Here is a 72,089-nt window from a genome sequence, read left to right as displayed (position 1 = left end):
CTACTGTCAGGCTCAGGGACTATGTGGGCACACTTCACCTCGTGGTGAGTGTGTTTGCTTTATTCTGGAAGACTTCGCACCTCCTAAAGCTGAAGAAGACTATCTCCCTTTTTCGTGGTTGGACTCTAAGTGGGCACACTTGATCCACTTCGAAGAAATTTTCGATTCTAAACTTGAGCTCCTTACACCCTTATGGCAAGCCGTACTTGGGTTACACTGCTCGACGATGGTTCACACTACTCGGTGATGACTCACGCTGCTTGGCGATGGTTCACGTTGCTTGGCAACTGCTCACAACTACTCGACAACTCATCACGGTGGTCGAACCATGAGTTTGACTGCTCAACTTTGTTCATACCTGCTCGGACAAGCTCAAGATAGTGTTGCACAATGGTACAAGGCTCCCAGGGACTAGCTGTGGGGGTACAACCCTAGATACCCATGGCAGACCACATGGGCTAGGCCCCCAAGGGTGGCCCAGCCCACCAGACGAAGCCTTGCGGGGCACAACACTGCTCGGTGCCTCCTGCAATACACTAGGAAGATATCCTAAAGATACTACAAGACCTGTTAGGCTACGTATGATCCCATGATTCCTTTAATCTGTTATTACTTTTTGGTTATCTCCTAGATCTAATCGACTTGTAACCTTGCCCCCGGACTATATAAGGCAGGCAGGGACCCCCTCCAAACACACACAATATCATACGATAGCCAATACAATCCAATAGACCACAGGAGTATGGTAATATGTCATACTGACAGCCTAAACCTGTCTAACTCGTGTGTCTCTGTTGCATTCTTGTTCTCGATTACATGCATCTCTGCCCATCTATCTACCTTGGGGGGATACCCCTCGGAGGACTAACGATGATATTCTATCGACAGACATGGGCTGTGCAAAAAGCTAAAAAAATGGGGACATATGAAGGTCCAAATACAAAACAAAAAAATGAGCACATGAAGGCTCATGTATTGAAAGAAAAAGAAAAGTAAAGAAAGCAGAAAGATAGCCACGTTTCAAAATAATAAGTTATAGAGAGATCATATCTACAAAAGGAGTATAGTTTTAGTTTACCTTTTTCCAAACAAATGCACATTTTGATCTAAGAGTATGGCACTTCTCTCCTTGGATCCTTGATTTAACTTTACAACATGTACAATACAAGTATGCTATACAGTTTATCCCTACCTAAAGCTCCACATAGACCTTTTTAGAAGTAGGAGAAAACGATAGAAGGCAAAACTTTGCTATGCCTTGGTAAGGAGTTATACATCATTGAGTGATTTGAGAGTACCAATTGAGGTGTATAAAGTGAACTATGCTTTTTCTTGAGAAAAACTTTCAAAACTTTATTGATATGTGAAATTGGGAAGATAACTTTATTTCGAGAACAGTTCCACTTTTCAACAACCCAAGGAAACATGTTACCTAAAGCCACATATACCACTTGTGTAAGGAATGTATTGGAATAACTTTTATGTGATCCATATATCTTAGGATGTTGTGCTCATGATTACTTTTATCTCTAAACTTTGCTCGAGGATGAGAAAAGGAGTAAGTGAGGGGGAGCTTGTTGGCAATGCTTAACTTATAATCCTGCCACCAATGTTTAAACAAAATAAACAAATGGCACACCAAAACTAAGAATTAGGGATTTTTACTCACACTTTCCATAAGTTTTGGTACAAGCATGTTTTGTAGGTAACAAACATAAAATGCATAGAGAAATTCACCGAAAGGCACTTTGCGACGCTGAATTACGCAAAAGAATGACAAAGGCACCTACCAACTCAATTCAAACGAAGCAAAGCACCACCGGGATGTGATCCAAGACTAGCCCAAAGCCTGCCACGCAAAGGCGGTAGCTAGAGGCGGTTGTCAAGGGGCGGCCAACCCTAGGGGGTGGGTGAGCACCTCTAGGCGCCTTCCTGCCTCTCCTCACTCTGGCGGTGGCATGCCTCCATGCTAAGGTGGCGGAGCTCCTATTTCATGCCAAGAATAGCCTCCATCACTGCCTAGGCTCTTGTATAAATAGAGGGGTACCCCTCCTCTACAACACACACAACACGGAAAGAGCTTCTCCACATTTGAGCAACACTCCAAGGGATTAGGCCCTAGATAGCTAGTAGAGTAGTAAGGGAGAGATGTGAGGGAGAGCTTGGGGAAGCACCGGCTTGTCAGTGTCTCCCCAACTTGTGCCTCGATGAACATCTTTACTTCAATGGGTTCATCCGCTAAGTGAGTGTTCATGGTTCTTTTGGTTATAAAGCCTTTGATTAGTTAAGCTATACTCTCACTTGTTTACAGGTTCATCGTCTATCCTAGTGGCGGATGCTCTAGTAGAAGGGCCCTGATAGAGATGGATAACCCTTGCATGCATGCTAGAGTAATAGTCGATAGTGTAGACATGGTGTCTAGGATAGAAGCTATCTTTGTTTGCCTCATTCCCCACGGTTGAGGGATAGGCAGCAGGTGGTGATAGCCCTGTCCGTCCCTCATATTCCCCCACGTCCGAGTTTAACATAGGCTATAAGCCGGTATCACTTGGCATTCTAGGTGCGCTTCGGTGCCCGAAGTGAGCAAGTAGGAGTAGTGTTTATCTATCCTCAGACCAGTAAAATCATAGGAATCCATTTGAACCTTTGCTAATTCTACCCTTATGTTGTCCTTGGACGAACTAGCTAGAAGAGTACCTCTATTCCCTGTGGAAAATATGATACCCTAAATACTTCTGAGTGAAGTGCTACAGCGGTAATTCCCTACTCTTGCGGATTATTTCTATATGCGTTAAGAAATACCAACAAGGATACTGTCGGATCGAACCCCCCAAGCGAGGAGAACCAAAAGAACGATTGTTATCTAGTAGTAACCACCATTTGTTAGTCACCAGATTGCAGACAACATAGCGAAACCTAACACACCAGCATAGGATGAGCCTACGGCAGCAATCTGAGATCACAACAACCTCAATGGGGAAGGGCAAGAAGATCAAGGAGGGGTATTCACTGTTGATGCTGATGAACTTGTGTTTTCCTTTCTAGCTATGATAGAAGAATCCAGCAACAATCTAGGGCAGCTCCTTACGGTACTCGGAATCGGAGATGAGGCGGTTCCAGGAGCGACAGACACACTTGTAGCTGCACAAGGTGTGGGCGGTGACGTGTTGGAGGATGAGGACGATGACATGGTCTATGAGGACTATAGCACCCAGTTTTCATAGAAGACCGTTAACTATATGTGTGCCCAGGATGTCCACATGACACATATAGCGACAAATATGAAGATTATCAAAGACAATGCTTTATTACATATCTAAACATAGTTACAACAAGACTTATATCTGTTACAAAGCATAGTGGAAACTATTCTTAATTTTCTCTTTGGGTCTCCATACTCCATAGGGACGGTTGACTAGGGGAGCACTTGCCTAGTACTCATGGAACTTCTCTGGTAACTCCTCACTTGAACCACCATCTGGTACCCATCCGGAATTTTTGTTGATTGTAAAGCAAGTGTGAGCGCACCATACTGAACAAGTACAACAATGGAGTTCATGAAGGCTCAAAGGCTTGACACTATTTGACTGCAGTTAGCAATTTTAGTTGGTCATATTTTATTAAACCTGAGTCACTACTTTACTGATAAACCAGCCCAAGTTGAAAGTAATATTAGTCAATATTAACATCATTCTCAAACCATCCAAGTAACCACTAATCAAGAAGGATCCATGCTGCTCATGTATGTGAGCATGGCTGATATATCAGTTCAAAGAATTTTGCAGAATTTGTACAACTTTATCTGTAGAGCCATGATTCCCATATGCCAGGAGCCCGTCGACCCCAAATCTCCTCCTCCAAGGAAGTGCGGCAGGGTTTCACTACGTAACCTTTCACTAGACGCCCTAACAAGTTAGTAGTCGCTAAGGTTTTAGTCATCTGTCATATGGAGCCCTCCTCCAGGACGCACTCATGGTCGCGACATAGCTCACACCCTAGTAGGAAAGAAGACATACCAACTAGTGCCCCCCCTATTGCGCCTTTTGGTAACCACTAACCAGCTAGAGACGTACTAGTTACTTGATTAAGATCAGAGCCGTGTGATACTCGTGGTTATACGATACCTCTTGGGTGGCTGCTTCAGGATTAAGTCCTTAGGGAGAGAAATCTAGAGCACACAAAACCCCGTGCTCTACCCCCCTGGTCCATGTTGTTAAAAAGCACCATTTTATCACATTGCATATATCATTAATCAAGTTAAATTATTAGCTTTGGTTCTACACGGCAGCAACTATCCAACATGCATACCAACCCATAGGAATCAAGGATATGCGGTATAAGAATTATCTAGGTAAAGTCCTTATAGGCATTTCAAATTAGACACATGCATATGTATTAATTAAACATTGTTCATAGGTACAAGGAAGTCTTTGTTACACTTGCCTTCCAAACACTTACCGATGGTTCTGCTTCTCAAAGATATGCTCCTCATGTAGCTCCACTTCTAACGTCAACAGCAATCAATACAAGCATCTTAAACAAACCTAGAAACAATACACCAATCATTACAAAAACAAGACTTAAAGCTTTTAAACATGTAGGGCTTGTAAATACGATCGTAGAGCGCAAAAACTACTAAAAACAAAGCTACGATTTAAAGATATGTACAAGCAAGGGATTGAATGTATAGATGGAAGAGGATTGGATCTGGATTTACATGGCTGAAGTTTGGAAGAATGAAAACACATTCATTAGAATGGGAGGGTTGGATATGTACTATGTTCTAAACATAGGATCGGGTTTGGAGAAGCATGGTATATAGGATGATACTGGTATTTTGGGAGACATTAGAATAGACTATAAAGAAGACAAAGACTAGATATTGATTTACATTAGGTGGCATGCTTGTGGCGATGATGAATACAAGCCATATACTTTTAGAAAATATGTTTGGTGGGATTGTGTGCAGCTACTAAATAGACACTCATGCCAAGGGTTACTGATATGGTCAAATATTTGACAGGGAATGTAGTTGCACACCGGTGCATCATGAACCTACACATCGGCAGACAACAGACATGTCTAACAACCAAAGCATGGTATTTGCTTCACCGAGCAGTGATCTGTTTTGTGGGTTTGTTAGGTACTATGTGGTGTATGATTTGGCAAAAGGGCAAGTCTTTTGGAGCATTGTTGAGTCAGGGAGTGCGATTGCAAAACAGGGTTTGCTGCTGTCTGGACAGCAGGGGTTGCAAACACTACACCATCGATATCTCAACAATCATGGATTGCATAGTCGAACCATCTTGTGAAATCATGTGCAGGGATATCATGAACATGTAGATTTAAGGGCTTGGTTATTTGGACAGCGGATTAGCGGGGAACGCCAATGCCACGCAGAGTGGTACAGCAGGCAGTGCATCAGAGCAGTGAACGCAGAGACGATGGTATCTCCAGCATCTGAACTCCTATGGCCAAGACATTTTACAGAGATGTGTACAAGGATGATATATACATTTTGGTAAAAGGGTTTGATTATTCATATAGTCGATCAGCAGGGAACGCCATTGACACCTGGGTTGCCCAGAGCCCCAGCTGTGGGCCAGCAGAAACAATGATCACGGTTATGTCAATATCTCACAATGTCAAAGCACGTATGGGTAATCCCTTTTGCAGAGACATGTGTAGGTTCATAATGGACTTGTGTGTAAAAGGGAATGACCAATGGAGTGACAAACAGTGGGAACATGCATGCCAACCTACAGCAGCATGGCTGCGAGGCAGCAGGGGCAACAAGCACAAAGCTGATGATATCTCTTTTATCTTGGAGTTTCTGGTCATGAAACTTCGCAGAAACATGTGCAAGTATATGATACACAATTGGTTAAAAAGAACTGGGAAATGGAAGTGTGGATTGCTAGGATCACACATGCCCATCAGTAGTACAGTGGCTGGCCATAAGTAACAGCAAAGCATTCACGATTAAAACTTTGTCGGGGATTGATCAGACTTGAACCATGATTTCCCAAAATGTGATATACATCAACATATAAGATAGAGGGGTTTGTGTGGGTTCTCACGTTAAGAAAAATTCAGTGCCAAAGATGAGGCTGATGGTGGCCTGCAGCGATGACGGGTGGCAACAGGGCCAGCGCAACGAGGCATCACCAATTCCACTTCAGAGATGATCTACGCCACACGAGAGATCAAAGAGATGGATTAGAGAGGAGCATGGACAGCAAGAACAGAGAGGGAAGGGGGAGGGACGACCTTGCTGTTTGGTGAGGGCAGCGGCAGCCAGTAGTGATGACATCGGCGCGAGGGCAAGGGGTCGATGAGGCAGCAGTGATTCTCCTCAGGGGACGATCTGTGATGTGTGAAGGAGTTCAGGAGGTGGATGAGAGGGGCATAGACTGAAGAATTATAGAGGGAAGACGGAGGGCATCCTTACCATGGTTGCTGTGCACGTGCTGTGTATGTACAGACAAGGATGGCAACAACAGTTTTTCTGCCTCGACGTATTCAGGCTTCCGGCAGCGGCAAAACCAAATGTGCAGCAGCGAGGGCTCTTTGTTTTGATGTAATGGAGCAAGAGGGAGGAAGGAAAGAGGAAGGGGCTGCCATGGCAATGGTTTATGTCCTCTTCTTCACATGCAAGAAGGAGGGGCGCCCAAGAGAGATCTTTAGGTAGAGGAGAACAGCAGGAATGCAAAAGGCATTGTAGGGAGCAAGGAAGGGTTCCATTTATAGGAGAGGAAGGAGGGGAGGTGAAGGGGAAATGGTGTCCTGCTTGTGCGTGAGGGAGGGAGGAGGAGATATGGCTGCATGCATGCAATTGAAGAGAAAACAAAACTGATGGAGTAAAGGGTGTTCTTAAGAGAAGATTATAGAGAGGTGTAATCAAAGAAATTCATGGAGGAGGAATTAGATGTTGTTGTTATTTTTGCTTGAGGCAGAGAGGATTGGGCGGCAGCATGAAAAGGAGAGAGGAATGGGCAAGTGATGATGTTGATAGTAGGCCAGCAACAGAGTTTCCATCGTGGTTTAAGTCTCATGTTTGTGATTAGCATATTTTAGTTCTATTAGGCCGATCATTGGTAGAATTATACGATAGCTTAGTGGTGACGGTGGTTTCATGTTTGTGTTGTTGGCGGTTCTTATCAACAAAATCCAACCGCCAACTACAATCCAAAAAGGAAGAAACTACATGTTTTTACACACATATACCTTTACTATTGACATAGTTCCACTTGTATTGGAGGTTCACTATTTTGTAGGAGTCATACTTGAATGCAATGGAATTATAGTCGAAATGCACCTTCAAACATAGCGTAAAGCAGATCCTATGCTAAGGAATGAGAAGACAGCCCATCCAACCGACAAATTTGGGCCAAACCCCACCATGGCTGCACTCCAGGCCCACCAAGAGACCCACTAGGCGAAGGCGATAGTGAGACGGGGTAGGCAAGGTGTGGCCGCACCGCCCCTAGCTCCACTTGGTCCCACCTCGCTCTGGCTGTTCACTAATGCCATGTAGAGGCAGTTCAGCATGGTTTCCTAATTTATCCCCGCCAAACCTACCTCATGCTTGTATAAGTAGAGATGTAGATGCCCCCATTCAACACACACCACACTTGAGCTCTCTCTCCCTCTGCACTTGTACTCTTTTACTATTTTTATTAGTGTTTTGAAGCAAGGCAAGCTTCATTGGAGAGCTTGGACCTCTAGGGGCAAAACTTGGTATGAATAATATGAAGAGTTCCATTATTTTTTGTTCTCATTTTATCAATATAGCAATGTTATGAAATTGGAGCGAAGTTCTTATGTTATTCATTTAGCATATGAAACTTTATGATTAACCTTTCATACAATATACATGTATAGACCAATACCTAAATTGAGGCAGTGAGTTCTACTTTAAGATTAGTTTTGGTCATCATATTCTTGCTAGTTCATCGTTTGTCCCTGAGGCAGATGCTCTAGTAGAGGACTCCTGATAAAGACTGGATGTTCTTGGCCGTAGCATAGACATGGTGTCTAGGCTACAGGCTACATTCGTTTGCCTCATGCCCCACTATTGAGGGGTAGGCGGCAGGTGGTGACAGCCCTGTCCGTCCCTCGTAATGCCCCCACGTTCGGGTTCAAGGTAGAGCCTGTAGGCTGGTATCGCTTGGGCGACCAGGTGTACGCCAGTGCCCAAAGTAAGTTTATAGTGACCAAAGCTATCTTAACTTATAATCTCCAACCTTAGAAACCCATGTATTTGTATGATCATCTGCTCATCTTAACATAGCTATACAAGATAAGCCTACTCCTATTAGGTATATTCTTTTATTCTTTATTCTTTCTTTTATTTTTATCCTTGAGATTGGCTTGAGTGTGTGTCACACTATCCAATATTTATCCTGGCTTGCCCCTGTTATGAACTTTGGTCTATTATACAGTCATGTTATCTTGACCATGTCCCTACTAGAGACTTTTACACCATGCCTTCCTTTGGGAAAATATAAATGAATGATCCCCGAATACTTCCGGGTGAAATGCTACAACGATATATCCGTGAGCTTGTGGAATATTTCTGCATGTGTTCAGAAATATCGACATGGCATTTATGGTGCCATTGCTAGGAAACACAACTCCTAGTAGTGACGCTAAGAAATGCCAACATGTGTGCTGATTGAGGAGCTGCGTAGAGAGAAACCAATAGAGATAAGTGAAGGTTTGTATGCACTAGTCATGTGGTCCTAATACCCAAGACCATGTCTATGCAGCTTGTAGTATTAACAGAGTTAGGTATAGCTTTGTTGACTATGAGAAATCCCTACATACACAGAATAGTGGAGTCATGACTGCCGTCACACATGAAGGCCAATCAGTAGAATTTTATGGTGTCCTTAGAGAAGTTATTCAGTTGATGTATAACTCTAGTGTACAAAGCCATTGGATGGTGATTCTTCTGCGCTGTGACTGGTACAATCTTGCTGGCAATATGAAGTCTGCAAGCATTGACAATGATAGACATTTCAGATCCATCAACATTAAATCATTCTGGTATAAGGAAGACCCTTACATTCTCGCAACATAGGCAAGGAAGATTTTTTATCTGTAGGACACCTCCTTGGGCAAAGATTGGTGGGTCATGTAGAAGTTCGAAACATAGGGATATCTATGACATGAATGAAATAGAGCATCAAGTGCACCAAGATGATCACTATTCTGACAACGAGCATGAAGTCCTACAGGGTGATGGTGATCAGGTTATGCACAAAGCTAGTCATGATGGAGAAGGCACTATCATTGAAGCCAATTTAGAAGACCTTCTAAGAGATAAGATGGAAGCAGTTGGCATAGTTGAAGGCAGGGAGGATGAAGATGAGGATGAAGATGATACTAGAATCCAGTATTAGCAGTGACGAAAGTAACTGTGGCGGTAGAGATCACATGTCTGGAGATGATGATGACTTGTAGGAGATTTCATGTATAATCTTTTGGAAAACATGTATTCTAAAACTATACTTTGCATTGGATTTCTAGCTTTGTATTCTGAACATGTTCGGTATGCTCAGTTGTTATAAACTTGTGCTTGAGTGGACACAGTTTTGTCCATCGGAGATTAGTACTGCACTATGTGAATTGTCTGTTGTGTACATGACTATTCCATTCAACTATAACTAGTACTACTTGTGATAGGCTTCATATACACTACATTAGCCATTCACATAAAACATTCCTTTCACATAGCATGCTTCAACCACTATGGCGAGATCATTAATTGGTTCTACCAGCATGCCAAGTATGTATACTGATATGTTTCTGGTTTGCCAAACGAAGGCACAAAGCAACCCTTGCGCGATCGCCTCAGGTGCCGTCGCACTACCTTAGGAATCACAACCGTATTACGCTAGGGAAGGCATGTGCGACCGGAGATAGAGGAGTAATAGCATACCCAACCATCCTCTACAAAAACAGAGCAGTTTCATCCATTTATGTCGATGAGATGGCACGATGATACCAAATGTATGGCATTGGACTTTCTGTCTAGCTGAGACTTGTTCAGATGAACTCCTCGCGGTATGGTTGTTGCAAGTTCAACAAATTTTGAGATACATGCAAACAAGATGAGTTGGGTTCACTATAGATCAAAGCCACTCATGACTACTGATACAACAAACAAATGCACACTAGATCGCTACGACTCTCAAAACTATGGAAGACACATTTTCTATCTGACATGTTCAAATATATGGTGGAAGGACTTTCTTATGTGCGTAGTAGAATTTCAACACCTATGGCTACTATGTTCTACATTTAGGCCAGGCTTGCTCCTCTTAAAGAAACCATGCGCTAGGTACTAAGAGCAAAGTGATGAGTTCGGTTTAACACAGATCAAAGCCACTCATGACTACTAATACCACTACTAATACGTGTTTTGTTCACCAAACCAAGGCACAAAGAAACCTTTGCATGGTTGGATTGAGATATGTCTGGCCCATTCAGGTTCACAATGCTTGAACCATCACATGTGCATGAAGATAATGGTAAACAATACTTTATGAAATAAAATGTTTGCACAAATGCCCACATTACATGCATAATAAGAGGATATCAGTGCTACTAGATAGAAAGATAATGACAAACCAGATTATATATATATGTGGATTACATCAACAATATGGGTTCAACATACATAAAAATGCCTTCATCTACCATAATAATAAGAGGAGAGCAATGCTATCCCACTACTAAAAGTCATCCAACTACTACCTAAATATACTATTTCTAACTACAGATGATTAACATGACTTCATACTAATTCTAACAGCACCTGATAAGCAAACTAGTCCTAACTACATATGTTGAGATGACTTGATACAACTAATGAGGAATACCATCCCACACCTCTACGCCTAGTCATGCAACAAGGGCGCCAACACGTGCGAACAAAATCCAACACCTACAAAGTAAACCGGCCTTGGTTGAAGCCAGCAAACCTCTCTGCCATGGTGAACCAGCATGGCGGGATGATCCCTTCAGGCCATCCAGCCCTGGTTCCTTGCTAGGGCATGATGGCCAGCAACATTCTTGTCATTTGTGTAGGTGCCATCTAGGGGGGCGTGTGCCCTCGCCAACACATGCGCCCTAGTGTCGGCCTCGATCCAACCATGGGCCTTATGGTTGAGGCAGACGGGGCACACCAGATAGCCATACGAGCTGATGTGCAAGAGCAGATTTAGGCCTGAGAGAATAGACATTGCATAGCTGTGCAGACGATCATCTTTCGAATCCATCATGACAAAGCCTGGAGAGCCGTCGGACTTGAACTCAGCCTCAGCCACGGCCTCGACCTCAGCCAAGATGTCAGCCTCATCGTTGTCCTTGGCCTCAGCCTCATCATTGGCCTTGTCATCGGCCTTAGCATAGGCCTCAGCCTCATCGTCGGCCAAGTTTAAGGAGCTAGTTGATCATCGGCCACGTTTAAGGAGAAGCACAAGTTCCTGGTTTCTCAGGGACCTCTTAAGAAATTCAGTGCTGATTCATTAGTCTTCTATCTTATAGTTGTTAGATCGGTAATCTTCTTTTCTCTAGTCCCAGTGTAAAAATATGTATGAAATTTCTTCTCCAAGGTCAGCCCAATTGGCAATGGAATTGACTGGCAATGATGAAAACCAAGTGAAGGCTGGCCCTGATAAGGATAAGGAGAAGAAACGAACTCAATGGGCATCCTCAATAGATGCTTCGCCCAATTGTGTAAGATACCAATTGACATGTTCTATCGTGCTTGTACTATCTTGGCCAGTAAACTTAGCAAATTCTGGGAGCCTGTAATTTGTGGGAAGGGCAACTAAATCATACCATTTTGGATATGGGCATTTGTATGAAAAGGTCAGCCCTTTTGGCTTCAGACCGAACAGATTTTTCATCATCTCAGTCAGCCCTCAGCAGTAATTCATCAGCTTGCAGATTTGGATTTCTTTGCACCTGCTAACCCATCTGTGGATTGAAATCCCAGTGTGCCTTGGTATCCTAGATTTGGCATCATGTGAAGGGTGTTATAATCTATGCCATAGTGATACCCTTATGGAATCTCAATCTACTAGGCCCTTTGCTGGCTTGCTGCTTCAAGTCTCTGATTGTAGACATAAGGATCTATATCTCTACTGGATCCTTTGAATTGATGGTGCTATTTTTTGAGCCGACAATAGTATGTGGCCTGATGTGCCAAAATTGATCACCTAGTTCTGACTTTGCCCCGCCAGGCTATTGCACATGCTATACTGATGGTCTAGGATTGTACTGTATCTGATTCATAGTAGTTCCTTGAGCCTGTTAGATGAACCCTAAACTATCTAGACATCACCATTACCAGCTGGTGCTTCTTCTTGATGGCTGGTACCAACTTGATTAGTCCCTTGGGTCAATGGATCTGGAATGTTGTAATAAGCCGGTCCGCCTTGACCAACTAGAAATCCATGAATCGCCTCTCTCATGGCATTATGGAATTATGTCAACGAAACCTTTGTTATGGCTTGATATGGCATCACAAATAGATTTGTCTACAACTTACTTAAAGAAACTGCCTATCTTCATCTTCAGTTGTATCTGTCTGCCCAGTGTAGTAGAACTCTTGGTAGTGGAAATTTCTGAACAATTGTGTTGTCATGTGTTTTGGTGTAGGACAACAAACATTTGTTCTGAAAACTCTTCTGTAGCTTTGCTAATGATATCCTTATCCCCATCAGGTAGATCTTCATAATGCAGCATAAGGATGTCATTGTTGTTGTGAACCATCATGATGATTGTGGGGTCCCACCAGGCATGCCAGAACCATGTGTCGACACAGAATTTTCATCCCATACCGAGAACACACAGCAGCAAGCTAGAAGGGTTTGCTCGATGGAGCTGTAGATCCTCCTAGGTTCAGTACAGGGATGGTCGATCCTTACGCACTCCTCCCGAGATGTGCTAGTCAATTTGACCCTGTAATTGACAAGGAGAGAAAACTTATTAGTAATTAAGGGCGGAACGTGCCGGTGTTGCTAGACAGTCCCTGAATGTGCGGCTCTGAGGGCTGATATGAAAGGAGATTGACTAAATAGTCAATTCTAGCATATTCATGAGAATAAATCGGTTAAAGCTCATCGGATTGTATACGAAGAATCGGTTATCATTCAAGATAAATGTCATTATTTGAGCAGATATTAATCAATAGGCAATAAGATATCAACAATGATTGGTTTATATTGAGCCAATGATTACAAGCAATCCGAACCCCTTTTTATATAAAGAAATAATTCAACCCCATTTAATCGTTTAATAAAGATAAATCTAATGACCATGTTAGATCTCATCTATCGCTATGATCAGTGGGGCATGAGGCAGAATCATGCAGGCCGTAGAAATAACAATAGACTCAATGACCCTAACTCATTACTAATATCAGTGGGGCATGAGGTAGAATCATGCAGGCCATAATACAATAATAAGATCATGGGGCTAACACATCTTTCAACCTATCTTTACTTCAATGGTCTCTTGATGAGAACTGCTCAGTGAAAGCACTCGATATCGGCTAAAACAGTCGATTTAGGCATAGCGCACAGTTAAAGTCATGCCTTATCAGGAATAGATCTACCGAATAATGATCCCCACTTCACGGTGCTAATAGTGGGGTGTGAGGTAGAATCACATAGGCCGTGATAACGGGCCATGGAATGGTTTTTGCTAGCCAATAAATCTACTCAAGATGCAACATGCTTTAACCGCACGCTATGTACGATCAAGATTGATGTAAAACAACCAATAAAACGTAACTCATCGTTTAATGTACAGATTAGATCAATTTTTGATTAACAAACGATGGGCTAAATAGGATATAAGGCCGATCTAGATCAATCCCAATCGGGCTAAGTGATATTGCTGTAATTTAGATGAATAATGAAAGCAATAAGCAATATTAGGTAACTTAATTGAATCTACCAAAGACCGCCATCCTAAGGTAGAGCCGATAACTTGACCTTGATCTAGTTCATAGTAGTGGGGGTCGACCAGGATCGATGCAGCCATACTTAAACTAGGCAAGAATCGATAACTAACTTATACCAGAGTCGCAGTGGAGGTCGACCGAATCGATACAACCAGTACTGAACAGATGTATAAGTCATGACGATACTTACAACAAGCTGTGGAGGTCGACCAGAATTGATGCAGCCGTACTTGCTGAAGAACTCACCGAGATCTACTCTACTCCTACTCCTAAGGGGTGGTCCGGAGCTAAAAAAGTAAATGACTTGTATATTGGATTGATTGTTGTTTTTACAATAGCCGGGGTTCGGTATTTATACCCAAGGACCTGTGCATGACTCCTGTCTAAGCACGACTCATCACAATATTTGACCATAGACAAAACATTCCTAATTTAAGATAACTTGGACTCTAATCTTTCCCCCTTTGTAGAGTCCATCATGTTTCGTCCTGGCGCCGATTGTAGCCTTTGTCATTATCTGTCAGCACTATCTGAAGAAAGCCGATTCTAGTGCTCCATTCGAAATCAGTTGATCCCGATCCGCACGCAATTGATTCCCTGCTGACATGATCTTGGGAGCTTTCGAGTCCCTATGACTCTTCTTCCAAATTTTGGTGTAGACACATGGGTATGCTTACTTTGAATATATATCTTGCTTAGTTGAGGTTATCTTCACTTTTGTGTACGGGTTTATAGAGCGCTTAGCCTGCTAGTTTATCGATTGGGCTAAGTAGCCAAGCCTTGTTTAAGCATGGTGCTTATACGACGGCTCTACCTATGAGTACACCCTGTTCTCTAGGTTGTGTGGTAGCAGCAGGAGGTGACAGCCCCATTCGTCCTTTGTAGTCCACACCGAATCATGTAGGTTCTTAAATTGTAGGACCGTAGTGCTCTATAGTCTAAGCGGCATCCTGAAGTGCACAAGAGTAGAGTGAGTCTTAACTATAGTTAGGGTATATATATACTTTGATCCTATAATAAGAATATCATAGGAATCTACCTCACCCTTTGTTCTCCTGAGTCAACTAGTTTACATTGTCCTAATGATCTATCCCCTATGTGCCATTATGCTTAATTCCTATCATTACCTTTACCCCTTGCTCTAGCTATGATGGTATGTTGACTGATAGATACTCCTTTGATATTCAATAATCTTTACTCCATTGTTTTCCTATGGTAAAATATAAATAACGATACCTAGAATACTCCCGGTAAAATGCTACAATGGCTATTCTGTGCGCTTGTGGAATCCTTCATATTCTATTTGCGTTAATAAATACCAACAAGCATTTTTGGCGCCGTTGTCGGAGAAACAATTGGCGTAAAGATTTAGATCATTAACATACTAATAGCTTTAGTAGGATTACCCTTGTTCTGTTGAATTGTGGAATAAGACACGACAACATACGTCGTTTTGACCTTTCGGCAAGCTTCCACAAGAAAAGAAGAAACATTGAAAAACCCCTAGAGTGCCTGAACATTCAAAGATCCATCAACACTAGAACCCTGCCATCTCAATGGTTTGTATAGACATATATATTCTCTAACCATGTGTAGATTGGAGAAAAAGGTCATTGTGACAAGAATTCAAATCACATCTCAAGTGATAGAAATAGACGGTGCACTACTCATAAATTCCATCTTGTGAGTCATGGTAAGTATGATCAAGAAAGGTGAGATAATCATGCTCATGGACTTTAAACTTGATGAGTAGTTATCTTTTAATTTTTGCATACCATTGCATGTTTACTTTAAATGATTCATGCATCCACTCCATTTAGTTTAAATTCTCTCATATCAAATCCACAACATATTTAGTTCCTTGCATACTATCGGGCTATCAGTATTAGGGATACCCAAAGAAGGGATCTGAGGACCACGGATGACAACTCGCCTAGATAATCAAGGCTGTATTTCAGTCTCGACCGACCCGAAGGGATGGTTTCCTGCCTCGCCAGACCCCTTGGCATGGGCCCTGTGTTGCCCGACCCTAAGGGTATGGGAGCCATCTCGCTCCGACCCTAAGGGCATGGGCTCCATCATGCCCGACCCCTTGGGCATAGGCTCCATCTCGCCCGACACCTAGGGCGTAGGCTCTGCCTCACCCGGCGGGGTCCATACTACCCCCAACCACTATGTTTCCAAGCGTGTAGGCCTAGGGTCAAGCCTCTAACACCAGAAGGGCACGGGCACACCTTGACATGACCCATGGCCATGACAGGCCACGCTAGGGGGTTTCGCATCGCCAACAGTGATGGGTGCATGGGCGCTGTGCTGCCTAATCCCTATACGACCACTGATAAGCACATCGGTTCACCACGCCGTCCACCAGGATGAGATGGAACGCCACGACCAGCTAATGACCTTGAGGCATAGCACCAGTGGTGAACTAGGAGCCCAACATGGAGCCATCCCTACCACCATGTACAGCATCGACAGGACCCGCATGAATGAGAAGGACACGGCGGTCCCAGAGGGCTTCTTCTCCTCGATTTTCTCCCTCTTTCTCTCTCTTCCCTTTTTCTGATGTAGCCTGCATCTTCCCTTCTTCTATAAAAGGGGGAACACAATGAAACACAAGACAAGGGGGACATAGGCACGATCACATGGCTGAGTAGCTGAACAAACTCCTAGCACTTTTCAATCTTTCAACCAGAGACCTGGGATCCGCTCGCTCTCTCGCCCATCTATAACCCCTACTACATACAATGCCGGTAACACGAGCAGCAACTAGACTAGATGTAGGGACAATCTACCTAAACCAGTATAATCCTTATATCCTCTGAGCACACCATCCGGGCCAGACTCAAAAACTAGAAATTTACTAGCCAGTGATTCAAAACACCGACACATACATCCATGCCACTTGCATCTTTTATTAAAAAAAATCTCTCACCATGATCATGCTATTTCATCTCTATTTGAATAAATCTCTATAATGCTTTCATGTTACCATTTGTTTACTATAGTATGCTTGGGTTTGGAGTATATTCATACATCTTTTAGATAAAGCATGGTGCTTCATTTAGGAGTGTTGATCTTACTTCCAAAGGCTTTTCAAATTAAGCATGGTGCTTAGGTTAAAAATGCTTAACCAAGAATATGCTGTAGTAGTTATTCTATTGGACTAACCCCTGTAGAAAACTCTTAATTTCAATCTGGGTGAGTCAAGAGATGAATTCACATCGAAGATGAAACAAGGCATATGAACTTCAATAACTTTGCACAAAGAAGACATAGCTCATTCATCATGAATGGAAGAACTGTGGGTATCAAGGTTTGTTCACTTATCTTTGTTGCAAGTTATCTTTGTCTTCAACCATGCTAGAATGCAACAAATGCATAAAATTTGCTATCTATGCTAAAGTAATTCTAAAACCATACTTTCATTAGCATAGAGGAAAAACACAAAAATTATGGACAACAACCTATGTTTCAAATTCATTTTATTCCCTTGGGTATGTGTCCACTAACAGTTTTGCTAAAAAAATGAGTATAAGCTATGCCTGTTCATGGTATGAACCTGCAAATCCAGAAATCACCACTATAGCTGTAGAAGTGGATGAACAAATTGACAGACTATGAGCAACATCAAAGACAACCTAGCATTGAGCCTTCCAAGACTCAAGCTAGAACGCTAATGAGAAGCAGGATGCAACCCATCTCGTATTATTACAAGGATATGCCTTGCTTCCATCACCTACGTAGAAGACAAGCTCGCATGTCGATAGCAAGGACTAGGATGGCAAATTCCACTACATCATGACATGCATCCTCATATCAACAGACAGTCAGAAATTAATGGAGGTCTATCGACTGGTGTCTCATAAGGCCATGACCATGGTCACAAGATAGCATCCCTAGGTCACTAAAGATGAAGCTTCTATGCAACTACCAATGAGGTTCATTCCTTGACAATCAAGATGGCTGACATATCTCTCTCTGCCATGCTACTAGAAGACAAAGATAATCAACTAGGAACTTGAGTTGCATCTCTAGTGAACACCAATTCATCAACCAAGAATCAGCAAAAATCAAGAAGGGTTGACTGAGAGAAGAACAAGTAACTATCTAAATGGTACAAAGAAAAGGAAAGGTCCTGCTCAACTGGACTACAAGACCTCACTCATAAGAAAGAAATAATGAGAGGAGCAGAAGGTCTGAACAAAGTGCCAAGATCCATAAAAGAAAGAATAAAAAGATGGCATGAAGAAAGGATGAGAAAAAAAGGAGTGTGACATAGGGGACTAGATGCTCATGAATAGCTCAAGTAAGGACAGCTTCAAACAGGAAGAAAAGATGACCACACATCATCTACCCTTCATCACATGGTGTCATCATGCTCCAATGATGAAGGTATCAAATTAAGCTAAATGGTCATTAATTAAAAAAGCTTCCCTTTCATCTTGCTATTTACACAAATAAAGAAATAAACATGTTTGAGTTACAACTTTGCATGATTCAACCTGATTAACTCAACATGTCTTGTTCCTTAAGCTTGTTCATAGCACCACTTTCTTGATCTCATAGTCTTAACCAAATGAGCTAAAATATTGCATATCTTATCCTTTGAGAATAGTCATAATCATGTAAGGTTTGATACATTATTGACAGTCTTTCCATAGGTTAAGCAACTGCACTCTTTTTGACAAATGTATTCAAATGCCACATTAATACTCATCCTTCTAATCTTATCACTCATGTTGTAAGAATGAATGCACATAATGTCAACTATAACATGATTCGATGTGCCTAAGGCTAGAGAAAAAAATATAGTTTTGGTTATGTTGGTGTTTTTCCACCAACAAAGCCCATGCACTTGATCTCTATCTTGTCTTCATGAGCAGAACACACTTTGAACAAAGTGTGGGGGAATTGATCCCCCAAATTCTACAAGTGGAAGTTATGAGATGTCACCATCTTCTACTACTAAAATATTGAACAAGGAGGAAGAACAAGTCAAGAAAGATGAACCTATCAAACCAAAATCAAATTCAAAACCAAGATGAGTCTGGTAGAAGAGGGTGGCACCACCATTGGAAGCGCCACTACTGGAGGCACCACCACAAGAATCCTCATCCTCAAGAGCTAACCAAGGTACTCAATCAATGAAACTTTGTAAAGAGGAGTCCCGTTCGAAGGACTTAAAACATCGAACCCTCACCAAAAAGGTAACTTGGTAGTTACCCATATTTATTCATTGCATAAATTTTATTTAGCATTTTCATTCATGTCTTGCATCTAAAAAATAATAAAAATATTAATTGCATAATCATATAAACTACATACATAACTTTTAAACTTTAGCATGTTTAATTATGCATAGCATTTAGAAAACATGTATGCATGGCATATATAAAAAGAAAATAAAAAAGTTATAACTCTGCATAATAGACTTAGTTTAGTTTCATTCTAAGTTTTGCATCAAGAAAATGTTTAAGCCCCATATGAGCAAATTTATGGTGTGTAACAACCCATATGAATGTTCATTGTGGTGGCAATAAAAAATCATAAAACTTATAAAATAAAATAAGTCAAAACCCAGCTTGCGGAGATACATCCCCATGAAGAAGCTTGCTTGGTAGACGCATCTCCAATTATCCAGGTAAGTATCTTTTCACTTTATTTTACTTTTAAGCATTTCTGGCAATAAGATAAAATAAAACAAAAGGTGTGTGTGATAGTTCTCTTTAATGTTTTTGGTTCCAATAAAATAAAATAAACATAGTTGGGAGTATAAGACTTTCTCTTCAAATAAACTTTTGATGGACATGATGAATAGTTGCTCTGTTGTAATTCCTTTCAAGTACCTAGTTTTCAGCCTTGAATTCTTCCCAAGTTTTGGATAGATTGTTTTGATATAAGGATTTACTCTAAACTTGAAACTCGTGGGTAGCATATGCTTGATCTAAGTCTAGGTAATTGATGGATATGATATGAGAAGGTCTGAGCTGCTATTTATCTTATTCCAAGTGATACTAAAGTTCTGTAGATTTATCTTTTGAAAAACACAAAAATATTACATGATGAGTTCCTGTATGACAAAGCTTGAATTCCCACCAGAGTCATACATGTTATATAGGATAGAAAAACTTCCACTTATATGATGCTTGTTTTGCATTGAGTTTTGTCAAGTGTTTTGTTGACCCTTATGAGAGGTTTGTCATGCTCTTAAAATCAAGATCACGTAGACACCGCATATACATGCTGCTCCTACACTCAGAGTAAGCAAAAGCATGCTTTCCATTTAGATCCACCTAAAAATGTTTTACTCTTGCATTGGGAGTGAACACAAAAATATGCTTGATAGTTTTTTACATCCACCAAATAAATGCTCCAAAGTTCTTGTTACTATCTCTCAAAAGTTTTGTTGCAGAGAAGAGGCGTGGGCTATGCAAAAGTTATTCATAAAAAAAAGAAAAAAGTTGAAAAAATGGACAAGTGTTTCGAGATATTAAAAACAATGGGTACTTAGATGCCCGCCTGAAAAAATGAGAGATGAATAAGATAGCCCATGTTCTCTTGCAAAAATGTTTCTAATTTTTAAAAGAGAGATATGTTTTCAAGAAGTAAAATAGAATTAGGTTAGCCACCATATATATCCACCTCACATATCCACACACATGCACATCTTGATTTGATTGTATGACTCAACTATCTTTGGGTCCACTGGTTTGACTTTACAATATATATATTGCAAGTATGCTCTAGTTTTCTCCCTACCTATGAACTCCACAAAAGCCTTAGTTGTAAGAAGAGAAAAAGGGCATAACATCATTACTACCTTTGACGAGGATATACAAATACCACATATATTGAGAGACTTGAGTGTCATACAATGGAATCTCTGAGCTTTGTTTTGAAAACTTACAAAAACTCTAGAATAATGGTGGAACAAAAAACTTGAGACATAGTGCTTGACTTGATTGTTCTGTCTTTCAATTACTCAAGACCCAAGTGAAGGCTAAGAAGCCCCATGGTTGAAGGTAATCTGGGTAAGTTTGAATGTCAGATCAGTTTATTCTAATCCGAAGGAGAATTTTTGATTGAACACCTATGTACTTTTGAGGCATGAAAGCATTGTAGCAACTCCTGATCCATTGCTCAAGTTTAACTTTGCTCTAGGACTAGCAAAGGTTAAGTGTGGGGAAGCGTGTTGACTGTGGTTAACATCAATCATAAAGCATCAACATATCCTGCATATGTACTTAATTCCATCACCAAACATAGGTCTAGGGGTTTAAATTAATCAATTCTATGAGTTTTGGTGCATCTATGTTTGTAGGCAGATTTAATCAGAAAACCATTAAGGTGGACCCAATCGTCAGATTAAATCGTAATTATCCGTGGCAAAAACAACTCTAGAAGACTCCAGAAGGGAAACCACCAAAGCAAAGGGTAGGTGGCTACCACTGGTCCCACCTATAGGCCGGCCAGCCTATGGGCCCCACCTATCAGCCCCTCCTTTGAATGTCGGTTCTCCACCACCTTAGGGTTTGCATCTACGCCATTCTTTTAAGTTGGTTTGATCCAAGAGATCAGAATTAATGCTACCCCCTATATATAGCAGCCCCTACCCCCCCACCCTAGAGCCATCATGGAAACCCTAATTCATACCTCTCATTCCAATCAACATACACCATGAGGATTCAGGTCTAGAACTCTGCAATGTAGTAGATTAGTAGCTTGCGAGTGAGGGTCGAGTTGGGCTCATGCTCAAGTTTCGGATCTAGTCTTGGAGGCTCAGCAAAGCCTTCTATCTTCACTTCTACATCTTGTAAGACTTATTATCAATTTATCATATTCCTATCTACATGGCTATGCTTAGTTTGAATATATATATCTTGCTTAGTTGAGGTTATCTTCACTTTTGTGTGTGGGTTCATGGAGTGCTTAGCCTGCTAGTTTATCAATTGGGCTAAGTAGCCGAGCCTCATGTAAGCATGGTGCTTATATGATGCTCTGCCTGTGAGTACACCCTATTCTCTAGTTGTGTGGTAGCAATGGGAGGTGACAGCCCCGTCTATCCTTTGTAGTCCACACCAAATTGAGCAGGTTCTTAAATTGTAAGACCATAGTCGCGTAAGTAGTGTTATTCTTGCAGTGCTCTACCACCTAAGCGGCGTCCCAAAGTGCACAAGCATAGAGTGAATCTTAACTATAGTTGGGTATATATATACTTTGATCCTATAATAAGAATATCATAGGAATCTACCTCACCCTTTGTTCTTCTGAGTTAACTAGTTTACATTATCTTAATGATCTATCCCCTGAGTGTCATTATGCTTAATTCCTATCATTACCTTTACCCCTTGCTCTAGCTATGATGGTGTGTTGACTGATAGAAACTCCTTTGATATACAATAATCTTTACTCCATTGTTTCCTTGTGGTAAAATATAAATAATGATACCTAGAATACTCTCAGGTAAAATGCTACAATGGTATTTTGTGCGCTTGCGGAATCCTTCATATTCTATTTGCGTTAATAAATACTAGCATTGTATAGTTGATTAAAGCAACCTAGTGAACACATTGCACATCATGTTGATTTTTTGGCCTTGTTGGTTGATGGCCTCACAAAAAGCAGATGATTGCTGGCTCATCTGCTCTTTGAGAAGGACCACACTCTTCGCTTGCTTATCGATACTTGCTTTCAAACACCTCTCTTGTCATTCCATATGCTTTAATTTTTCCTGACCGATAACTAGCCCAACAAGTATCTGTCCAAGCTCTGATGTTTGCTGAATGGACACTAGAGGCGGTCCCTACTTGGCTAACATCAGTCCATCTCTTTGTCGGCCACACCACTAGAGGACGACCCTCCCTCATCATGGTCGTCTGGCATAGGGTCATGGTAGTCGTTGTCATCAGAGTCTGAATCTTGCATTCATACATTCAAGATTCCTCCAATTTCTAGACTGGTGCTCTGCCTGCTCTAGGGCTGCATCAACCATTTCATGTCTTTTCTGTCCAATATGGGTAACAGCTCTTGAATGGACCTAAGGCCATGCTATCCATGACAACGATCATTCGGACATGCTGGCATGTAGGTCATAACCTCATAGGTCGACTCATTGTATAGCAGCCCATTCACTTCAGAGTCAATCGTGCGTAGCACATAGCTGATGATGTGAGGGTACACGTGCTTCCGTCTAGTACTAATAGCGTCAGCTATCACATCCTTGATCTCAGATAGTAGTAGCCACTACTGCAAGCTGGTCAATGACTCCCTATTGCCACCACGAGGAAGGACTGTGTTCCTCAAAGCCATGTGTAGAATGTAAGCCTCTAGACGCAGACTGTCCGGTGTACACAATTAGCCCTCGGCAAAGGGCTCCATGAAGAGCGGCTGAATTTCCTAGTCTACAGGAAAAGTACCTCTAGCCCTGCTACAACACGGAGAAAGAGCATCTTGATAGATTATCTGGTGGAGCTTCCAGTCTAAAGTGTCAACCCCAAGGACTTCTTGCAGGTGGTTATAATATAATCGCTCTAGGTGACTAAGGAGCATAAAATCAATGTAGTCATGCTCTGGATGAATCCACAGTGTTGCATAGAACTGACACACCCAGCTTATCACAATTTGATCAACCTCACAGAAAAGGTGAACGAAACTAGGAACTGCTCAAAGAGGAGCTAGATGGGTATACCGCTGCTCTCTCAAGCTCATCCCAACCAAGTATACTTTGGTCTCCTAGTGCCATCCCTCTAGCATGGTAGCTCCTAAAGAAACTCTCCTGAGTCATAGTCCAGAACTATGATTTTGTGCTAGGCTCTTTGACTAGTGAAAACCAGAACTCAATATCATAGAACCTGATGCTCCATATCTTCTTTGAGCTATAATACCAAAAGTCATAGAACTGAACCACCTCTTTCTTTCTCTCAATATTACTGCTCCTCATAGCACCATTGGCAGACATCAAACCTTCTCAACTACTCCTCGTACCACCAATTGTGGCACACATCGAACCTCCATGAGTGCGAGCATGCACGCACCCATGAGTAACTATAGATTGGACTCAGGAAGGTGCAATGCGACTGGTCTAGTTTTTGGAGTGGAACTCGGTCATGAGCTATAGTTGTTCCTCAGTGAGCTCCTCCTCCCTGAGTTCCATTTTAGCACTCTCCTCAAGCTGCTACTGTCGGTGGGCCGTTCGAGTCCGCCTACAAGAATTCCCGAACTCTAGGGCTAGCATAGCTTTGGTTGCTTCTTCCTCTACTTCTCGGATACAATCTGCCTTCTTCTGCCTCTTCCTAGGCTATGGTGGTGCTTGTTCCTCTACTTCTAGGAGACTACGAGCCTTCCTCTAGCTCTTTCTGGGCTATGGTGGTGCCTATTCCTCTACTTCTCGAAGAATGTTTGCCTGCCTCTGGCTCTTTCTACGATGTGGTAGTTCTGACCGCTTTACTTTAATTCTCGCCATCTCCAACAATTAGAAAAAATTACACATGCATTTCAACAAACACCTTACATTTATGAAGGTGATCTCCAAAGCTTGCTCGCTGGAGGAGTGGCATGCTAACAGATGGTGGCGCGGTAGATCGCCATGGCGTAGTAGATCCCTGCGGCGTGGAAGGATTTGGGCAAGACGTTTTGGTGTGCGGGGGGAAGGGGGTGGGGAATTTTGGAGGGAGAGGGGAGGTGGCATAGGGTGGGTGGCACTAGAGGGGTGAACAGCAATGCAAACAGCGTGCAAAAGAGGATAAGATGGGTACAGGAGAGAATGCCTTTAGCTGGCAGATTATCCCATGTGCCGTGTAATTGCATCACCGACACAAATGCTGTCAAGAGTCAGTCGTCCACTGAAACTTGGGGGATCCACCCAAACTTGGGGGATTAATATTTGGTGATCCAATGGTTAATACACATTAGGCCTTGTTTGGATGCGCATGAATCCATCTCAATCCACATATGTTGAAGTGGATTGGAGTGGAATTGAACTAAATTCCATTCCATTCTACTCCAACACATGTGGATTAAGGTGGATACACATGCATCCAAACAAGGCTTTAGTGTATTACTCAGTAATATATCATTCATCATTGATCATATAAAATTCAGTCTCTACTCACCAGATGCCAGACTGGGGCAGTAATCTAGCCCACCCAAAAATTTGATTTCGGGTGAAAACTGAAATCCCCGCACCCAGCTGTGCCGCCTACATGAAACAAAAATTAGACCTCTCTCTTTTGCCCTCCTTATGGAAAATTTGTTTACCATGCCATTGATTTTAGACAAGGGTATTTGTGGTATTGTGAAGGCCACATAAAAGCCCAAGGAGTCATCGTCTCCGCCTCCATGTCTATTCTCTAGCCAGACCAACCACACTATCTCTCCTGGTGGTGTGGCCCATGTCCATTTCTATGGGTACCTAGGGTTATACCCCCCACAGCTAGTCCCTGAGAGCTTTGTATCTGCTGAGCAATGCCCTCTTGAGCAAGTCCGAGCAGTTTAACTTGGAGTCAGCCAGCAAATCTGGCAGTCTGACCAGTTTAACTAGTAATCCAATCAACAAAACAAAGTGCCGACCATTTTAATTGGTAATTTGACCAGTTTAACTTGTAATCCAATCAACAGAATGAAGTGCCAACCAGTTTAACTGGTGATTGGAGTGGTAAAAGTTGAAGCCAACCAATTTAACTGGTGATCCAATCTCGAACTTAGCCAAGTAAGGCTTGCTAGAAGGATGTAAGGGACTCAAGATAAAAATTTGAAAATTCTCCTCCTTAAGCGAAGTGTAGCCACATAGACTCTGTTTGTGAGGAATCATCCATGACTTAGTCAAATAAGGAGGGTAAATCAAGAAAAGAGCACTACATTCACCGCTAGGTGAAGTGTAGCCACTTAGTCCCCGAGCCTGCTGGAGGATGAAGAATGAATCTTGTAGTAGGGTCAAAGAGAATAAATCTAAAAGCATCCTACATCATCTGATATGTGAGTTTCAAGACTCGGCCACCAAGGGAATCCCTGGCTTAGCTAGTGAAGAAGCAACGAACAATCCGACCAATTGGTTGGCGAAGAAACGAACACCGATCAACCCAACCAACTGGTCGGCGGTGAAGTGAGTGCCAAGTAGAAGTGAGTGCAGAACAGTTTGACCAGCAGGTTGGCGATGAAGGTCATGAAACTAGCGGTCTGACTAGTTGATCAATGGAGAAAGTAGCAGTGGAGCTCGCTAGAGACATCAACCTTAGGTGAAGTGTACACACTTAGGCTTCGTTGGTGAAGTCAGATGATCACCATCTGGTGTCAGGATCAAAGAATTACAACAATCACTAAATCAGGATAATCAATTCCTAGTGTAGCCGAGCACACAGCTAGCCCCCAGCTTAGCTAAAAACCAGTAAGAATGAATAACAGTACATTCATCGCAAGGTGAAGTATACACACTTAGTCCCTGAGCCTACTGTAAGATAGAGAAACATCTTGTAGCAGGATCAGAGAATTAAGTGTGAAGGATGAAGTCCCCATGCATAGCACTGGGTAGTAAAATTCGATCGCTCAGGGAGTCTCTAGCTTAGCTCATGACGCTTGTACGAAGAAATCAAACACCGAAAAGTCCCCAGCCTAGTAGGTGGGGCCCCAGCATCACTGATGATAAAGGGACGGACAATCTGACCATTTGGTTGGTGAAGAATCCAGCGCTGAGCGGCCCAAACAATTGGTCGGCGGTGAAGTGACGTCGAGTAGATGTGAACACCAAATAGTCGGACCAACTAGTAGACGACAAAGGTCATGAAGCTAGCGGTCCGACCAGTTGATCGGTGGAGAAATACGAAGGCCAGGTGGTGCGACCATCTACATGATAATCCTACAATACAAATATGTAGGACGGATAACAGAATATATGAACACAGTGATGAAGAAAGCAGGGCAGAGTTTATCAGGAGCGATATATCAGTGAATTTTATATCCTAGAAATCAGTTTATGTTTATTTGGAGTTTGTTCATATTTGTAAAAAGAATGAAATCCCCATGCTTAGCACTAGGCATTGGAGTAAAATTTGGAGAGTGTTTAGCACTATACTATGGTGAACATGGAGAACATTGGAGAACAATGGCAAAATATGGAGACCGTGGCAAAATATGGAGACCTGTGGCAAAATTTGGAGACCGTGGTGAAATATGCGGACCGTGGTCAAATTTGGAGACCGTGGCGAAATTTGGAGACCGTGGCGAAATATGGAGACTGTGGAGAGTGCTTAGCACTATATAGTAGCAAAATTTGGAGATCATGGAGAGTGCTTACGACTAAGGCGGCTCGCTTAGTAGCTTGCTTGGTGGCTCAGGCGGCTTGGCGGCTCGAGCGGCTCGGCGTCAAGGTGGCTTGGCAACTTGGTGGCTCGAGAGGCTCGATGGCTCGACGACATGGTGGCATGGCGGCTCGATGGCTCAGCGGCATGATGGCTTGGTAGCTAGGTGGCTCAAGCGGCTCAATGGCTCGATGGCCTGATGGCTTGGTGGCACGACGGCACGGCAGCTTGGTGGCTCAAGCGGCTCAGCGGCACGGTGGCACAGCAGCTCGGTGGCATGGCGGCTCAAGTAGCACGGCGGCTATGCTGAGTCGTAGGCAAATGGGCATAATCAGAGCCTGGCGGAGTTAATTCACATGGGGTGGTGAAGCCCTTGAGTGTGTCTGACTGAGGCGAGGGCAGTCTGATTTGAATGGCGATAGTATACGTCATCTTAAAGATATTTAGGATGGAGAAGTAAGTAATTTGAGAAAAATTATGGAAAACATATGGAGAAAGCATAGGGCCGCCACTGCTATTGACAGTTATCAAGGTAAACAAAGTTATATATATGTTAGAATATTCAATGGAAAAAACCATGGCTTAGCTTGTTTGGATTGATGATGTTGGAGTCATGTTTCATGAGTGTAGATCGGTAGCAAGGGAATTTATTTCCTGCATGCATGCTCGAGGCTGTATGTAGATGCAGTCAAAACACTATGATGGTTTGTTTACTTATCTTGGATGGTATTGTAGATAATACGCCATACTTTGCTTGTTGACGTTGACCTTAGTGAAAATCACAATGCATCGCCGTGAGTTGCCTTGTAATGTTAAGTCGATAGCGAGGACCACGCGAGCCGTCAATGAGGGCTGACGAGTGCCACCGAAGGATGATGACGAGTTGATGTTGGGTGATGCAGTCGAATTCTTGAAGTTGACCTGCATGATGCTGGCTTGCCGCATGTAGCCGTCTCCTTGATTGCTGCCAACGAAGCGCAGCGTTGCACCTCTGGAGAACTCTGGCATCTGAATCGTAGAAACATGACTTCACGCTACATGGCGGCACCATCAAGGCTGCTTCTCTTGCTCGATCGAGTACATGCACCTCAATGGCTGGTACAGATCGTCCTACGTACTCCACACAAGAAGCAAGGCTTTTTGGATAAAAGTAAGAGATCAGATCAAACCTTACGAAGAGCGATGCGCCTTGGAGCCTTGGGTTGAAATTGGTGTTTCATGGAGTCGAGTCATCGCCACATATGGTGGTGATGATGAAAACTTCCCATCTGGTTCTCCCTAAGCGTAGCTGATGATGAAGCGATAGATAATCCGACCAGTTGGTTGGCGAAGTGAGCACCGAGTAGAAGTGAGCGCCGAACAGTCCGATGAACTAGTCGGATATTACATTATGGAACATCTTAAACATGGAGATATTAAACATGGAGACATTAAATTATGGAAAATAATCGGAGAAATAATAATTGGAGGAGCATGGCAAAAACTCAGAGAAAATAATTGAAGAAAGTTGTATTAAATGTGAATATAGTAGAGGTACTTAGCTTTAGTCAGAATGTCTGATCAGCGGTGTATGATGTTATCTGGTCGGCGTCGATGAAATTACCTGACCCTTGAGCTTTCTAGCCTATCGTTAGGGCAGCAATCACGATCATCATAGCGCCATTCTACACGGCGATCATTATTGCAACGCGACAGGCAATCGGACCGAAAAGTCCAAGTGTCATTGTCCTTATGTCGCTGGTCAGCCTTATGCAGATTAGATTCGGGGAGATCATAGCCGTGTTCGATTTGACGACTGAGTGGAGTAGTTGGCGTGTCGTAGAGACGTAGTTGGTCGAGAGCTTGGAGATGTAGCCAAACATGTGTTGTGGCTTGATAGTAGCCAAACATGAGTTGCCACGAACAACGTAGCTAGATCTTGAGATAAGCCATCTGGTTCATCAGAGGATCAACACCCACACCCCCTACCTGGCGTGCCACTATCGACAAAATTTGGTCGGCAGTCTACCGAGGGGTATGCCCATGGTAGTAGATGATCGGTGGAGGCGCGCGTAATAGGAACTGGATGGTGACACAATGTATAGAGACAATGATTTAGACAGGTTCGGGCCGTCTGATGGATGTAATACCCTACGTCGTGTGTCCTTATTGGATTGTATTGAATATGACATGAATTTGAGGGGGATCCCTACCTGCCTTATATAGTCTAGGGTAGGGTTACAAGTTGGTTATAGGCCTAGATCTATTCGGTTATATGTTAAGTATTTACAAGGAATACGATATTTATCATATCCAAAAAGATCTTCCTTCATCGCCAAGATGTCTTCTGATTGCCATGCGGTGCACGCCGACCAGAACTGGCCACCATAGGCCTTGATCTAATAGGCTAGACCCCCCTGGTGGTGCAACCCATGTCCATTGCCATGGGTACCTAGGGTTATACCTCCCACACATACCTTTTTGAACCCTAGCCAGAGCCAGATCTGGATCGGATCCCCTTCGTCAACAGTAGGATCTGGATCCCCTATGTCGGCACCTATGATGACCGAGCCCCAGCGTCATCATTGATGACTGCCACACTAGATCTGCTACCCCTTCATCGATGCTAGTAGCACCACTTCCGTGACCAGGATGACAAGAGGGCGATGCCGATGATGTAGCATAGACAGGAATAGGAAGAGGTACCCAAATTCCTTTGAGGCCTTGTTTGGATGCATGTGTATATCCACTTCAATCCACATGTGTTGGAGTGGATTGGAATGGAATTTAGTTTAATTCCACTCCAATGCACTTCAACACATGTGAAACAAGATGAATACATGCGCATCCAAACAAGGCCTTATGATGCGTGTTGTACTCTAGTGGTTAGACCTGGGACATGTAGATATATAGTGATGGGGTTACATGTTTCTTTGTTGATTGTAGTTCACATGTGCTTTATTCAAGTAGCTTTCATATAACCTGTAGTTAACATGTGCTTTATACAAGTAATGGCTTCCGTATAAGCTATAGTTTAGGAGCCTAATTTGCATGCTCCTGCTCTGTTTTGTTGACATTCGGTACATGGTTAACTCAATAAATGCCTTTGTAATCTACATGTTGACATCCAGAATATCTCCCGGAAGCAGGGGAACATGTTCTAGGATATGGTGATAAAGATACGGATTTAGAAGAGCCAATACCCCTTGTAATTGAGGTGCTTGTTCTATCTTGTCATGTTGGGATGGGAGGAGGGTTGGTTTAGGTAGCAGTTCAATTCAATTCTTTGTTGTGTGGATAGCAATGCAATTTTTATATGCTTGCCAAGTTTGTTTCTCCAATTTTAGGCTGTGGGTTGAACAAGCCGTAGAGAAGTCCCTGCCAGCAAGGCAAAAGGCAGCACCGATATGGGTCCTAGGGGATGGCAATTCAAGAGAGTGAAGCCAATTAGTCTAGCAGAGTTGCAGCATCTTGTAGTTCCAACTAGGTCCAAAAGTCAGCACGCACAAGGTGAACAAAGCCTATGAGGGACTAGTCATTTGAATATGACCTTAGCCTTGCCGAAGAGGAGACTCCACCTCCCATCTGCAAAATGATCAAACTTGCCAAGGTTGGTACTACCTTAGACATGTATATAAATCAAGTCACGCTGTTTGATATCCATGTTACTTTTCTAACAATCTAAATGTATGAAAACTATGTATTACCATTGCAAAGAAGAGCGAGGAAGTCGAGGCAAGCAACTAAGGGGGTTGGGCTTCACAAAACCACCCAATTAATGGGAACAAGGATGCCCATCTTAGTTGTTAAGAGGAACAAAAGGCCACATGATCCATTGCAAGCTGCCAAGTTTGCTTCAGAGGTAGGTGTAGTAGTCAGGTCTCAATTACTAATTTTTCCGCACTAGAAATATTACAAGCAACGGATCAAACATCTCAATGAATTTGTGGCCAAGCTGTCTATAAGTATGTATATCCTCTGTTGACATTCAACTCTGCCTTGAGCAACTTAGTAATGAATTTAATTTGCATTCACACTTCTATAGTTGAGGTTGACCATTGATGACAATGATGAATCAACAAAAGAAGCATGCATGAGTGTATTCTAGTTTGTTATATGGCAGACACGTACAGGTTCAAGCGATCCTACTTTAGAAAGACCTCTCCTATGTCTTACTTGAATGATGCATAGTGGTGTGCACTTGTCCACAAGTGGTTATGTTCCAAGAACAAGGTGTGTGTGTGTGTGAACTCATTTATTTCTTGTCTAGTCTTTATGTGGTCTACTTGTGCTGCAGTATAACACCATTGTGGTTATAGGCAGTCTCAGAGTAGAACAAGCGAAATCATGCAAAAGTCAAGTACCACTAGGTTACAGGATCTCGTTCCCATGTTGCCCACCTGCAAGCATATGTGAGTGATGGTTGTGTTACTCTTTTTATATCAAATATGCAACGCCTTTTGTATCAATAGAAAGGCATGTGCAATTTTAACAGAAGGACAAAAACAGGAAGGATGCAGGACACGATCAAGAAGTGCTCATTGAAGAACATGATCGACCTCATGAAGATGTTGATGCAGTGGGAATCTTCAACAACTTCCATACCAGTAGCAACACGGGACTGAGTGATGCTGCAAGAGAAGTAGTGGTAAGTACCTTTATTTGCTTTCCTTAAAATCTATTGAAGCCATTGGCATAAAAGAAGGAAAAGTAGGAGGAGCCTAAAGTAGCACCATCATTTTGAAGTTGTAATGTTACAACAGTTAATATGTTACCTATGCATTGTGCTTATGAATCTCCATCATTTTGAAGTTGCAATGTTACAATAGTTAATATGTTACCTTTGCATTGTGCTTATGAATCTTTGTCGATAGTAGGCTAAGGAAGACCTATGCATTACTTGTAATGAAATAATCTCTTGGTTCTACAATTTAAGTTCTCTTCCTAATGTTTACTCCTTGGTTTGAGCAGGAAGCTATGGAAACTATATGGGCAGAACCTGTTGCTGATGTTGTTTTCAAGGTCCTCTCCTAGACCACCTGCAACACCTTTTCTTTGAAGAATGCTAGTATCAGGACAAGCTGCTCTAGACTTTGGGAACAGCTTGCTGCTCAACAGGAAAGTTCAGCTATCCTCACCAAATAAGTGGACCAACTGAAGAGGAAGGCAGAAAACACTAATAGGGAGTTTGAGTTCAAGAAACAGCAATAGGAAGAGTACAATAAGCTCCGTGAGCATACCATGCTCTTAAGCACTGGTAACTCTTAGTCTTGTTGATGCAGTGAACCTATGGTTTGTTTGCTGTTTTGATGTGAACTTTTGGCGCTTGATATGTGAACTCTGTCAGTGGTTTGCTGCTAAGCTGAACCACCATTATTTGATTCAGGTTCAATATAATTATGCATGTAATCATTATGTGCGGAAGTGTAGATCTAAAATCATTTTTTCTGATGTAATGATTGGTGTGCACATGGTAGATCTGGCACATGCACATTGTTAAATAAGAATCTAAAACATGGACGAACCAATGAATGACACATGTAAGAGCCAGGATAGGACACGTGGGCTAATACAAACCAAATACATGGTACAAATCCGTCCTACCATGTGGTCAAATCAGAAAAGGACCCATGGATAGCTCAGAGCGCGACACATGGCCCAACAAAATACTGACACGTGGACATACAACATCGAGACACGTGGTCGAGTAAAAGAAAGACATGCGGGGTATTGTGGTCACGCCATGTGGACCAATAAAAATACGACACATGGTCTAATGAAGAAGTGACACATGACCCAACCGCAACATGACACGTGTGCCACTAGAAAACTGACATGTGGAATAATAGGGGCCCAACACGTGGTCCAGTAAGAACCTGAAACATTCAAGAACCAGAGATGGCCATGTTGTGTAATAAGAAAGTGACAGGTACCTAAACCATCTCCAATGCAACCGGCTATAGCATGTACACGTGGAAAAGCATCTCCAATGGAAGCAACGGCCAGCGTGGCTATCCCTTACCATGCATGCCAACATAGTTCTATGACGGTCAGTTTTCATCATAGATATATCCACTTGTATGATGATTTTCTAGATTCGTCATAGAAGTTCAAAAATGACGTGACTTCTATGATGGACCATTTTTCGTCATAAATTCGTCATAAAACTAAACTTATAACGAATTTGGCCTTTCAATGACGAAAGTTGTTCGTCATAGAAGTAGATATTCCTAGTAGTGCAGGTAAGTCGGTTGTTTGGGTAGGAGGTTAGTTTGGACGTCGGTTGGAGGCCTCCAAGTCTATGGCGGTAGACCCATGGATCCAAGGCCACTCCATCTTGACCTTTGAAGCAAACCGACATTGAATCGATGGTGGAGAAACCTTGGAGAGCCTCTCCCATGGACCAGTGATGTGGCAGGGCCACTTGTGGGGTCAGGCGGTGCCTAGGTGGTGCGTGGCAAGGTGGGCACAAGGCCCCCTGCCACATCCACTTGCCTCTTTTGTTCATATTTTGCACTATTTTGGCCAAAATTCTTGCATACAAATAATTCTACAAGTACAAGTGGAACAAGGTTAATTGTAAAGCAAATTCAACACATGTGATGATGTTTTGCCTCACTTTACTTAGCTTTTGGGTGAAATGTTTATGGTCAAAATGGATGTTAGTGACCATCAACAGATACCAAACCTACAGTTGACCTAGAGAGCTAAGCATTGTCCATATAAAGCAAAAGCACACTACAAAGAGTGCTAGTAAGAAGAGGTGGAAGAAAATGTCAATCATATGGGAGCTACCTTACTTGAAAGACTTAGCGGTCTGCCACAACATCGATCTCATGCACGTGAAAAAGAATGTCTGTGGGAGTTTGCTTGGGACACTCATGAATGACAAATGGAAAACCAAGGACCATGCAAAAGCAAGAGCCGACCTTGAGGAATTGGACATAAGGTCCGAGCTCGGTGCTGACGGTACTATTGTCCAGCCACCTTTATCAGCCATAAACCTAACCCGACAAGAGAAGCAGGAATTGTGTGACTTCTTTTGTAATTCCAAAGTTGCCTCTGGATACGAAGCCAACAACTGAAAACTTGTGCCAGCAAGAGAAAACAAAATGCCACCCATGAAGGCTCATGATTGTGATACATGCTCACAACAATACTTCCAATTGGTATTGGAACATAATGCCAGAAAAACCTCGAACGGCAATCATGAGCCTCTACTTCTTCTTTAATGCAATCTCTCAAAAGGTCCATGATGAACGATCACCAGACAACACTACTACACAAATGATTATGCGCAGCGTTGCATTTTTGCACTCCGTGGCGGTCACCTATTTTTGCCCGCTGCGATAGATGCCACGATTTACCACGGCGGGCATTTTTTATTTACCGTGGCGGGCACTTTAGCCCGCCACGGTAAATCGATTTACCATGGTGGGCGTCTTAAGATGCCCGCTACGGTAAATAGGGCATTTACCGTGACGGACGTCGTAAGATGCTCGCCACGGTAAATCGATTTACCGTGGCGGGCGTCCTATAAGGCCCGTCACATAAAATGCTAGCCCAATTTTGAGCCCAAATCAGCCGATCTACTAGGCTTCATATAAAAGGGAGGTGTTAGGGTTTCACCTAGCTTCAGCCACCGCACCCCTCTCCCTCCCACTCGCCGCGAGACGGCCACGAAGCCGAAGGACTCTCACGCGGTGGTGGAGCTCGCCCTCCCCTCACTCCTCTCCCTCCCATCTCACCGCACCCCTCTCCTTCCACTCCCGTCTCCCCTCCTCCTCACCTCTCACTCTCTCTTCCCTCCCTCACTCCTCTTGGCAGGGTGGTGGAGCTCGCCGTGGTGGCCTCTTGGCGCGAAGGTGCGGTGGCTCAGCCTCGTCAGCCGGAGGCGCGGCATTCCAGAGAGGAGGCGCAGCCTCGCGAGCATGGCCGGCCTCTCAGCGTGGCCCAGAGGCGTGGAGGCCCAAGGCGGAGAGCGGCGCGGGCGTGGGCAGCTCACCAGTGGTGGGGGAAGGCCAGATTCGGTGCCCCTCCACCTTCTTCCCTACCACCAAGCATGGATCGGGTCGCAGCGACCCCTTGGCGGCGTATCCATTCATGGGGGGGGGGACAGATCGAGCCGCGGTGGCGGTGGATCTAGTCGCGGCGGGGTCAGATCTAGTCGTGTGGATCGAGCGGCGCGCGACCGGGCGGCGCACGATGGCCATCCGGGCGACAGCCTCCTCCATGGCCTCATGGCAGATCTAGCGTCCTCATCGTCCACGATGTGGGTCCGGCCTCCTCTTCGTCCATGGCCGCGGATCCGGTCGATCTGCGCTCCCTGGCCGTAGATCCAGCGAGGTCATCCTCCCTGGCCACGGATCCGGCGAGGATGACCTCTCCGGCGGCGAATACGGCGAGGAGGAGACCCCGGCGGCTGATCCAGCGAGGTGTGGTGGCGCTGGTATTGGGCTAGGAACGGGCTCATCGGTGGGCTCAAGAATGGGCTCACCGATGGGCTCCTAGGTTTTTTTTTGTTTTTTTAACTATTAACCGCGGCGGGCATCCTAAACAGCCCGCCGCGGGAAATCGGTTAACCGTGACGGGCAAAGCCGCCCGCCGCGGTTAAGCCACGATTTACCGTGGCCTCTAGGCCGCGGCGGACGGCTTTGCCCGCCGCGGGAAACCGAAAACGCCCGCCTCCAGTAAAGTTTGTGTAGTAGTGCAATCTTCAAAAGAACATGTGTGAGACGATGTGTCTTTTTGAGGCTTACCTCCCACCGACTTTCTTTGACATATCCATCTCATTGTACGTTTGGTCAAGGAGATCAGGTATCTTGAACCAATGTTCCTCAACCACATGTATCCGTATGAGAGATTTATGATTACTCTGAATAGGTATGCCACACCCTAAGGAAAACATGGAGCAGTGCTATTCTATCGAGGAGGTGGTCTGCTGGGGCCTCGGTTACATTGACCCCACTAATCCAATCGGCATCTCCAAGTCTTGCCATGAGGGAAGGCTAGCGGGAAGAGGGTGTGTTGGGGAGAAGCAAATTACTCCAGATCTAGATGCCTTTGAACGAGCCCACTTTGTTACAACACACAACAGAAGAGGAACCTTACATCGAAGAGCATATGGAGATGTTGAGGCAACAAAATTCGCTCTGGGGCAAAGCTTCTTTAGCGGGGGCACATATGAGTGGGTACAACATCTGGTTTAAAGATCGACTTTGCAGTTCAAGCTCTTGCACAGATGAAAGGCTTCGACAGCTGGCAAAGGGCCCTTTCTTCACAGTCACAACTTATGAAGGCTATGACATAAATGGCTACAACTTTTACACCATTGATCAAGACAAGAAAAACATGTACCAAAACTGTGTTGTTCGTGTAGATGCATTTGACAACAATATGCAGAAGGCAGCGTACTATGGTCAGATTCTGAGAAGATATTGGAACTCTCGTATCCTGGCTTCAAGGTGCCCATTTTTTGGTGTCGATGGGTTCAGGGAAGATAGGGTGTCATGAAAGACAAGTATGGCTTCACTACTGCTAACATTGAATAAGTTGCGTACAGGGAAGAGGCATTTGCACTCACAAGTCAGGTTTCCCAAGTCTTCTATGTGCGCGACACTAGAAACAAGAAACGACAAGTGGTTCTCCCTAGGAAAAAGTAGGTTGTCGGAATAGAAAATTTAGTGGACGAAGAGGAGTTGAATCAATCCAATGAAGTCCCTTCTTTTGATACGTTCATCCTCCCTATGATTTTGGCAAGCACGCTAACTCCATACCTAAGATATGGCCATAAAGAGGATGCCCCTGTGGCAAAAAGACACCAAAAACAGTAAGTACACAAAAAATGATGCTCATGTGAGTTTTTGAACAATGTGCAATCTCATTTTTTATTTAACATTATATTTTTTTCATCGCTCTTACTTACAATGTGATGCTTCAAATATATTTCAGAGAACCTGATGGATACTCCATGTTGTACTATGGCTATGCAGTGCTAGTTTCTGCAAGAGTGACTCCATGTTCATTTCAGGTGGCCCACAGCCCCTAAAGCTACAGCTGTCAGGACTTTACATTTTCTTGTTCATCTTGCCTAAGACTTTACATTTTTCAGTCAAATTGGAGAAGGAGCAATTGATCCTATGATCACCCCACCTAGGCCAAAGCAGTCTCCAGTGAAGACATAGCTGTCATGAAGCTGCTGACTCCAAAGAAGGGGAAAAAGAGTGCTACATGAGACAATAGACACCTGAATGTAACTGATACCTATGTGAGATGTGGACCTCTTAAATTCCTAGGAAAACATTGTAATGTGTATGGCACCATCTGTCTTGCATTATAAGTGAATGATATGTTGAATTTGATGCAAGTTCAACCTTTGCTGGAATGTATGTGGTTTTCAAATTGAAGAAGCACTTAGTGATTTATTTTCAGAATCTGAAAACAAGCTAGTACTTGGTGAAATTATATATTCAGACCACCAGTAACACACTTATGAGCACCACATAGAAAAGTGCTACCATGAAAGTTACTATTATTACATATTAAACTCAGTACAAACAGGAACCCTATGCAAACAAAAACATCATCCACTACGGTAAGAGCCTGACATCTGGTCACTCAAAGAGTATATCAAATATTGCCGGTTGTTATCCATAGGCTGCTGAAGTTTGTTTCCTTCATGTGCCAATCCAAAATTTTGTAGAACATAATATTAGAAGTTTTCTTGCTTGTAGTTTATCTGTTTCAATTAAGGTATATTGACATACTCTCTCCATTCCAAATTATAAGACGTTTTTGGCTTTTTTAGATACATGGTTTTCACTATGTATCATTTTGGCTTTTTAGGTACATAGGTTTTACTATGCACTTAAACCTGTGTAGATACATAGTAAAAACAATGTATCTAAAAAAGGACACAACGACTTATAATTTGGAAAGGAAGAAGTATTTCCCAACATTGAGTGCACGTGGCCACTCTGACTAAAATCTTTTTTTCCTGGATTGTGATGATTATTTGATAATCATGTGTAATATTGTGGAAAAGTGGGCTATTAGCAGTAAAACAGGACAGCAACAACTTGTTACCTAAAATTTGAATAATTAAGGGCATGGTATCGTAAAGTCATGTGCCCCCGCCTCTTTTTTTTAATTATATATAACGTTTACAACAAGATAATCAGTTCTAACTAATTATTTTGAACTATCACGTATTAAAATGGTCAGAGTAATATACAACATAGTTGCATGAAGCTTTTAAAATATGATATGTTATTATTAAATGAAAGGTTTAAAAGAGCCCTTGCTCACCATGTATATGACATATGTGAAGTACACGTATATACAAAGAACATACTCCGTACATTATTATGATGTATATATCTGCCAAAGGAGACTACATTTCATGGTCGAGATCACATCTGGACACCAGCTTTCGAAAAGAGCCATTTGAAACCGTTCTTTTCCACATGGAGCCCGAATTTTAATAAGCCACTTTAGTAGCTACTAGCTACTTTATTTTGCCTCAAATAATCACGATGAGGAGTCAAACACACGGTTTTATGTCGTCCATCAGAGGCCGTTTTATTTCATAAAACTGAAGTGTTTTGAAGCTGAGCAGTGGAAATAAATTTCCATGAAAAATTGTTTCAGAAAAGTGAAGCATGCATAATAAGGTTGTAAACGCATTTTACGGTGGCCTAAATTTAGAACAGGAGGAAGATTATAATTTCATACAATAGTAATTAGTTTGTCATGTGTATCAGATGGTAATATGGAGCACAAGTAATCCTTAATATGTCTATGTATATTAATACCTGAGTTGTTTGTTGGAAACCAAGCAGCATGCATAGAAAAAGAAGGGGGGGGGGGGGGGGGGGGGGGGTGGGGGGTGGGGGGGGGGGGGGGGGGTTTGGGGGCTTGCTGTAGCTGAATTACAGTAAACAAGTGCAACCACACGTATTTTACCACTTTATGCTTTTTATTCAGTATATAATATAACTTAAAAGAGCAATACTATTTTAATTAATGTCATATAGAAGAGTTGGTATAGATATATAACGACCAACGGTAGGTCATTAAAACGGCTTATAACGACACATGGGAAGACGATAAAGATGGGCTGTGGTATAGCGTGTATAATATTTTCCCCAAACCATGAATAAATTTTACTGTTAAATTACAAGATATTACTTGGTATTAAACTGACAATGGAATGAAGTAAATCTGCCTTTAGAGATGAAAGTTGTGAAGAACTGAAGATCAATTTTGCTGTTCTATGGCAGCTTGCTCCTACTCGATCCTAATTAGTTAATGATGTATGAGAAGCAGGTTGGAGAGTTCCACGGGCAGTGCACAACAATTCGGAGTGTACTACCCTAGCACTAGCCCATATATTATACTCATAAAGCTTGCACAAAGCTAACTCTTTATGCAACGACCATGATTATCTCTATTAGTATAGATCAATTTATTAAAAACATTTATTCATCATGTCCAGAAATATATCATTGAAAAATATCTTTGAATTACATTCCATGCTTAATCGTTTGGGGTTTAGCTGTGATTGGAGAGCCTAGTGCAGGCTGCAGATGCGTACACAATGTCACAACTCACATGTATACCAAGGCATGCGTGCCACCTCCTATATAAAGCCCCCCACAGCCTGCATATCACTGCCAGAGTTTCTGACAACAACACAGAGAACTCTCCTCAGAGCTCTTCGTTCCCCTTCTGCAAGGGCCAAAGGGAAAGAGAGGAAGAGAAGTAGTTCCAGAGCCTAACAACAGAACTGTTAGTTCAGTTGTATAGCTGCCTTGCAACCATATTATTTGTAGCACCCTTTTCGAGTCGCAATGGCCGGCCTATCTCTGCAGCACCCCTGGGCATTCGCTTTCGGCCTTCTAGGTACATATATATATATATTATATTTTCACTGATGAAGAGCTGCAAAGGCCATGAATTTTGCAAATATTTATATTTTCTGCTAGGTTCCATACATTAGCATGTACTTTACATTTTGTTATAATGGTGTATTCAGAAATATCTTATCAATCGTTAGCTGTTAGTGCCTGGTACTACAGAAGCCACTTAGTGAGATTTGCCCTAAGTTGATCGTTAACCAATAGTACGTAGAGGAGCCTGTGCTGCCTTCCAAGCGTTTCCCAAAATAAGACGTTTCTTGTGGTCATAATCACTAACTTAGTTCAGTTAGTTGCACTAGAAGCATGCATCACTAGATTTTATCACCGCTGTCATATTTGATTAATCCTTTTGTTGGCCTATACATTTATCGTAATAGACTACGTGTCGAGCTAGCAACCGGTCTTTTGAGACGACATTTAGGGTTATCTTAGCACATGATGGGTCTGCTGACGTCATAGTGCACTACTGCAATATACCACAAAAACCTTGTCTTGGAAATTAACAATAAAGCCTCGCCAATCTTTGCTCACAACAAAAGGCAAATTAGACCGGCTGGAGATGTAAAGTGTGAGCTTATCACAACTTATCCCAGCTTTGTTTGGGCTCTCTTTCGCAACTTTTTCAAATGGCTGATCTTGGCCCCATTTTTTGGCTTTGCAGGCAACGTCATCTCCTTCATGACCTTCCTGGCCCCGATGTAAGTGGCTTGTTTGCTAAATTATCACTACTTGAGATGTGCATCATTGAATTGAAACATTTCTGTCCATTTTTATTCGTTACAACTGTTTAGAAATTGATGACATGCATGCTCGTGTCTGACGATCCTTGCGCCCATGGTGCATACAGACCGACGTTCTACCGCATCTACAAGAGCAAGTCGACGGAGGGCTTCCAGTCGGTTCCCTACGTGGTTGCCCTGTTCAGCGCCATGCTGTGGATCTTCTATGCACTGATCAAGTCCAACGAGACCTTCCTCATCACCATCAACGCTGCCGGCTGCGTGATCGAGACCATCTACATCGTCATGTACTTCGTCTACGCGCCCAAGAAAGCCAAGTTGTTCACGGCCAAGATCATGCTCCTCCTCAATGTCGGCGTATTTGGGGTCATCCTCCTCCTGACCCTTCTCCTCTTCAAGGGTGGTAAGCGCGTTGTTATGCTCGGATGGATCTGCGTCGGCTTCTCCATCAGCGTCTTTGTGGCTCCGTTGAGCATCATGGTGAGCATGGACAGATGAATCCAATCACCGTAGCATCAACAGTTTTGTGTGTCGTTACTAATGGATTGCATGCGTGTTGGTGCCTACGTGCAGAGGCGCGTGATCCAGACGAAGAGCGTGGAGTACATGCCCTTCTCGCTCTCCCTCTCGCTCACCCTCAGCGCCGTTGCCTGGTTCCTCTACGGCCTCCTCATCAAGGACAAATATGTCGCGGTAACTATTTAATTTAATTTATTCCAACCACCATGTGTCTCGTGATGATGATTCTTAGATAGTAAACTATGGTCATATCTCTGCAGCTTCCAAACGTCCTTGGGTTCATCTTTGGCGTGGTCCAGATGGTGCTCTACGTGTTGTACATGAACAAGACGCCGGTGGCGGTTGCCGAGGGCAAGAATGCCGGCGGCAAGCTTCCCTCAGCTACAGACGAGCACGTCGTCGTCAACATCGCCAAGCTCAGCCCCGTCCTCCCCGAGAGGAGCTCTGGGGTGCACCGAGCCACCCAGATGGCGGTGGCGGCGGTTCCCACCAGGAGCTGCGAAGCTGAAGCAGCCGCGCCGGCGATGCTGCCCAGCAGGGACGTGGTCGACGTCTTCGTGAGCCGCCAGGGCCCCGCCGTTCACGTGGCCTAGGCTCTCGATCGCAAGCATGCATGCGTCGAGTCGAGTCCGAACGCACAAGCAGCTAATCGGACCCCTTTTCAACATTTATATATGTGTGCCAGCAAGTGCGCCATATACCGGTTTATCCAACCCTTAGCTTTATTTAATTCTCAAATATGCAATTCTGGTAATGTGCTTTCATGTAACCAGGAACTTCATTCCCCTCCAAAATAATCATAAGAGTTTTCTATGGCGCGTTAATGTATTGTACCTTATCTATTTTTTCCTTCTACAGTATTGGTCAACATACATGTGCTCAAACACTTTCCTCTGGATACATCATAGAACAAAGCTGAATTTGGAGTTAAACTTGGTTAGGAGTATCCACCACAAGACTGTGTAGTACTTATAAATCAATGTTGTGGAAGCTAAGTGCCGATAGAATATCGTCGGCAGTCCTCCGAGGGGTATCCCACGAAGGTAGATTGATCGACAGAGGAGCGTGAGACAAGAACAAGAAGGCAACAGAGACACACGAGTTAGACAGGTTCAGGCCGTCAGTATGACGTAATACCCTACCCCCCGTGGTCTGTTGGTTTATATTAGCTATCGTATGATATTGCGTGAGTTTGGAGGGGGTCCCTGCCCGCCTTATATAGTCCGGGGAGAAGGGTTACAAGTCGGTTAGATCTGAGAGATAACCGGAAAGTAATAACTGATTACAGGAATCTTGAGATCATACATATCCTAACAGATCTCGTAGTATCTTCAGGATATCTTCCCGATGTCTTGTGGGAGGCGCCGAGCAGAAGTCGTGCCCCGCAAGGCTTCGTCTTGTGGGCTGGGCCACCCCTAGGGGCGCAGCCCATGTGGCCTGCCATGGGTATCCGGGGTCGTACACCCCACAGCTAGTCCCCGAGCGTCTTGTACCCGTTGTGCAACGCCATCTTGAGCTCGTCCGAGCAGGTGCGAATAACGCCGAGCAGTCAAACTCATGGTCCAACCACCGTGATGAATTACCGAGCAGCGTGAACCATCGCCGAGCAGCATGACCTGCCGCTGAGCAGCGTGACCTATCGCCGAGCAGTGTGACCCAAGTACGGCTTGCCATAAGGGTGTAAGGAGCTCAAGTTCAGAACCGATAATTTCTTCGCAGTGGACCAAGTGTGCCCACTTAGAGTCCGAACAAAGTAGTAGGAGTCAATCTTCTTCTATAGGCAGGTAGTCTTCGTGGAAAAATCCCGCACACTCACCGCAAGGTGAAGTGTGCCCACTTAGTCCCCGAACCTGACAGTAGATGATGTAGTCATGTGGTGTCAGGGTCAGAAATTAGAAGAATAGTAGAAAACCAGTCGAGCAGGCAGCCAGTCCCCGGGCGTGGCCCAAAAAGAGACAAAGCGCATTCACCGCAAGGTGAAGTGTGCCCACTTAGTCCCTGAGCCTGACAGTAGGTGACGCAGTCACGTGGTGCCAGGGTCAGAAATAGAAAAACAATCAAAGACTAGCCGAGCAGGCAGCCAGTCCCCAAGCTGCAAGCGGAGACATCGGAGAAATCAAGCCGTGGAGAAAAAACTGGAGTAACGGCTGTACAGTGTCGGTTACTGAGCCTCAATAAATGGCGGAGAAGTCGGCGATATTTCGGCGAAGTAGCAACTGATTGCAGTGTGAAATGGGCGACACGGGCTGCGGTTGCACAGAAGCCCAGGTAACGGCCCATATGCCGCATCGGAGAAATTGGAGCGGCGCAGATCGCGGGAACGGTTCCAAAAAAACCCTTGAATGCGGAATGGTGGGGAAAGTCCTTTATAACAGTGCTACCGCATACCCCATTCCCACCTTTTCCACTTCATCTTCCTCCTCATCTCTCACACCGCTGGATCCGCAACCACATTTGCCTCCGCCGCCAAACCCTAACCAGATCTGAGAGATGGCGCCGAAGAAGGAAGCTACGAAATCGAAGAAGACTAGTCCCAAGAAGACGGGCGCCATGGCCCAACGTGACGATGAGTGGGTGCCGTCGTGAATAGGAGAAGCGAAGCTAAACAGATTGGTGGAAGCCGACGTTCTCCCTGATCGTGCTACCACCGGATGGCGGCCAACCCTCGGTGAGTCCTTCCCAACACCCCATACTGACGAAGCAGTGGTATTCGAGACTATTTCTGGCGCGGGTTAGGATTTCCTATTCATCCATTTATGAGGGATCTGTTGGAGCTTTGTGTGGTTACTCTGTGCAACCTCCACCCCAATACCATTTTGCACATCTCAATCTTCATCCATTTCTATGAGGCATACCTTGGAATCCTACACCACTTCAATCTCTTTCGTCACCTATTCTGGCTGAAGAAGAGAGGCGGCACTAGTTCCAAGGTGGTCGGCGGGGTGTACCTTCAGCTGCGGGATGGAATGGCGAGCGAATACCTTATCGTGCCGATTAATATGTCACTAAAGGGGTGGAACACCAGGTGGTTCTACATGAAGCAAAGCCACCCAGCGGTTCGCTGTAACGCCGACCACATCCCAAAAAGCCAGAGGAGTTGGTCGGAGCTGTCGAGCAACGACGATATGGAGCAAGTGAAGGAACTCCTCGGCTTAATAAAAGGCATGAGGACCAATGGTGGATTGGTAGCGGCAAGTTTCATAGTGCGCCGCATTCAGCCCTGTAAAGAGAGGGCGCACCCAGGCTTCGAATTCAAAGGGGAGACCGATGGTACTTGAGAGCGGCCAGAAATACTATCCAGGAACATCGTTGAAGAGTGGACTGCCGAGCTGTTCACTCTGCTTGCCTCATTCAGATTGTCAGGGTACACAAAGCCATTTAACTGCAAGAATCTGTCACCTCAGGTGAATATCCCAACTGTTTGTTTCTGAGAAGCTTTTTATTTTGTCATTGCCGAACAATAGACTGATCCACTCATGTGAAGATCCATTCGCAGGATAGGGCAGTGTATTTCTTAGGCATGTCGAAAAATGATTGGCCGCCAGCAGTGGATGCACGACCACCACCTCAACCTGAAGAAAGCTCCGTTGGCGTTTCCTCGGAATCCAGAGGTATGGATGTTAGTCGGACGGAGAGTCCTCCCCTGGTATTGGTGAAAAGCCGAGGGAAGAGGCCGGCGGTAGATGAGCTAGCCCAAAAGAAGAGGAAAACAGCTGCTACTGCTCCCCGCAAACCAGGCGGCATCTCACTTGGAGATGATTAGACCAATCGAACACGAAGGACCGCAGTGTTCGATTGGTCTGGCGACGATGAGATTCTGACGGATTCTCCCCCGAGTATAAAAAAACCTCCACGTAGCCCATGCATGGTGGAACAACCTAGGATAGGCGAAGAAGTCCGTGAGGTGCCGATGAGGAAAGTTCCCGAGGAGCGGGCGGAGGGAATTTCTGCACAGCAGATGACAGAAGTCCCTGTGGGGTGAGCAATGGATGTCCCCGAGCAACAAGCGGAAGTGGACCTGGAGCAGTAGGCGGAAAGGGCCCTAGAGCAGCAGGTAGAACCGAGGTCGACTAAGGAAGAAATGAGAATTCCCCAGCAGAGCACAGGAGTCAACCCCGCGGCTGCACCTGGAGGCTCGGGCAGGCATCACTGGTTTAAGAAATTGATCCATCAGACCAAACCGTAAGTGTCCTTTTGTTGAAGTTACTATGCTGTATTTTCTTTACTTCTTTGATGACTGGATAACTGATATGATATAGTGCAAGGCAAACGATAGATCCAGCCCCGCCCGCTCAGACTGAGCAGCAACCTGAAGCTGGCCCCAGAGCGGGGGAGATACCAGTAGACCCCATCCTAGAGTCCCCGAGTACTCGGGAGCACGTGGGAGAGCCAATCGCTGCCCCTGGTGGGCTTGGTGGTGGCGAACGACTACCTACAACGTTGAACAAGTCGGCAACATCACCTTCGGCAACGGCAGAATCTGGAGCAGAAAAGCTTTCAGCGCCGAAGGAGCAGACGGCACTCCCCGATGCTTCGGAGGGCATGGTCGGACCTGCTATCCAGCCACCAAGCCCCCAGGTGGTGCCCCTGGCTGCAACATAGGAGGACGAGGTGGAGGAGATCGTGCATGACGAACCTCGACCCCAATTAGTCTAGATCCTCCGAAAGCGCGGCAATGAAATAGTAATTGTCGAAGAGGAGGACACCACCAAGGAATTCAGGAGACTGGAGACTGCCCTTACCGGTGTGATGAAACAAATCAAGGTTAATATTGCGTCTAGAAAGGTCCTGGTTGTTTTTTGGAATTGGATAACGATACTATCATTGTGCATTTATAGGAAATAACTCGAGTTGCTAAGCAGTGCCGCTAGCTGATAAAGCGAATGGAGCCCCTTGCTGAGGAGAACAAAAAACTCAAAGAGGCTATGAACCTCTCGGAGAAGAATATCCAGAGGGCCCAACACGAACAAGACCTTGCGGAGTTGAACGCGCGGGACCTGGAATACCAGAAGGGGGGCCTGACCGAAAAGCTGGCTGCTGTGTCCGAGCAGGTGCAGAGCCAGTCCGAGCAGTTGGCCACTGTCTCCGGCAAACTAAAAAGTTCTTTCGAGCAGCTGGAAAGGAAAACCAAACAACTTAATAGTGTATCCAAGCAGAAAGCAGGTACGGTATATCAATGAATGTACTTTTGTATTGCTAAACAGCCACATTTTCAGTGACAACTGTTGCGCTTGTAGAGCAAGACGCTGAGCTTGGCCAAATGTGCCAGGCCATCGATCAACTTCGCCGGGAGAAGGCTAAGGAAGCAAAGCGGGCGTACAAACTTGCTGAGGAGCTGAAAGGTGAATTCCTCCTTGTTGGAATTACTGTTGAAGTAGCTTCCTTGTATGATGGATCATTGTAACGCTTGCAGGCTATTGTCATAAAGCCAAAGCATAGTTTGATGTGCTGGTGCAGGAGGCCAAGGTCCAAAAGGAGAACTTCGACGCTATAATCGCCACCATTAAGCCGGTGCTTGATTGCGTCGATCTGGAACTGGCCACTCAGCACGACGGTAGGCGGCAACATTCAGACACCATCATCTAGAGGTGCAAGGCAGCATGGGAGAACTTCAAGACCTTCAATCGCGACACCATTATGACCATTACTACCCATGTCCTCGCGGTTGTTCGGTCCCATTACCCAACCATCAACCTTCAGTCAATAGGGGGTGGGTTCGCCGAAGGACTGAGCGATGTAGAGACCCAGCAGCTGGAGGATGAGGTGGAGGACGCAGTGAAGATGCTAGCCAACGATATAGATATGTTTGGTGAGACGGATGGTAATGGCGGAGCTTAGTAATCTTCTCATAGATTATCATCTATAAAATCTTGACAGTGTAGTTAGAACACGTGAAAGCGCAAGAAATGATTCTTTATCAAATAAATGTTACAAGGTGCATGTATATGCAGTATTTGCAGTTTGCTTGTATTTTGGCGAAAAAATCTTCGTAGTTTCAATCCTGATGCGATTATGTGTAGTTCAAGTAGCATCCGACCAGTTGGTCTGCTAATGATCCCTATGGCCTTGGCTAGCCCATCATCCATAACGTCGAGTACGGAGCCCGTGCACGTGTAGGAGTAACAGGCGTGACCCAGGAACCGCAGCTGACCACCCATGACACAGCGCGGAATATGTGGCACGTGTAGGGAGAGGTCGGTGACTAGGTCTTCTCCATAAAAAACAGCGCGGAACGTGTGCTGCTCGGCGGTTGTTGTACGAACTTGGAGATAAAGGTAGCATAAGCAGCGTCCGAGCAATGTATTCTATGTTGAACTCTCGGCCTTGGCTGACCCATAGTCCATAACGTCGAGTGCGGAGCCTGTAGATGTGTAGGACAAACAGGCAAGACCAAAGAACCATAGTTGACCACCCATAACGCAGAGCGTGGAGCCCATAGCACGTGTAGGGAGAGATCAGAGACTGGGTCTTCTCCGAAGAGAACAGAAAAGAAAGTATGTTGCTCTCCGATAGGCGAAATATCCTAGAGATGTGGAGAAAAGTGTTCGGCGATTTTGGAGAAAACATGTTCAGCGATTATGTTGGAGAAAACATGTTCAGCAATTTTGGAGAAAACATGTTCGGCGATAACGTTTGGAGAAATCGTGTTTGGCGCTAACGTTGGAGAAAACGTGTTCGGCGATTTTGGAGAAACGTGGTTGACGATTTGGAGAAACGTGGTCGGCGCAATTATGGTGATTACGTATTGGAGTTCGTTATGAGGTAGAATGGAGCTCGGCGACCACGAGTGGATGTTAGACCACAATAGAGACAAAACGGAGACAAGTTATGGAGACCAAAACTTTACTCAATATAAAAGTGGAGAGTACATATCTGGATTGTTTCAAGGATAGAAACGTATAAGGTGTTTGATGTGCCATGAGTTGGGAACATCGACTCCTTCTAAGTCACTTCGGCAATAAGACCCTGGTCGAGTAACATCTTTGACGACATAAGGCCCTTCCCAAGGGAAAGAGAGCTTGTGCATCCCTTCAGTTTTTTGTTTTTTGTGGAGAACAAGATCACCGATAGCAAATGAACGACCTTTGACGTTTCGGTTGTAGTACCTCCGCAAGCCCTCCAGATATTTAGCTGTGCGGACATAGGTGATTAGGTGTTCTTCCTCGGCCCTATCGACGTCCTCTAACCGAATAGCCTCAGCCTACTCTTCATCATAGTTTTCCACTCTAGGTGCTTGGAAAGTAATGTTCGCTGGTAGTATGGCTTCTGAGCCATAGACCAAGAAGTATGGAGTCATGCCGATGCTGCGACTAGCTTGAGTATGCAGTCCCTAGACTATAGATGGAAGCTCCTTGAGCCATCTGCCCGGGTGCTTTTCTTCTTTCTGATATAGTCGATTTTTGAGGGCATCAAGGATCATGCCATTTGCCCATTCGACCTAGCCATTGGCTCTTGGATGGGCAACGGAGACATATTTGACGGAGATGCAATAGTCTTCGTAGAAGTCCCAAAAGTGATGGCTAGTAAACGTAGTTCCGAGATCGGTGATGATGTTGTTTGGTAGACCGAATCTGTGGATAATATCTTCGAAGAGCTCAACTGCTTTCTTTGCAGTAGCCAAGATGAGCGGTTTATATTCAATCCACTTGGAGAACTTGTCGATGGCGACATATACGTACCGAAAACCTCCTAGTGCTGGTTTGAAAGGCCCGATCATGTCCAGTCCCTAGCGTGCGAAGGGCCAGGAAGCTGGGATGGTTTGCAGCTCATGCGCCGACACATGTATTTGCTTAGCAAAGAATTGACATCCTCCACAACGTCGGATGAGGTCTTCTACGTCAGTGACGGCTATGGGCCAATAAAAAACAGCTCGAAAAGCCTTGCCGACCAGTGTTCTCGAGGTCACATGGTTGTTGCAGGAACCAGAGTGAATTTCGAGAAGTAGTTTTACTCCCTCCTCTTGGGTGATGCATTTCTGCAATATCCCTTCCTTGGCACTTTTTCTCATCAAGTTACCATCCACCAGCACATAAAGCTTGCTTCGACGAACTAGGCGTTCAGTTTCAGTCTTGTCGGCGGGTACCTCGGCACTGGTGAGGTACTTGATGAATTGTTCCCTCCAATCGGTGACCGACGAAGGTACCACAAGTACCAAATGCTCGGCAGGGGGCTCTTCGACTTCCTTATCTTCTTTGATGGATGGCGCTAGGAGATCTTGAACAAAGACCCTCAGCGGGATCATGGCGCGAGAAGAGCCCAGCTTGGATAAGTGATCGGCGAGCTGATTTTGGTCACGTACCACATGGTGATACTCGATGCCATAGAATTTTCCTTCGAGCTTCCTGATTTTGGCACAATATGCGTCCATCTTCTCACTGGAGCAAGACTAGTCTTTGTTAAGCTGGTTAATGACTAGTGCAGAATCGCCGTATACCATGAGGCATTTGACGCCAAGCTCGATGGCTATATGGAGTCCGTGGAGACATGCTTCATATTCGGCGGCGTTGTTGGAGGCTGGAAAATGTATCCGGAGAACGTATCGGCGCTTATCCTTGGTTGGCGTAATGAACATAATGCCTGCTCCAGCACCATTGATGTTAAGGGTGCCGTCGAAGTACATCACCCAATGCTCGGGGCAAGTGGCAACGATAGGCTCTTGGATCTCAGTCCACTCAGCGATGAATTCAGCAAGCGCTTGTGACTTGATGGTAGGCCTGCTTCTAAATTCGATGGAGTAGGTACCGAGCTCAATGGCCCACTTGATGATGCGACCGTTGGCCTCCTTGTTGCGGAGAATGTCCCCCAGAGAGAACTCAGTGACCACGGCGATCTTGTAATAGTCGAAATAATGTCGGAGCTTGCACGACGTAATCGAGATTGCATATAACAACTTCTGTACCTGAGGATAACGAGTTTTGGGCTCATTAAGTACCTCGCTTATGAAGTACACTAGACGTTGCACCTTGTAGGTGTGCCCGACTTCCTCGCGTTCGACGACAATAGCTATGCTGACAACGTGGGAAGTGGCGGCGATGTAGATCAATAGAGTTTCATCTGGTCGTGGCGCTGTTATGATCAGAGGCTTTGTTAAGAACAACTTGAGTTGCTCGAAAGCTATGTCTGCTTCCTCCGACCAGGAGAAGCACTCGGAGGCCTTGAGGAGCTTAAAGAAAGGTAGCCCTTTTTCGCCGAGGCGTGATATGAAGCGGCTTAAGGCGGCCATGCAGCCTGTAAGCTTCTGTATATCCTTGACGCATGTCGGCCATTTCATGTTGGTGATGGCAGAGACCTTGTCAGGGTCAGGTTTGATGCCTTGAGCACTGACAATGTAGCCTAGCAGTATACCGGATGGAACTCCAAAGATGCACTTTGAAGGGTTCAACTTCCATCGATATTTGTTCAAGTTGGCAAAGGTTTCCTCAAGGTCTACGATAAGATTATCGGCAGCCTTGGTTTTGATGACCACATCATCGATGTAGGCTTCGATGTTTTGGCCGATCTGTTGGTCAAGGCACATCTAGATGGCCCTTTGATAAGTTGCTCTGGCTATCGCAGAACCGACCAATTTATAAGAATACAAGTATAATGGCAATCCGCAAGCGGTCGCACTGTCATACTTGAATCCATATAAACCCGGTAGTCCGTCGAGTACCACGACGGGTCTCGATAAACGATTTACAACAACCAAGATCGTACAGGATTCAACATACATGCCACATATTACATACGGTTCGCAGATACTTTTCATCATCAGAGTACGAATAAAAAGTTATTACAAACTGAGTTTGGTAAACAAAGCGGAAGCAAATAAGTTCGAAGATAAAGTTTCCAACATAGTTTGATACAGTGCCAAGCCAGATCACGGTCCACAAAAGCAAAGATAGGAATTACTAAAGAAGCCTGCCCAAGGCTTACTCCTCATCCACAGCGGGATAGAAGCAACTCTTGCAATAACCATGATACACAGTGCCATCTGCAACAATGGGAAAATAAACCCTGAGTACGAGAAGGTACTCAGCTAGACTTACCCGTCATGAACTAGAAATAAAATGACTCCAAGGATTATGCAAGGCTGTATAAGTGGACGTAACTTGACAACATTTTGCGAAAAAGGCAATTAACCGTTGTACAATTGTGATTCTTTTATCAAGTTAATTATAACTATCCATTTCTAGATTAGCTACTATCCTGTGCCAAACATGTGGTATATTATTTAGAATCATACAATAGTAACCATAGCAGGTATTGTAATTCCATATTCATTTGAACCATCATGTTTCATAATATAGTTGCTACGATGTTGGGACTAGCCAAGTTTCTCACTATCCGGGAGAGACGGCGATTCGAATCGATTTCAACCAGCTGGGAATTTATTCCTAACACAAACCCAGATCTATCAGCCACGATAGTCTTAGGTCACCTTTGGTACAACTCAGGTACACATTTCGCGGGTCCGTACCACGCCGCACAATCTGGAACACCAGATGCCAGGATGCTCAGGCCAAGCCTGCCCTTGGGCTCAGTCTGATCGTTCCCCGGAAGGAGCGCACAACAGAACGGTTCCCGGCCTGAGTTGAATTACTCGGCTTCGCGGTCGGAACGAGTTATCCGGCCAGCTAAGTGAGAGGCATGCGTTCAATCTTGTCAGAAGCGCCAACAATGGTACGGTCCTTAATCGACACAGACGGGGATAAATCCACACCCAAGACCTCCATGTCTTGTTGCTTCTCTATCGACTTCCCGTCCGGTCTCAATTTATTTTTACCACATGGTTCTGTTCCACGATAGCAGATATAGCCAACCGTGCTCCGGTATCCACCTATCTCTCGCAGGTGACAGGACATCACCTGACTTCTACCGGTCTAAGCATGGCTAAGCATATATTCGATCCTGGACCTATACCGGTTAAAGGGTTAATATCTGGACAAGGAATGTACATGCATCAAGTGGTCTCATTCAACTCTTATACCTAATGCATCAATCATAAATACGTAAGTAAACATTTGTAAATTACTGGGAGACTTATAATGCTCCGGGGCTTGCCTCGCAGAAAGGAAGTAGGGCGGTGGTCAGGGCACTCCGGAAGCTCTTCAGGGTTCTGCTCCACGCCTTCGGGAGCTGGGGCTTGCGGATTCTCCTGCGGGTTCCCTTCCTCTGCTTCTTCGAATTCCAGCAACGTGATCTCTTCCTCCGATCATAGATGCATGAGTATGGTATAAGTATTACGAATGCATATATGTTAACAAGTGCATCACGTTGTTTGAGTAGGTGCATATCTCTTCTTGATTATTACTTAACTACTTCTACAATGCATCGATTATGCCACAAACGGTAGCTACTCGTTTCACTCATAACTGGAGTTCTACAAATCCAAAAATAGTGATCCTGGACTTTCTGGAAAGCTTATCAAATTCTCGACAACTTTGTTATTAACCATTTTTACAATCTACACTAGTTTCAACATGTAACTCATCACACTCTAGAATCAGTCCGGAAATGATTTAACATGCAATATAAAGTAAGAATACTTCTACTTTATGTAATCATTCCAAATTTGACAAACTAGAATCCTACCAACAGTGTAAGCATACCAATTACAGTTAAGATGATATAATGGTGAAGCCCAAACTATTTATTAAATTGCCTTTATTATTTTATTTAGATATCTAGGTTAAATAATAAATATATATCAGATGTGCTTAATAAATTCTCAAAAATTTACAGAGCCTTACTAATGCTATCAAAGGACTACTATAAAAATTTCATGTTATTTTACTAAGTAGAACATTCTATACAAAAATGATAAGGAAGCAAGGCTTGAAATAGCATAAATGGAAAATCCTATTGAAAAGTGTCAAGCAATAGATTTCTTATTTTTCTTAACATCCATATGGTACTAGTATCACCTCCAATAAATTTCATGAATTTTGGACTCATAATTAATTTATAAAAATTCATGCAAGGATTAACTATTTATAAAAGAAAAATCTATAACTATAGATCTACACATGCACTGGTCCTCAAATTTTTACCCAAGCTCATGTATGACAAGAATAGCCTACCACAAAAATTTCATAATTTTTGGAGCACAGGAACTCTAGATATAAAATAAACAAATTTGAATGCATTCAAAAGCACATTTCAAATCCTTATTTAAATCTCCAGAAATTTCTACTGTTGAAGCCAAGAACATATTTTTACTAAATACTACACTTCCTAAGCAACACAATCATATTTATTTCACAATTTTTGGAGCTACCAAACTGAAGATACAAATTTCACAAAACAAATCAAAAACTGGATTCAAAATGAGTTAGCCTTCACTACTGCTGTCGCTGACAGGTGGGACCCGCTGGTCAGGGGACCCCACGCGTCAGTGACACGGAGCAGAGCAGCGGCGCTGCTGAGCACTGCGCGGCTGCGGCTCGTCGACGGTGAGCTTCGCCGGCGGTGAGGTCATCATGGTATGACCTACATGACCTGGCGAACCTACTGAGCCACATGACCGGACCTATTGCCGACTCTAGAGACAACGGCGGCGACCATGGCGGAACGGCGGGGCTGGACCACGGCGGTACGCCGGCGTGGGCTATGGTGGCTCGAACGGACGCTGCGCCGAGCATCACCGAGCTACGGTGGAGCTATCTAGTGCCCTAACGCGGCCTGGGATGGACGGTGGCGACGTGGCCACGGAGACGGAGTCCGTGGCGGGGCTCCAGTGAGGGCAGTACGCGATGCGGCGGCTTACCAAGCTCGGTCAGCGAGCACGGGAGGAGGCAGTGGGTTGCTAGGGCACTAGTGGAGGCGTTGCCGGGGTGGAGAAGCAGCGAGGGCTGAGTTGACGTTGGCTATGGCGACTGCGGAGGCGCGGGCCGAGCTCGGCTGTCGCTGCGGCGAGGAAGGCGGAGCAGAGATTGGGAAATGAGGCGCGGGGTGGCTCGGGCGGGCGCTGGCGACGTTAAGGCCACGCTCGGGCGCGTCGTGGCCTGCGCGATCAGAGCGCTGGCGACGCGCGGCCGTCGCCGGGGACACGCGGCGCGCGGGTTCTGCCGGTGTTCGGCCACTGAATGGTGCCCGGTTCAGTTCGTCAGAGCACCGTTGGCCGCCTGACAGCGAGTTTTCTCGTTGATTTAACTGCTAATCCGTGGCTCCAACTCGTAAATGATCTAAATGACTTTCGTAGTCCTAAGTACCAGCTACAAATGTTGTTCAATCATCTCATGCTAATTCGCAACCGAAACTGAGAAAAATCGTGCTCAAGGTTGGCCTATCAGGCTATCAGGGTTCCTGACTTAGAAAAAAAAATCGTTAAGTGTTGAAAGCTGGGTTTTGCTGGTTTTTGTGGGACCCAATCAAGCATGTTAGAAGCTAAATCAGTCCATGACCCAAAAATAAAAGTTGTTCCTTATGCCAAACACTACAACTTTGTTTTAGTGAACTCCTCCATGCAAGGTCCCTAACACCTAGTTCAACTTTAGTCAAACATGCCACTTTGAAATCATGATACACATTCAAACCATGGCTAAATGACCAAACTAGCCCTAGCACTAAATACCAAAGTTGTTCCTAATGATATCCTAAGCATGTTAAAATAATTTGCAAGGTCATTTAAGCATTTCATGTAGTAGTCACTCATATAGCTATTCAGGTCAACACATGAAATATCACTTAAGTGCTTGATCATGAAATGTGGCCTTCATGAACAAGGTTCCTTTTGTTAACCTAAGTGTAGCTAAGGTGTTTTAGTGACTAGCACTACCCACTTGCATTCATTTGTACATGATCATATGCATATGTTCTAAGAAACACGAGATAACAAGTAATGTTTCATATGTTTCGATCAAATGTTTCAATTGTAAATGATGATTTATGATTGCTTGATGCTCATGCTCATGTTATGCAAGTCAAGTTATGCAAGGCTAACACCCAAGGTGTTACACCGGCGTTCTTGAGTCTGAAGGACATAGTTTTGTAATAGTAGGCACCAAAGAGCATGATGAACGATGTCTTGATTTGATCTTCTTCCTTCTAGGAAATCTGGTGATAGCCAGAGTAACAATCAAGGAACGAGAGCAGTTCACAGCCAGCGGTGGAGTCTACAACCTCATCTATCCAAGGGAGGCCAAAGGGGTCTTTAGGGCAATGTTTGTTAAGATCAGTATAATCAACACACATTCTCCATTCTTTATTCTTTTTTTGAACGGGAATAGGGTTTGCTAACCAATCTGGATGATACACTTCTTTTATGAATCTGGTAGCTAAGAGCCATTTTATTTCTACCCTAATAGCCTCCTTCTTGTTTGGCATGAATCGGTGGAGTTTCTGCTTGATCGGTTTGGTGGTCGGCGAGACATTCAAGGAGTTCTTGATCTTCTCCCGTGGTATCCCCGGCATGTCTACAGGTTTCCAAGCAAACACATCGGTGTTGGCACATAGGAAGGGACGAGCATGCTTTCCTATTTGGGGTCAAGGTGAGCCCCAATCTTCACGGTCTTGGAGGGATCATAGAGGCCGAGGCCGACCTCCTTGACTTCCTTTGACTTGGCAGAGGCATGGGGAGGCTCTAGCTCTAGGATCTCCAAGTCTTTGGCAGGCACTATCTTGGCTTCGGTGACCACGCTAGCCATCTGGATGGAGAGGTTGGTAGCTTCGGCGAGGACGAGACTCTTCGTCTCGCAAGTGTAGGCGATGGTGAGGTTGGCCCATAGGGCCAAGACTCTAGCAGGCGAAGGCATCTTCAACACCAGATAGGCATAGTGCGGCACGGCCATAAACTTGGCCAAAGCTGGCCGACCAAGTATGGCGTGGTAGGTGGTGTCGAAGTCGGCAACGTAAAAGTTGATATGTTCGATGCGGTAGTTGCTTGCCGTGCCGAACTAAACTAGTAGAGTAATCTCTCCAAGTGGTTTGGAGGCCCTGCCTAGCACCACACCCCAAAAGGTGGAGTCGGAAGGTGTGAGATCGGACAAGCCGAGGCCCAGCTCTTTTAGGGCTCCGGTGAAGAGGAGATTCATAGTGCTCCCACCGTCAATGAGCACTTTTCTGAAGAGCACCTTCTGTACGGTTGTGTCGAGGACAAGGGGAAAATGCCCCATGTAGGGAATATCCACCCACTAGTTGGCCTTGCTGAAGGTGATGGGGACCTCGGACCATGGGTGATAGCTAGGGTTAGTGGTGGCATCTTTCGTAGTAACCGAGAGCACCCGTCGTGCGGTGAGCTTCCGCTCTCTTCTACTCTCAGTGGAGGCGAGGCCTCCGAAGGTGGTGGCGACCACCTTATCATGGTCCTGAAAGGCATTATTATTGCCCACAGGTGGTCGGCAACCTCCAGCTCCATCATTGGTGTCGTCATCGAGCCTCTTGTCCTGGAACTCCTTGGCCAAACCAATGCAGTCCTTCATCTTGTGTTTGATGTTCTTATGAAGAGGGCACGGGCCATCGAGGATCTTTTGGTACTGTTCGTCATAGTTGCGCTTGGCGCGATGTTGACTGACGGCAGCGACGATGTGTTTTGGCTTGCGGTGGTGATTTTGGCTAGGCCAGTGTCCTCCTGTCTGATCATGGCCGCTGTCACGATGGTAGCTGCGGTCGTCGGGGCATCGGTCGCTGTGGCGCTGGTCGTCGGGGCGGTTGTCGTAGCGTTGAGATGGGCGATGAGTGCCTGCATCCTCATTGAAGCGCACCTTGGCTTCCTCGGCGTCGATGTACTGGTTGGCTATAGTTATCATCTCGCCGATACCGATGGGCGGCTTGTGGTTGAATTTGGAGCGAAGCTCATGATGGTGGAGTCCTCAGATAAAGGTGGTGATGACTTCAGCTTCCGTGATGTTGGGAATAGAGTTCCTCATCTTGGAGAAACGTCGGATGTAGCTGTAGAGGAGCTTAGATGGCTTTTGGTTGATGCGGCTAAGATCATGCTTGGTGTCGGGTCGAGTACACATGGCCATATAGTTGTCGGTGAAGACTTTCTTCAGCTCTTCCCATGATCCGATGGAGTCCGGTGCAAGGCTGGTAAACCAGCTCATGGCGGGTGGTGTGAGCATGATGGAGAGATAATTCGCCATGACACTGGTGTCTCCTCCAGCAGCATGGACAGCAGTGGCGTAAGCCTATAGCCACTGTGTCAGGTTCATTCTTCCTTCGTAGGGCTCGACCCTAGTGATCTTAAAACCACGGGGCCACCGAAGTGTTCGGAGTGCCCTTGTGAAAGCAGGAGGCCCCTCAAGGTTGTCGACACTATCGTCTGTGGCGTTGCGGTCAGGGATGGGCTCGAGGGCTGAGTTCGGGTTGCCGTACTCCTTCTCATACTCCTGGCGATGATGCACTTTGTCTTCATGGCGACCGAAGCGACGTTGCTCAATACGCCGTCGTGCATCCCGGAGGTTGCTGAGATGCACTCAAGCATCCTGTTTGACCTCCTAGTCATGTTGGCGATGGTGTTCAGTGCGATGGCCCTAGGCTCCCCCTAGAGAGGTAGCGATTGGTCGGTGAAATGGCTTTGACTGGGGCAGCGATTTGATCTTGGCGTAGCTGATCGGTGAATCATGCTCGTAGAGCACGATGGTCTCTGATCCTCGCGAATCTCATTGACCTGACAGTGAGCCACTTTAAGCATGGCGGCGATCTTGGCGAGCTTAGGTGTTTGCGGGAAACGAGCGAGCTCATTGGTGGCTACTGCCAGATTGGCGCTTGGGATAATCGTGGTCGTCGATGCGGAGAAATTCTTCATCGAGGTCGCGGTGAAGCGGGAGCGGTCTTCCTTGTGAATCGAGCCGATTATCCCAAGTAGCCTCAGGCCTTGCAATGGCTGCCTCATTCTCTCGGCGCTAGGCACGGTTGACGTTCCGGTTCTCCTGAAATGCTCTCCTCCTCGGTTTCGCTGTTCCGAGGAGGGTTGTTGATACTAACGTTGAAGATCGCACCACCCTGGAAGGGTGGAAGGAGGAGTTGCTCAGAGAAGGTTTCGGCGATGATCTCCGTAGAGCCCTGAGACTTGGAGCCTAGAGTTTCTTCCGAGATGGTCTTGAGGGGCACCCGGGGCTCCGGCCTAAGTGTAGCATGTTGACGGCTGGCGAAAGCAAGATGGCGACCTGGTCAGCAGGTAGATGGATGTAGTCCACCTAGTCGGCGAGTTTGCCGCTCAGGGCAGTTTTGGTAAGCGGCGGCGGTGTTGGTGAACCCGAAGGTGGGGCCATAACCCCTGCAGTTTCCCGGGCGGCCTCCGATAGATCTTGATCGGAGGGTGGTCGGCGCTGAACCAGAGTGCCTAGAGCCGATTCAGCGATGGAGAGACAGTCGGCGAGCTTCAATCCGACCCGATCGATGGATTCGATTAGATCGTCGTTGTTGATCTGCCTCCTCTGGTAGCGAGGAAGCGGATGGCGAGTTGTTGCTGAAGGAGACCTCGAAATCGGCTCTGAGATCGGATCTGGAGTTGCAGGTGCGGGGGTGGTCGGCGCAGAACTGATCTGCCCCGGCTCGAGGAGCTCTCCGACTCCGTCAGTGTTGATGACCCACGAGATGGATCTGACCGTGAAGATCTGGCCGGGTTGCGGAAGGGATGAAGGGCCTGCGGAAAAAAGCCATCTTGTTTGACAAGGAAACAGCACGCACACCCCTACCTGGCGCGCCAACTGTCGACAAAATATCATCGGTAGTCCTCCGAGGGGTGTCCCACGAAGGTAGTTTGATTGGCAGAGGAGCGTGAGATCAAGAACAAGAAGGCAACAAAGACACACGAGTTAGATAGGTTCAGGCCGTCAGTATAACGTAATACCCTACTCATGTGGTCTGTTGGTTTGTATTAGCTATTGTATGATATTGCGTGAGTTTGGAGGGGGTCCCTGCCCGTCTTATATAGTCCGGGGAGCAGGGTGACAAGTCGGTTAGATCTGAGAGATAACCGGAAAGTAATAACTGATTACAGGAATCTTGAGATCATACATATCCTAACAGATCTCGTAGTATCTTCAGGATATCTTCCCGATGTCTTGCGGGAGGCGCCGAGCAGAGTCGTGCCCCGCAAGACTTCGTCTTGTGAGCTGGGCCACCCCTAGGGGCGCAGCCCATGTGGCCTGCCGTGGGTATCCGGGGTCGTACACCCCACACTAAGCCAATACGCAAACCCCTTGCTGGCTCGGATTCTAACGACAGACGGACACAGAGCTCAAACAAGAGTAAAAATAACTTCGTTAAATTACAAGATGAAGAGGAAGTTTGGGCTGTGAATCCAGAAGATAACATTGTGAGGATAGTCACTAGTGAGGAGTCAAATCCGCCAACTGAATGGTTATACAACTGTTAAGAGTTGAACAATCAGCAAACTTAGGAGGAGGCATTGGATTTAAGGAAGGAGCAGCAAGGAGTTGTAATTGATCAGGTTATGGAGAGTCTAGAGGGTAATGAAAAAAGCCCAGGGTCCAATCTTACCAGAGAGGAGAAGTAAGAGGAACTCACAGGATGGTGCTAGCATGCTTTTTTTGAGTTTTACTTCTGCTTATAAGAAAGCATCAAAAGTATCTCCTGGGGTTATCAGCTACAAGTAAACCAACACGTTCACAAGCTCATACAGCAACGTACACTTTAGATCTCAACTATATCAGTAATAGCTGATACACTAGGAGTAAACGCCTTCAGCCATCCCAGCAGGGATTCCTTTCATCGCAAGATCCGCCTTGTGTCCTCTTCCTTTAGTAGAATGCTCCATTTCTGCATCGATGAGATCGCGGCATAGATGACATCAGTAGTTGCTTTAGGGAAGTTTTTCTCAATCGTCATTTTGTTCCTGGTCGTCTAGAGAGCCCAAACGAATCCTGCAAAGATGAACATAAGTAACCGTGCCGGCATCGGCCCCCTGCCTCCATCATGGAAGTAGGGGTAGAATCAAGTGTCCAGATCTCCCCAATAATAGACCAAATAAATTTGGACAGAAAGCATTGAAAAAGGATATGATCCACTATTTCAGGACAGCTGCAAATGCAACAATTACTAGAGCCATGCCACCTTCTTTTAGTCAGACTTTGACCCGCCTGAAGTTTGTTATTAAAGATTTGCCACAAAAAGAACTTGATTTTCGGTGGGTCTTTCATTTCCAGATATACCCAACAACCTTGTTGGCCACCCCTCTATCAGTGAGAAATCTATAGAGAGATTTAGTAGTAAACTTCCTAGACTTATCTAAAACCCAAATGACCGAGTCTTGGTTGTCAGTTAAGGTGACAGTTGACAATGTATCCTTCAATTCTAACCATCTGTCATAATCCTGCACAAAGAGAGCCCTCTTAAACTCCACAAACCACTCATCAACTTCCCAACAATCACTGACAACACAATCAGGATTTCTGGCCAAGGGGAAAAGAACCTCATAGGCCAGTCTTAAAGGTACATCCAGTAACCAACACTCTTGCCAAAATCTACATTACAGCCCATTTTCGACCTTGAAAATTGCTCCCCATTTGAAGAGATGTTTAACCTTATGCAACCCTTTCCAGAATTGAGAGCTTCCTATTGTATTAGAGTCAAAGAACCCCGCCCCTGCTCTCACATATTTAGCTTTTAAGATTTAAAACCAAAGAGTATTTGGCTCTAAATGAATTTTCCAAATCCATTTGACTAACAAACATTCACTCATTGGCTTGGTATTGATAAAGCCTAGACCTCTTTGTTCTTTTGGTCTATATACCATTTTAAATTTGGCCATGGTCTAAGGTGGGTGATGACGCTGAATGTGTCTTGGTGCCTCCCTTGAAGAAGTTGCCTCCCCCTCAATAGCAGCTGGGGCCTCCTTAGGTGCAGCCGGCGCCGGCTAAGGAGGCTGCTCGAACGAACCCCATGTAGTAGAAGAAGAGGGATCGGGGCCATGAGCTGAAGTAGATGTCGCAGGCTCGAGAGGGGCAGCCCGTAGAGTTGGCTCAGGATCACACCAATCGGCATCTTCCTCCTCCACAAAGATGCCCTCACCAATCTCCTAATCACCTGCACAAACAAAGACAGGAGTGGAACAAGGCATGGTTTCGTCGAATGTGACCTCACAGGTCTCTACAACTCGGTTAGTTTCAAGGTTAAGAACATGATATGCATGAGAGTGAGAAGCATAACCAAGAAAAATACTGTCGGAAGACCTGGACTCAAACTTGTCCAAATTACCTTGTTTCAAGATGAAGCATTTGCATCCAAACACCTTGAAGTGACTTACCGTCAGTGGTCGTCCGAATCGCAACTCATAAGAAGTCTTCTTCATGAAAGCTTGAAGGAAAATGCGATTGGAGACATGGCAAGCTGTGTTGATTGGCTTGGCCCAATATCTCCTAGGAGTCATATGCTCATCGAGCATCGTCCTAGCCATCTCAACAAGGGTCCGATTCTTTCGCTCAACAACGCCATTGTGCTAGGGGACATAAGGAGAGGGAAACGGATGCTCAAGGCTCAAACAAGTACAAAAGATTTTAAAATGAGTATTCTTGAATTATGTGCCATTATCACTAAAGGGACCGTGACGCCTAAGAGGGGGGGGGTGAATTAGGCAACTTAAAACTTTTAACTCTAAACTATGGCCTCTTTTTCTAACCCTAGCAAAACCTATGCAATAGATAAACTATCTAGATGTGCAACTATGGTTTCACTAGTGTGTTGCTATCTCTACCGCAAACGTAGTAAAGTAATCAATGTAAATGCGGAAGCTAAAGAGCAAGGTAGAGATATGCAAACTCTCGTCGACAACTCCGGTATTTTTACCGAGGTATCGAGAAGCGCGCAAGCTTCCCCCTAGTCCTCGTTGGAGCCCCTTGCAAGGAATCCCTCGCAAGGGCCAAGCTCCCGGTCGGGTAACTCCGTGGATAGCCTCGAGCCTTCCCCATACGCAAGTGGGTCTCCGACGTGCCTTCCGGCAAGCCTCTCCCGGATGCTCCCCGCCGTCTTCACTATCAAGCTTCCGGCCAAAACGCCGTGGGCCTTGTTCCCTCCGGTACACGGTGGCGGCCACACCACAAACACGGTTGGTGTGATCTCATAAGACTTCAAGCCCCTCCGATGTACAACTATGGTGCTCGCAAGCACCGAGTGGTAAGAGGTATGCAAACTTCACTAAACACTAGGCCTAAACCTAGAGCAAGCGCATGAGCGGTGGTCTAATCAACCTAAGCACTTCGCAAAGCACCTACGCTAATCACCTAATGAATCACTAAGCTCTATGCAAGTGGAGATCACTAAAATGGTATATCAACACCCTTGGTATGTTTTCTCAGCTCCACACTTCTCAAATGGCTGGTTGGGGGTTGTATTTATAAGCCCCACTGAGAAAGTAGCCATTGGGGTCGAATTCCTGTGAACCTGCTACTGACCAGATGCTGAATCGTCCTGATTGGACGCGTCCGGTCATCCCGACATTGAGCTGGTAGTATACTGATCGGACGCTGGCCAGCGTCCGGTCGCCTACCACCGGACGCGTCCGGTCGTAGATTTGCCGCTCTGGAACCTCTCTGTACTCGATCAGACGCTGTTGTCCTACGTCCGGTCGGTTGCCGCTAGTGTCCGGTCCAGTGTTCGGTCGCCTATCTGCCAAGCCACTTGCCCTGTGTCCGGTCGCAGCGTCCGGTCCAGCATCCGATCACCACAGTGAGCTCATTTCTTCGCGATCTTGCATACGGCTTGGTTCCAATCTTCATGCTTGGACTTTGCTTGATCTCTTGGGTCTTCTCTTGTGCTCCTAAGGTCTTGCTTGAGGTGTTGATCATTGGATCATCACGTCGCCTTCGTCCAAGTTACGTCTTCCACCCTATTGAACTACAAAACAAACACTTGCAAATTCATTAGTCCAATTTGGTTGTGTTAGTCATCAAACACCAAAATCCAAAGTAAATGGGCCTAGGGTCCATTTTCCTTACAATCTCCCCCTTTGTGGTGATTGATGCCAACACGACCAAAGCAAGCAAATAATAAAAAAATTTTAATTTAAAAATTATCTACTTGCTAGGATGCAATGCAAAGGGCAAGGTTATATGACGCTAGAATATCCTACTTAGATACCAATTGAAGACCATCTTGCCCTTGAAAATGTCCCCATGTGGCATTGTGGATTTAAGCCTTGCTTCCTACAAATTTTACCATTACTTAGACTAATCCATAATCCACTTTCCTCCCTTTCTCGGACCTTTACCACTTGTAGATATCAAGTTGATGCTTGCCTTTGGTCCTTCAAATTCTCCCCCTTTGGCATCAAACACCAAAAAGGAAGACATTAGTAGCACAAGGGAGGGTCAAATTTCATGATCCTTTGTGTATAGAGTGAAATGGATCACAAAATTTGACTCTCACATTATATAGACTAAGCTCCCCCTAAATGTATGCATACATATGGTAGAAAGCAAAGCATATGCATAATTTGCAATTTATTGCACAAGAGAGTTTAATCTATATAATGTATGGATAAAGCATATAAATATGAAATGAAATCAACATGATGATGCCAATTGAAGAATGATGCTTAACTCTAGGGACTCCAATTTCCTTACATTGAGACTACTACACATGTGATAGGTTTGAAAAAAAATGATACCATTTGAAAAAGTGTTAGTCTCAAAGCATCCAAGTTGTAGAAATACTCCCCCTAAATATGTACACACAAATGTAGAAAACTTTGTAGAAATCATGCACATTGATTTTAGAATCAAAAATACCACTTGAAAGATGGCATCTCATGAATTTGAGAATCATTTTAAAAAAGATATCCGGGAGAGATTATCTACAATTTTGACTTTGGCACATATTAGATGAACAATAGTAAGACAAGCTATGTGCCGTGCTTCTAAGCAATTTTAAACCATATAGGTTTGCTCCAAGGGTTAAAAATGAGACCGAGCAGGCCTACCATATGAAATACCTAGTGTATGCATGACAAAAGATATAAGCATGCAAATACAAACCTAGGCATGAAGAGTAACTAGATGCTTAAAGATACCAATTGTAGGAAAATCTAATTGCAAGATGTACCAATTAAAAAGTAATAACATCTAGTTACCTAACATGGGAAGGGGAATTTGGGTCCATAGTATTCACTAACCCACTTGGCAATGATTTTATCCATCATGATGCACCCCACGAAATGCACCCATACTTTGCCAAGTCTCCAAATTCCCCGAAGTCCGACGGACTTCTCACTTCCCTTTCAGGATCCAAACCTTCTTGGTGCTCTTCATGTTTGAAATGATTTCCTTTGGCACCCAAAAGCGTTTGACCCCATTGTTGGCTTGCTTGTTCACCTTGATGGCCACCACCTTGTCATTTTTCTTCTTCTTCAAGAGATAAGGTGTGGAGGCCTTCTTGTCCACCTTGTTGGTGTAGGTGTTGGAGAGCTTGCTTGTTTGCTTTTTCTCCTTCTTCTTTGCTCCTCCCCCTTTCTTCACCTTGCACTTATAGGACTTGTGACCTTCCTTGTGGCACATGTAACAAACAACGGTTTGTCCTTCATCAAGCTTCTTCACTCCCTTGACAGTGTTATCTTGATGAAGTTGGGTTTGCTTCGCCTTGCCTTTCACTTGAGTCAAGTCCTTGGAGAGGCGAGCTACTTCTTGCTTGAGTTGCTCATTCTCCTTTACAACCTCTTGTGTGCATGTATCTACAACAACTTTCTCAACATAAACTTGGTTGCACAAAGGTGAGTCTAAACATAGATCATTACAAGAAGTAGAGGCATCCTTTTTAGATATGTTAAAGATAGAACTTTTCTTTTTAGATGCCATGGTGGGGGTTGTGCTAACGGCTTCAAGATTAGCAACTTTATTAGTTAGCTCATCACAATGTTTGCACATGGTTTCCATTTTAGCAAGCAAACTATTATATGCTTCTTGTGAGCTAGCTAACTTTTCTTTTAATTTTTCATTTTTCTTTAAGAGTTGCTCATCATTGATTGTGCATGCATTTGTTGTTGCACTAGTCTCAAGTTTCTCAATTTTAGTAGATAGTTCAACATTGAGATTAGCAAAGTTCTCATATTGTTCAAGCAAGGTTTTGTATGCTTTTTGTGAACTATCTAGCTTTTCTTTTAAACTTTTGAGCTTCTTTTGTTGACTAGTGCAAGCTTTAGCATAATTAAGATTTTCTTGCACAAGTTCATGATAAGAAGACATATCATCATCACTATCGCTCTCACTAGAGGAAGAGCTTTCATTACCTCGTGCCATAAGGCACACACGAGAAGAGCTTGATGATGAGTGCTTGTGGCCTCGCCTCTTGTGATGGGGTTCTTCTTCACTTGAAGAATCATCCCATGATCTTATTGATGTGAGGGCTTGGTTTTTGCATGCCTTCTTCTTTGTCTTGGGTGTGGGCTTGTTTGGACAAACTTCCACAAAGTGCCCTAACTCGGCGCATCCATAGCATCCTCTCTTTCTTTGCTCATTTCTTTGATTTGTGAAAATGAAATCTTGAATTTGGATGGGCACACCCTTGACATTGAGCCTTTGGATCATCTTCGCCATCTTGTTGATCACTTTGATTGATTCTTCATCAAGATCGGAGGTGGAGGAGGAAGATTGATCATCACTTGAATCATCATCATCATCATCATCATCATCATCCTCATCTTCTTCTTCATCTTTACTTGAGGAACTTGAGCTTGAGCTTGTCTTAACTTGCTTGCCCTTCATCTTCTTTGTCTCGCTACAAGCGAGAGCTTTGCCTTTGCTTGATGAAGAAGCTTCTTCTTGACCCATCTTACATGACATTTCAAATGCCACTAACTTGCTAATGGCTATGCCCGGGGTCATGTTGCTCAAGTCCTCCATGTTGTGAAGGATGGTGATGATGCTTGTGTATTTCTTTTGTGGTAGCACGGAGATGATCTTCCTCACGATATCCGCATCATCTAGCTTTAATAATCCTATAGAATGGAGCTCATTGATAATTAGATTCAAATGAGAATACATATCACAAACAAGCTCATCATCATTCATAGTAAAGGAATCATAGTTTTGCTTTGCTAGACAATGTTTTTGCTCACGGACATTGCTTGTGCCGTCATGGAGCTCTTGGAGTTTTAACCAAATTTCATGTGCCGTATTTAAAGTGAATACTTGGTTAAAAACATCCATACTAAGTGATTCAAACAAGCAATTTTTAGCTCTAGCATTGAAGTGTATTTCTTTTTCATCACTCTTTGTGGGTTTTTTGGGATTCTTGATGGGTTTCATCCCATCATGAGTGACTCTCCACACACCCAAATCAACCGCCTCAAGGTGGCAAGCCATTCTAGCTTTATAGTATGGCAAGTTAGTGCCATCAAAGTGCGGAGACCTAGCGGTATCCATCCCAACCACTCTAAATAGCGTCGGCTCAACGGCGGTTAAGCCAAAGGTCCAAATATGAGCCAACCGGCTCTGATACCAATTGAAGGGACCGTGACGCCTAAGAGGGGGGGGTGAATTAGGCAACTTAAAACTTCTAACTCTAAACTATGGCCTCTTTTTCTAACCCTAGGCAAAACCTATACAATAGATAAACTATCTAGATGTGCAACTATGGTTTCGCTAGTGTGTTGCTATCTCTACCGCAAACGTAGTAAAGTAATCAATGTAAATGCGGAAGCTAAAGAACAAGGTAGAGATATGCAAACTCCCGTCGATGACTCCGGTATTTTTACTAAGGTATCGAGAAGCGCACAAGCTTCCCCCTAGTCCTCGTTGGAGCCCCTTGTAAGGAATCCCTCGCAAGGGCCAAGCTCCTGGTCAGGTAACTCTGTGGATAGCCTCGGGCCTTCCCCATGCGCAAGTGGGTCTCCAACGTGCCTTCCGGCAAGCCTCTCCTGGATGCTCCCCATCGTCTTCACTATCAAGCTTCCGGCCAAAATGCCGCGGGCCTTGTTCCCTCCGGTACACGGTGGCGGCCATACCACAAACGCGGTTGGTGTGATCTCGCAAGACTTGAAGACCCTCCGATGTACAACAATGGTGCTCGCAAGCACCGAGTGGTAAGAGGTATGCAAACCTTATTAAACACTAGGCCTAAACCTAGAGCAAGCGCATGAGAGGTGGTCTAATCAACCTAAGCACATTCGCAAAGCACCTACGCTAATCACCTAATGAATCACTAAGCTCTATGCAAGTGGAGATCACTAAAATGGTGTATCAACACCCTTGGTATGTTTCCTCAACTCTACACTTCTCAAATGGCCGGTTGGGGGTTGTATTTATAAGCCCCACTGAGAAAGTAGCCGTTGGGGTCGAATTCCCGCTGAACCTGCTACTGACCGGATGCTGAATCGTCCTGATCGGACTGCGTCCGGTCATCCCGACCGTTGAGCCTACCACCAGGACACGTCCGGTCGTAGACTTACCACTCTAGAACCTCTCTATACTCGATCAGACGCTGCTGTCCTTGCAGTCCGGTCGGTTGCCGCCAGCGTCCGATCCAGTGTCCGATCGCCTATCTGCTGAGCCACTTTCCCAACGTTCGGTCCTAGCATCCGGTCACCACAGTGAGCTCATTTCTTCATGATCTTGCATACAGCTTGGTTCCAATCTTCATGCTTGGACTTTGCAGTGATCTCTTGGGTCTTCTCTTGTGCTCCTAAGGTCTTGCTTGAGGTGTTGATCATCGGATCATCGCGTCACCTTCGTCCAAGTTACATCTTGCACCCTATTGAACTACGAAACAAACACTTGCAAATTCATTAGTCCAATTTGGTTGTGTTAGTCATGAAACACCAAAATCCAAAGTAAATCAGGCCTAGGGTCCATTTTCCTTATAGTCACTATAAATTGCTCTCATGGCATTCTTAGGGAACTCATTTTGCAACCGAAGAATCAAATCCTAAGCATGTGAAAAAGCCTCATCCTTACTCTACATGAAAACACCCAAGAGTAGTGAGAAAAATCGTCCATGATCACTAGAACGTACCACTTCCAACCATCTGACCGAACCCTGAGCTGGACCAATTGTGTCCATGTGAAGTAGCTCATTGGGTTCCTTGGTCATGACTTGGTTCATAGGTGGGTGAGAAGCAGCAACCATCTTCCCATGGCGATAGGGGTGGCAGACCAAGTCCTTCTCAAATTTCAACTTAGCTAGTAAGTCAAGTGAGCTCAACCTAGCTAGTAAGTCAAAGCTCAAGTGACCCAGTCTCCTGTGCCACTTCCAAAGCTCAAAGGAGGATCTGGCCACCAAACATCGAGAAAGAGCCAAATGAGTGAGAAAAATCAGCTCAAAAGACACAACCAAAAGGAACAATTTGGCAAATAGGACTTCCCTGAGAATCAAGAACTCAAGACAAGCTGATCTTAAAGCGCACTTCAATACCGTCCTGAAAGGAGTTGTGAAACTAAAAGCAAATTGAAATGCAAATTCGAAACCAAAGCAACATCCTTCAGGACAAAACTCTCGTTGACCCGAATGGTCCCACGAGAAAGCACATTACCTTTGCTTTTGTCCCCGAATGTGATGTACTCCTTACATTGCATGGGGTTGAGGCTAGAGAACCATTTTGAACTTCTGGTCATGTGGCGCGAATAGCCGGAATCAATGAGCCATGTGTTCTCTAGGCCTCCAGTCCTGTATCAATAGAAAGGCATGGGATGAGCAAATAGCGCAACACTAGGGTTAGTAAACTATGAAGGATACCAGTGTTGGCTCATTTGCCCTAGAAAAGTGTTTGGAAAAACACCAAACATACCATGTCCCATTTGAGGAAAGCGGTCACACGTGGGGGAAAACGTGGTCCACTAGAGCTGTAGGACTGAAAGCCACTACCATGAGGTCCAAAGTCATATTGATCATGACCTAAACCACGTCGGGCACGACCACCGTGTGGTCTCACAACCTAAGGCCGAGCACCTTGAGGCATTGCACCTATAGGCCTAGCACTACGCCTCTGAACAGGCTGTTCATGTACGCCATGGGGTGGGCGGTACATGTTCTGGTTGTTCAACTTGTACTCTCACCGCTCCTCTCTTTTCCTCCTAAAGCAGAACTCAGTAAGGTGCCATCCCTATGGCAATGGTCATAGTGATACCTTACCTCTCTCTTGGGTGGTTATTGGTTCACTCTCTTGTGGGTATGGTTCACTCTTGGTGGTTGTTTGGCTTTAGGAAGGGGATCCTTAGAGGTGTTTGGTAGAGTGTCAAGTGGGCTCTTGAGATAGTTCGGTTTTGGAACCCAGACTTATTTCTAAGGTGAAGCTTTTGGAGGTTCTTCAAATACTCTACCTTTGACAGTGGGCATGGTGGGCTTAGGTGGAGTGATTTTCATCAACTTGGGAGTAGTAGAAGGTTTCTAACTTGGGTTAAAACCACTGTACTCACCAACCTTGCCATAGATATTTTCACACTTCCCACCTAAAGCAAAGCCTACACCCAATGCACTAGTTCCCCACCTGAACTGGCTCATCATCATGCCCAACTGTGGCTCATTGCAGGACACCCAGCTCAAGATGGATTGAAGGTATGTGTTTTATTCCTCAATTCTCATCTTGTCATGCTTGCAGGATTCAATCTCCAACTCTAAACCCTCACAACATACACACTTAGCAGTAGTGCTATCTAAACTAGCCTTCTCAAGCAAAAAGATCCTAGCAACCTTCTCTGCCAGCTCAGATTGCAAGCCCGAGCAGGACTTGCACACACCCAACAAGCCAGACCTAGACTTCAACTCATCGTTCTCATCAAGCAAAGCAACATACTTGGATTGCAAAGAGGTAAGGCTGGACATGTGAACAACACATTCATCACACCCAACCTCATCAGACACTACCACAGCACACTTCTTAGCAGCCTCAAGCTCCTTCAGCGCAATTTTTAGCTTGTCCTTATATTCTTTCCTCTCACGGGCAGCACACTTTAGTAGCTTATCTGGGCTCATCAAGGTGTCATTCATGATATCAAGCTCAGCAACAAGATTGCCCTTGCTAGCCTTCACCTCGAAATCGGTAGCCTAGGTGTAGGAATCTCCATAGGGTAGAGTCGATGAAGAAGCAGAGTCCAGTCAGCTTGTCCTCGTGCTTCCTCTCGGACTCATCAGTCGCTCGATGGAGAAGAAGACTGGCCATCGTCGGAGTCATTGTCGAGGTCGCTAAGGGAGGCGAGGAAGGTGCGCTACTCGGGCCATGGCCTTCTTGATGTACTTCTACTTGAGCGCCTCCTTGTTGAATCCTTCCTTCAACTTGTGCTTGCTAGAGGAGTATTCGCGCTTGTCCTTGCACTTGCTAGTGTCGTACTTGTTGGAGGAGTGCTTGTTCTTCTTGGGGTAGTGAGCGACAAAGTGGTCAAGGTCTCCACAGCTATAGCAACCCTCCTTTAGACCACCACCACGCTGGTGGTTCATGCGGTTGTTGTGAAATCAGTGAGAACCGATTGATGACCAGTGCTAGCTAGTCGTCCCCAAGTGCCTCCATCTGCTCCTATGTAACAAACACCAAAGAAGACAAGGCAAAGGAGACCTAGTGAATGGTTAGCTGAAGAACTTGAATGATTACTTGAGACCAAAGCCATAGTTGGTGCAGAGGGATTCTTGATTTTGGCTTGGGTCTAGTAATCAATCTCGGTGGACTTGAGCTTGCTAAAAAGCTCATCCACGGTGGGGTGTCGTAGTTAGCGGACTCAATGATAGCGGACACCTTCACATCCCAAACCTTCCAATCTAGGGCATATAGTAACTTGAGAGCCCTCTCATGATCATCATAAGGCAGCTACGGCTTGTTTGCCCTCATCTTGTTCACAATCGACAGGAAACGAGAAAACATAGAATCGATAGACTCTCCATCCAACTAAGATAAGTTCTAATAGTTACGCTTGTACGTCTCAAAGAGTCTGGTTTTGACATATGCGGTTCCCTCATGATAGCTTTGAAGCCTCACCCAGATCTCTCGAGTACTAGTACAATCAGAGACTCTTTCAGACTCAAAAACGGAAAGACTAAAAAAGAGAACACTATGAGCCTTGCTATTTGCGTTGTGTTGGTCAATCTGCTCCTGACCGACACGAGCAGCAAGCACCTCGTAGTTAGGATCCTCACAAATCTCCCAAACTCACTAATCAATGCCCTGAAGATGCGCAGACATGTGGATCTTCTAGTAGGGGTAGTTTGTTCCATCAAAGTATGACAGTTTTCCGTAACCGCACTCCATGTCGCCTTCGTGGATCACGGACTGATTAAGGTGGATTGATCCTTAACCAGCTCCGATACCAATTGATGGACTTAAAACGGCGACCAGAGGTGGGGTGAATGGGTGCCATAAATTTCTATCAAAACTTTTTGACCACTATCCCAAACTCACCGCCGAACATGCAAACCAAACAACATGATGCTCACGACCCAAATGATTGGGTGGATGCTCCCTAGGAACACAATGGCATACCACAAAGCCAACACAACAGACGAAAAACAAATCGGAGCTCAAACGAACAAACCGCAGAAGAAATAGCAGGCTAGCAACTCAAACCGGACCTATCCGGGAACTGCACTGGACATGTCCGGTAAGCACAATCTCAGAAAACCTGCTGAACTGAGCACAATCAGCAAATACCGGACACGTCTGATGACACGTCCGGTATGCTGAACAGCACTGAGCGACTTTGGAAGAAAATTTTAAAACCTAAGCAAATGGTGTCCAAAAATTATGAAGTTTTAACCATAGCTTCTAGACACCTTGAGGTAGGTGTCCACCAAA

At 44.8% G+C, this 72,089-nt stretch overlaps 2 protein-coding genes and 1 long non-coding RNA gene across 3 annotated transcripts; 2 read left to right on the top strand and 1 right to left on the bottom strand.

The window, feature by feature from the left end:
* Positions 1-3,294: 3,294 nt before the first annotated feature.
* On the bottom strand, positions 3,295-6,390 carry LOC136509218 (uncharacterized). Its single transcript, XR_010772278.1, has 3 exons — positions 6,081-6,390; positions 4,459-4,544; positions 3,295-3,532 (listed from the first exon to the last, which is right to left on the bottom strand). It is a non-coding gene; the product is annotated as an uncharacterized lncRNA (long non-coding RNA).
* Positions 6,391-39,943: 33,553 nt separating this feature from the next.
* On the top strand, positions 39,944-42,259 carry LOC136508292 (bidirectional sugar transporter SWEET13-like). Its single transcript, XM_066502947.1, has 5 exons — positions 39,944-40,161; positions 40,840-40,876; positions 41,026-41,398; positions 41,492-41,611; positions 41,698-42,259. The coding sequence occupies exons 1-5, from the start codon at positions 40,110-40,112 to the stop codon at positions 42,028-42,030; spliced, it is 915 nt and encodes a 304-aa protein (XP_066359044.1). The 5' UTR covers positions 39,944-40,109; the 3' UTR covers positions 42,031-42,259.
* Positions 42,260-46,320: 4,061 nt separating this feature from the next.
* On the top strand, positions 46,321-47,023 carry LOC136507480 (uncharacterized). The gene is made up of 3 exons (XM_066502190.1): positions 46,321-46,600; positions 46,675-46,811; positions 46,895-47,023. The coding sequence occupies exons 1-3, from the start codon at positions 46,321-46,323 to the stop codon at positions 47,021-47,023; spliced, it is 546 nt and encodes a 181-aa protein (XP_066358287.1).
* Positions 47,024-72,089: the final 25,066 nt, after the last annotated feature.

Source organism: Miscanthus floridulus, chromosome 15, assembly GCF_019320115.1.
Source record: "Miscanthus floridulus cultivar M001 chromosome 15, ASM1932011v1, whole genome shotgun sequence".
NCBI lineage: Eukaryota > Viridiplantae > Streptophyta > Magnoliopsida > Poales > Poaceae > Miscanthus > Miscanthus floridulus.
Note: the sequence above shows the minus strand (reverse complement) of the source record. Positions and strands in the feature narration are given on the sequence as shown.

Bases quoted from the DNA above. Each gene is read 5' to 3' on its own strand.
- LOC136508292 (XM_066502947.1), top strand. From the start codon at position 40,110: ATGGCCGGCCTATCTCTGCAGCACCCCTGGGCATTCGCTTTCGGCCTT. The intron at 40,162-40,839 runs GTACATATATAT...TTGGCTTTGCAG, and splicing joins ATTCGCTTTCGGCCTTCTAG to GCAACGTCATCTCCTTCATG. The intron at 40,877-41,025 runs GTAAGTGGCTTG...TGGTGCATACAG, and splicing joins ATGACCTTCCTGGCCCCGAT to ACCGACGTTCTACCGCATCT.
- LOC136507480 (XM_066502190.1), top strand. From the start codon at position 46,321: ATGGAGCCCCTTGCTGAGGAGAACAAAAAACTCAAAGAGGCTATGAAC. The intron at 46,601-46,674 runs GTACGGTATATC...TTGCGCTTGTAG, and splicing joins TGTATCCAAGCAGAAAGCAG to AGCAAGACGCTGAGCTTGGC. The intron at 46,812-46,894 runs GTAGCTTCCTTG...GTGCTGGTGCAG, and splicing joins TTGTTGGAATTACTGTTGAA to GAGGCCAAGGTCCAAAAGGA.